Genomic DNA, 71,332 nt, shown 5'->3' with positions numbered 1-71,332 from the left:
CCACGGCACCGGCAGGCTGAAGTCTGAGCAAGGACACAGGAGTTTTCTTAAAGCCTCAAGGCATACATTCTCTGGTTCTAGAGGAGGCTGCCTGTCCGTAAAGGACACACACACACACACACACACACACAGGTTCCAGGGACCTGCCACAGCACTCAAGTAAAACACTCAAATGTTTGCACACCAAGCAGCCTGGGAAGTGAAGAGGTTTCCAGGGCTGGGACGGGAGAGGCTGGACCAGAGCAGAAGTGGGTTCTTCAGAATACCAGGAAAATCCCCACATTAAAGCCACCTGGACCAGGGGAGTGGGGTTTAGGACCAACTACCCTGTGAGAACAGAGTAGGCCTCCCTAAGGACCAGCCAGGGCCCCCTCAGACTGAGGCTCCAGAGGACTGGCTGGGTCCCCCTCAGACTGAGGTTCCAGAGGACTGGCTGGGTCCCCCTCAGACTGAGGCTCCAGAGGACTGGCTGGGTCCCCCTCAGACTGAGGTTCGGGAGGGCAGGCCGCGTCTTTACTTCAAGCTGGAGACTGAGTAATAGAAATCTGTTTTTCTTATCAGACTGGAAACCAGAGGATAAATAGAAAAGTTAAAGGGCACTCCTAAGCTGTGCCTAGAAAGAACTCACTTTTTCTGTCACTTAAATCAATGGTCTGCTTGGCAAACGGAGCCCACACCTATTCTGGACATCACTCAATACTGAGGCTCACAGACTGTGAGAAAATGTATAACTACGCCTCATCTGCCAGGGAAAGAAAGGAAACAATTGAAATTTTGTCTCACCTGTTTTTAAAACTAGATACTGTATCTGCACAGTTCAATCTCAAGGTTAATAAACCCTGAGAATTTTCCCTTCCCAGTCCCTCCCTGTCCTCCTGCTCTTGCCACCGGGACGTGTCACTTTGATTTCTCTGTGTCTTTGCAATATTTGCTTATGCAAATACCTACGCATTCTTAGTTTCCCTTCTCAGACAGAGCTTCACAGAGTTGGAACACATTCCGTTGAAAGCCCAGGTTTGTAGCTGTTGGGATAACCCTTCTGTACTCACACCGCGACAATCATGGCTGCCTGATGTTAGAGAGAAGTGGCAACCAACCTAAGAAGTGTTTAGGAGACAGAGCTTTACTTTGTGCAATATTTTGCTTTGTTTATTTGTTTCTCTCACGTAACCAAAGCTGGCCTCCAACACATTATGTAACAAGGATTCCCTTGAACTTCTGATCCTCCTGCCCCTACCTCCCAAATACTAGGGTTATGGATGTGTGCCACCATGCCCAGCTTATGAAGTGCTTGAGAGCGAACCATGACTTTGAGCATACTAGACTGAGCATTCTTCCAACTGAGCTTATCTCCCAACTTGATGGGAGGGTTTTGTTTGTTTGTTTGTTTGTATAATGATCTGAATGGATTCTGTTTCCTATGCCCTCATGTTTGGATGAATTGTGCCCATCGGGAAGTAAATGTGGAGGTGGGAGCCCTAGAGGTAAAGAATGTGGGCCATGAGGAGGAGCCTTGGAGAAGCGGATTGGGGCACCGCACACACAGAGGCCAAGTGGTGCTTCTGAGTTCTGAGAATCTCCCGGCAAGGCGAGGCATCTTGGTTCTGGGAACAGAAGTCGTGCCCATGTGTCCCTGGCAGCTTGGGTGCTGCAGCTTCGGAGGCCGGGTTGAAAGCCCTATCTAAGGTACACAGCACTATCTCCCTTTCCTCCCCACTGGGGAGCCGAGGCCTCCCAGAGGGCCTGGCTCCCACTGCCTTGTTAATATTTACCACAGCTTCAAAACACTGGTGCACATAGGCTCTGGCCACCCTCCCACACATAAGTGCATACACAGCACATTGCCTCCCTGGGCTCCTGAAGTCCCTTCCAGAGCCAAGCAGCTACCAGAGGCACAGGCCAGAAGCATCAAGACCCTGTCCTTACCAGCAGGTCCAGCTCTATAAGCGTGGGACAGAGATAGTAACCCAGATAAACAGCCAGGCCCTCTTACCGTGGCCAGTCCAGACGCAGATGCATTCTAATGTAACCTGCACAGCTCAGTGGGAGGACGCCTACGAAAATTAACAAAAGTGATCTCCATAAATCTTCATAGATCAAATACTCGCCATCTGTTGGAATGATGACATTTTATATCTATTAAGTTAAATAAACATATAACACATTAAAACTGAGTTTACTTGGTGCTGGAGAGATGGCTCAGTGGTTAAAAGGGCTTGCTGCGCAACCATGAGGACCTGAGTTCATATCCCAGCACCTACAGAAAAAGCTTGGCATGGTCTCATGTTTGTCTACCACCCTAACACTGTGGGGAGTGGAGACAGGAGAATGACTGGGGCAAGCTGACTGCAGGCCAGAACGTAGAGTTCTAGATTCAGGGAGAGACTCTAACTCAAAGGAATAGGAGGGAGAGACAGAAGAGGACACCCAGTAGGGCACAGCGGTATACACCCAGTAGGGCACGGTGGTATACACCCAGTAGGGCACGGTGGTATACACCCAGTAGGGTACGGTGGTATACACCCAGTGGGGCACGGTGGTATACACCCAGTGGGGCACGGTGGTATATACCCAGTAATGCATGGTGGTATACACCCAGTAGGACATGGTGGTACACACCCAGTAGGGCATGGTGGTATACACCCAGTAGGACATGGTGGTATATACCTCCAATCCAATCTTTAAGTTGTCTTCCAGGACAAGAGTTACCTGGTAAGAACCTATTTCAAACAAACAAGAAAAAGAAGGTCAGGAGGAAGAGGAGGAGACTCAATGACTTCCTGGGCCTCCACACACTTATTCAAGCTTGCACTTACATGAAGACACTGATACACATACCCTCAACACACACAACACACACACATACATGAGTTATATCAGTTCCATTAATAAAATCCTGCTCAGTTGCTCCTTTTATGTGTTTTGGGGGGTGTTGGCTTAGTTTTGCTTTTGTGGGACTGGGACTACACCTAGGACCTGTGCAAGCTCAGTAGTGCACACACTAACACAGCTACAAGTTTAGCTTTACATTTGACCTTTATAACAAGTTCCTAGCAACATTTAACACATATGTGGCTCATGCTGGATCTGTTGAACATGTGGCTCACCCTGTGGATCTGTTGGACACGTTGCTCACCTTGTAGATCTGTTAGAGACATGGCTCATGCTGTGGATCTGTTGGACACGTGGCTCACCCTGTGGATCTGTTGGACACGTGGCTCACCCTGTGGATCTGTTGGACACGTGGCTCACGCTGTGGATATATTGGACACGTGGCTCACGCTGTGGATCTGTTGGACACATGGCTCACGCTGTGGATCTGTTGGACACGTGGCTCACGCTGTGGATCTGTTGGACACGTGGCTCACCCTGTGGATCTGTTGGACACGTTGCTCACCCTGTGGATCTGTTGGACACATGGCTCACGCTGTGGATCTGCCGGACCCACTTCCAATGCTACAGGAAATCTGTCTTGAAAGCAGCACCTTTAACACTTCCTGCCACCAAACTGAGAACCCCAGGAGGCAGAGTTTCTTGAAAAGGGGGACGGGTGGTGATAGAGAGCTGACAGCCCATGCTCTCTGCCAGGTAGTGATAAGTTAGCTCAAGGAACCCAAACCCCAAGGATGTGGCTCACTCTATAAGAAGTGGCTTATTTTATTCAAGTGGTCATCTGAGGCAGCAAGATGAGGAATAACTGATGGAGGAATATCCTGGAATACTAACAAAGAACAGAACAACACGAAGAATCCACACATGTGAGAAGTGTGGGAGGTCTGCTGCCTCCCTGCTCCATTCAGTCGGCCTCATTCCACCTCTTAAAAGTTTCTGCTGCTTGGGCTTTGTGGGTTGTGTAGATCAGGCTTGTCCTTGAACTCAGAGATCTGCCTGCCTCTGCCTCCCGAGTGCTAGGACTAAAAGTGTGTGCCACTGAGCCAGTCTCTTAAATTCCCCCCACCCCTTTTTTGTTTGTTTTTGTTTTTCGAGATAGGGTTTCTCTGTGCACCCTGACTATCCTAGAACTTGCTCTGTAGACCAGGCTGGCTTCAAACTCACAGAGATCTGCCTGCCTCTGCCTCCTGAGTGCTAGGACTGAAAGTGTGCACCACCACCTGGCTTAAAATTTTATTTTTAAAAAGTATTGTGTGTGTCTGTGTGTGTGTTTACACACACAGCTCATGGAGACCTGGGAAAGGCATTGGGTATCTCCTCCATCTCTCCCCATCTTATTCCTTTGGGTTAGGGTCCCCCCCCAAACCTAAAACTATCATTTTTTTGGCTAGGTGTGTGTGCAGATGTCAGAGGTCAGCTTGAGGGAGGTGATTCTCTCCTTTTCCCAGGTGGTTTCCAAGAACTGAATCCAGGTCATCGGGGCATATGCCATCTTGCTTACACATTGTGGAAGTCAGAAGACAACCTCAGATGTAGCTCCTCACCTTCCAACTTGAGACAGGTCTCTTGTTATTTACCACAGTGTACACCAGACTAGCTAGCTAGCCTCAGGCTGCCAGAGGGATGGGGTTCTCCTTCCTCTGCCTGGCATCCCGCACTGGAGGTCTGGGATCACACTGCTGAGGACTTCTCTTAGGGCCTCGCGCACCTTAAGGGTTCTGTCACTGTGTTACTCTTGTCTCGACATTTTTAGCCACACAAACAGCTCTGGTCCTTCATGCCTAGGAGATACGGTCTTAAAAGTAAGCATGCCTGGGCCCATTCATCCCAGAATTCATTCTCCTTTCTTGCCTCCCTGAATCTACTAGGTCTTCCCCTTCCCCTGGCTGAGCCTCATTCTCCTTGTACCCTCCCTCATGCTAGATATGATATGTCTATTAACCCTACCTGTCATTGCCGTTGTAACATCAGATAGTTACATCACTGCCAATGCAAGGTATGGTCAGTGAGTCTCCAAATCTTCCACCCTAAGTACCTCTATCCCTCCCACTGGTAACATGGGCACTGGAGTCCCACACAGGTCTGTAGAATGCCATCTTGTATCACTGGGGACATTATAGCCCCTGTGATGGTTCTTCTGGGTTCTGCTTGTCTTGCTGGAGGTTTGTGATCCTCGCTAATAGGATCAGCATGATCACCAGAACTATAAGCCAGTAGCGGGCCCAGTTCTCAATCCCACCTTCCCAGTAAAACGGTGCTCAGGGCACTGGGGATGAACAACCCCATGAGCATGGATATATTCCTGGATCCTACAGTCCAGGCTAGCTTGGATTATGTAACTAGGCCCTGACATTCTCTCCCCCCACGGGTAGGTATGTAACGTGATATAATAACACACTTGGGAGGCAGATCTAAAAGGAGTTGGGGGTCAAACTGAGCCTAGCCTACATAGCAAGACGCTGTTTCAAACAAACAAACAAACAAACAAGCTAGCAAATCCATGAAGAAGCACAAGCCCCTTTGGAGTGAGGAGGCGGATGGGGGACTTCCTAGTGTGCCTTTGTGTTTTGTGGGTTCTGCTCTGTGGACAGCCCTTGATTGTTTCTCAATACTGTTGTTCCTGAATTGGTCGGACACTACTCGGGGTGACTCTGTGCTGTCCCCCAGCACCTCTTTCCTTTCTGTATGCTATCCAGCCACTCCTATCCGACGCCATCAGGCTCCTAGCCCAGGACTACACATTCCAGCCTCCTTGTTTTAAATCCTGAATCCCATCTTCTCCTCTTCAAGCGCTCCCGTGCTCCCAGGCTCCTCAGGGGGGATCAAGTGGACTGGGAGGACGTGCTCATACATCTCATGTCTGTCTCCTAGTCAGGGTTACTGTGCTGCGATGACACCATGACCAAAGCAAGATGGGGAAGACTGGGTTTATTCGGCTCACACTTCCACATCGCTGTTCATCTTTAAATGAAGTCAGGACAGGAACTCAAACAGGACTGGAACCTGGAGACAGGAGCTGATGCAGAAGCCACGGAGGAGTGCTGCTTACTGGCTTGCTCATTATGACTTGCTCAGCCTGCTTTCTTACACAATCCAGGACCACCAGGCAGGAATGGCACCACCTACAATGGACTGCATTCTCCCCCATCAATCACTAAGAAAATGCCTTATAGACTTGCCTACAGCCAGATCTTATGGAGACATTTTCTTATTTGAGGTTCCTCCCAAACGGCTAGATTGTGTCAAATTGACATAAAACTATCCAGGACTGACTCTCTCTCTCTCTCTCTCTCTCTCTCTCTCTCTCTTCCTCCTCTTCCTCCTTCTTCTTCACACAGTCTTGCTCAGAACTCTCTGCCACCCATGAATTTCTTGGCCACCCCCTCTCTTTCTTCATCACTAGGACACAAAATATCCTGTGTGTGATTACATAGCCTTATGTGCATTCTTTTGCGTGCCTCAGCCCTCTTGAGACATCTGTCCCTCCCAGAGATCCGTGCCTTGGAATCCTGCCTATCTTGGTATGGAAACATCGGCAGCCTGACTTTGCAAAGTCTTTCTCCAGACCTTCAGCAGCTCTCGTGAAGAGACCAAAGGGACCGCTTGGCTTGACTCCCTCTTGCGCCTGCACCCCTCACAGCTCACCCCTCCAGTATGAAGCCATCTGTCTTTAATGCACAGTGAACTCCGCCCCTCTGTGGCTGGAACATTCAGAACAATAAGAGTAAAATGCAGTAGTTGGGTGAGTGTATGGTGTTCACTTGTAATCCCAGTGCTCAGTAGAAGCAGGAGTTCAAGGCCAGCCTAAGCAGCACATCGAGTTTGAAGTTAACCAGGACTGTATGAGAGCCTGTCTCAAAACCAACCAGACAAACAGAGCCAGCTTCTCTCAGACTCCTCACCTATGCCTCTCAACCACCCCACATGCCTCGGTCTCCTCTCTGCTCTCCCACTTTAACCAAGCATCTACCATGCGTCTTGTTTCCAGGCACACTGTGTGAACGCACAGCTCTCTGCTTTAGATTCTGCTGTCCAGCAAACGGTCTTGGTAAGAGTGGCCAGGACCTTGCTTGGGAGTGGTGATTGTTTCCAAGAAAGTTTCCCTGAGCCCCACCCCAGTCAGGCGGACTCAATTCTTCTAGTTTTTCTTTGAGCCCTAGGCTTATCTTTGCTCTTAGCACATACAGGGCAGACATCACTTGCTCTGCTCGGCAGCCATTCCCCTTGTCCCTTTCCCCATGCCGCCAGAACCACCACCTGTCCAGATGACGATGCATCCAGGTTCGGGGAAAACCTTCTAAACACTCACGCGCATGCCTCTTGTCCCCACCTGCCTCTTCCCAGCCTCCCTTTCTTTAACTTCCTCTCTGCTGTGGCAAATGAGAAAGCTGAAGGTTTTTTTTTTTTTTTTCCCAAACAGGCCTCTGAGAAATATGCTTTTCTTTTCTGATTAGGTAATACAGTTCACTTTCTCCCTGGCCTTCCCTATTTCTGCCTTGAGCAATTGTAGAAGGGACCATGGCAGCCTCTTGAGTCCTCTAGGCCACAAGTCTTCTGACTGAGTTAACATGGTCTGGCAGAAAGGGAGGAGAAAAAAAGCTTAAGGTTTTTTTTTTTTTAAGTTTTTAAAGATACACATGTATGCAGGTGCCCATGGAATCCAAGAGAAGGTGTTGGAGCCCTGAAACGAGTTACAGGCAGTGGTGAACCACTCAGTCCTGGGGCTGAGACTTGAACTCAGAGCTCTTGTTCATGCTCTTAGCTGCCAAGTCCAGTCCAAACCAGCCCAAGTTCTGACAACACCGTCATGCCATCCTTTCCCCATATCTTGACTCACATACCTCCAGACTTCCTGCTGTGTGAACTTGTGTGACCGTGTTGTTTGAGATCAAATATGTTCCCGACTGTCATGGGAAGTCACGTGCAAACCATCTCAGAACCGAGCATGGCAGCCCATGCTGCAAACCCAGCACATCAAAGTCTGAGGCAGGAGAGTTGGTGCGAGTTTGAGGCCCACCTAGGGCTACAAAGTAAGTTCCAGGCCAGCCTGAGCTGTAATGTGAGACTCTCCCCTAAAAAGAAAAAAAATTCAAAATACAATTTTAGAGTCTCTTTCCACGGCTAGAGACACAGACCGACACACATCCCATAAACAATGGCTTCCCTCCCCTGATTATTATGAGTGAGTCAAGGGGACAGGTTCGATTGTGTCCCAGCTTTCCTGACACTGCAGCCTGGCCAACTGACCTGTCTTTCCCCCACCTACTTGCCCATCCTCTCACAGAAGAGTTCTCACTCCTCGCCCCACTATGTTGAGCAGATATCCGCTACCTGTGACCGGAAAGAGGGACACACCTTGGAAGCTCCAGCCCCAAGGCTCCGCCCTCTTGGCACGTGGATTTAGTTTTCTATTTCGCCGGGAATCTCACCTTCACTATCTTTAAGAAAAGAAGTTCCGGATGGAGAGATGGTCCAGCGGTTAGGAGCAGTGCCCGAGGACTCAAGTTCCATTCCCAGCACCACAGGGCAGCTCATAACTGCAACTCCAGTTCCAGGGATCCAGTGCCCTTTTCTGGCCTTTGTGGGCACCAGGCACATGCGTGGTGCACAGTCATATGTGTGGGCAAAACACCCACGCACATAAATTTAATTTAAAAAATAATAGAAGCTCCAGCCAGGCGTGGTGGTGCATACCTGTAATCTCAACACTCAGGAGGTAAAGGAAACAGGATTAGTAGTTCAAGGTCATCCTCAGGACCGTAGTAAGTTCAAGACCAACCTGGGCTACATGAGACCCTGTCTCAAAAACACAGCAGCATTAGCAGCAGCAGCAGCAACAACAACAACAACAACACACACACACCAAAAAAACAAATGAACAAGCAGAAGTCGTTCAAAGGCAAAACCCTGGCTTTCACACCCATCCCCTAGGCTTAGTCAAATGCAGACCCCCAGAGAGCAGAGAAGCCGGCTACTAAGCTCCTCCCACCAGCCCCACCTGTTCTCTTCCCAAGGCTCGCCTCAATAGTCAGGTCTAGAATGAACTGAACTGAGCCTTACTCATTAAATAATAGATCTAGCTCCTTAAGGAACAAAATGTGCTTTGTAGATCTGATCGATGCTGTGTACTCACACCACTGATAGTATATTGTATTGATTACCAAACCCTGAAGAACTCCAAAGTATCGCTCAGGGACAGTTATTCACATTGCCTACTTTGCTGTTTGATAGGTGACTTTGCCTAGGTGCCCTCACGACAACCTTAACCCCGCCCCCTGAAGTCTATGGACAGAGGCCCACCTCTGTGTGAGCCTGAGCCAGGGCTCTCCAATGTCCCTTGCCCACTTCTGCTCCAAGTGTGTCCCAAAGCCTTTGCTTCTGTCCCCTTTATAGTTGCTACTGTGGAATTTAACAACAATGAAAATGAAGTAGGACTAGGTAAAGAACGAGTTCTCCTTTTTCTAAAATAAAATAAAATAAAAATTCAACTTGCATTCCATGAAAGATTTAGCGGTGGCAGACCTCAGACAGGATTGAGTTAGACCTGGACTTGATGGACTGGGGTGGAGGAGGCGGGCTGGCAGGCGAGTGGGATGCCTCTCTGACTGCTTCTCCACAGCCAAAGCTGGAAGCCAGAAAGTCTCAGGTTGGTTCATGCAAAACAAAACATAGCAAAACAAAAACCATTCAGGACTTAGAAGGGCTTCACGCACCGGTGTGCCCAATGGCGGGCAATGAAAATAAAAAGTCCACATTGTGTTGTTTTTGATGAGCCACACCCTTCCCTTTGCCATAGTACAGAGCCAGTCCAGGACCTCACACAAGCTAGGCACAGCAAACTCATGGGTGTACCCCTGAGGTGCACCCATGCCATGATGAACCCCTTTCTGTTTTCCTGTTCCTTTCCCTAGGGGGTTCTATTTGTGCAGAATTACACAAAACCTTGGAACACATGGAAAGACCTTTAATGTATTTCATTTGGGGGGACGCATGTGTGTGGAGTCAGAAAACAACCCCATAGAGTCAGTTCTCTCTGTCCACATGTGGGACCCTAGAGTCAAACTCAGGTCTTCAGGCTTGGTGGAGGACACTTTTGTACCCACGGAGCCATCTCACTGCCCTGATTATGAGATGATGATGATTATCTTGTTGGTTTGTTGGTTAGTTTCTCGAGGCAGGGTTTCTCGATATAGCCCTGGCTGTCCTTTGAACTCTCTATCCACCTGACTGGCTCACAGAGATCCGCCTGCCTTCGCCTCCTGAGTGCTGGGATTAAAGTGTAGGCCAACACCGCCCGGCATGATTCTGTAAATGTAAATGTTATGCTCTGATTATGTTGACACCTCCTCATTATCCTTCCCCCTCATCGCCCCACCCTTGCTGCCTCCCTTCATCTCCCCAAGTCAGCCACTTCTAGTTTTCCATATTCTTTTGAAATATAGATCCTGCATATGAAAGAAAACCAATCACATCTGGTGTTCTGGATCTGACTTGTTTCACTTAGCGCAATGACTTCCAATTCCATCTCTTTTCCCGAGATTGACAAGACCCCAGTCCTCACTTCAGCTGTATTATGTGTGTAAACTCCATGGTGTATTCATTCTGTGTACCGTGCCCTCTTTATCCTCAGTCAACCGATAGGCAGCTGAGCTGATGCCTCTTACTTGGCTGGGGGGGAACAGTGCTACAGTGAGCACGTGTGTGCTCGTCTCTCTTGGGTATGCTGACCTAGAGTCCTTGGTTTTATGAGCCCCTTTCTGACCAGCTAATGGCAAGCCTTGATGGCATGGGATAGTGTGTATATGTGTGTGTGTGTGTATGTGTGTGTGTGTATGTGTGTGTGTGTATGTGTGTGTGTGTGTCAATCAAGTCCCACTTGGAGCCTCCATTTCCTTGTGGACTGTCTTCTGACCTATTCAAGAGGCCTGTGAATCTACGTAGGATCTGCCATTGGCCAGCTAAGTGCCCAGCACCAGCATAAACTCTTGTTCCAGACCTGCACTATGGTGACCTAATGCTCCCTGGTGTCAGCCCACAGTCATCTAAGCCAGCCAGAAATCTCAGCGCCATCCTCCACATCTGCCTCTTGTAACTTCTGCCCGGCCGTCATTGAGGCCTGGAGAGCTCCATCCTCACAGGACGCTCCCTGAGACCCTCGTCACACCTGAGCCGCTGTCTGTATTCTCACCTTTGCCCTGAATCCAGTCTCCTCCAGCAGCAATGGACATGTCTGAAAGACATGTCACTCCTTTGATTAAAACTCATAATTACCTTACACACACAGAATACTCCGACTTCAGTAGCTACCGGTCAGGATCCACTCTGTCCCTTCCTGCCTCAGGACCTTTGTACCACTGACCCTGCTACTCAGAACAGTCCTCACCCCTTCTGACCGATAAATTCCTACTCCTCCTTCAGACTGTTCTCCTGGGAATTCTTTCTCTTTCACTTAAATTTAAAAAAAAATAAAATAAAATCCAGCCCCTTCTACATACCAAGCATTGTTCCCAAAACTGAGAACACAACAACAAACAAAGAATGATCCCTGCCCTCATAAAGATTACATCCTATGCCTGTGGGTGTGGCTCAGAGGCAGAATGCTTGCTCAGCCTGCACAAAGCTCTGCTCTCCAACATCAGCAACACACTCACACACTCACACACACACACACACAAAGAGAGAGAGACAGACAGACAGAAAGAGAGAAAGAAAGGGATTATATCCTAGTCAGGGAGAAAGATAATTATTAAATAAATACAATTTTCAGATGGTAGCAACAAAGGCATTTATCAATGAAAGCGTTTATCAAAATGACTGTTATTATAATAAATAAATTATTAGAAGAAATAACTTTTTTTTCCAAGACCAGGATGGCCTTGAACTCTCAGAGATCCATCTGCTTCTGCCTCCCAACTACTGGGATTGAAGGTGTGCACCATTGGTATGGTTGTACTTATTTGTAATCCCAGCCTCAAAAGGCCAAGACAAGAGGATCTCTGTAAGTCCCAGGACAGCCTGAGCTACTTGGTCTCAAGAAAAACAAAACAAAACAAAAAGAGGTGTAGGGGTATAGCTCAGTTGGTAGAGTGATTGCCTATCACACACGAGCTCCTGGGTTCAGTCCCTGACACCACATAAAAAGATAAAAACAAGAAATAGCAGCAGCCAAACAGATACCGTGGCTCACTGTGGAATCCCATCACTTGAGAGGTAGAGGCAGAGAGAAAAGCGTGTGCTTATCTACGTGGTTGTTAAAACTTAATTCGAGAATATTTCATCTGTCGCATAGTTTTGGTAATGTGACTCTAGCCAGTTCTCTTAAATTAAAGAATAAGAGAGAACACAACGAGACGGTCACAGACGTACCTCGAAACTGACAGGAAGAGGTTCACACACCTATACATTCATAGATACACCAAACTCCTCTCTCTCATATTGTCTCTCATAGTCTGCCTGCCTCTCTCTCTCTCTCTCTCACACACACACACACTCACACTCACTCACTCACACACTCACACTCACTCACACACACCCACTCACACACCCACACTCACTCACACTCACACCCACTCACACACACCCACTCACATTCACACTCACACACTCATACACACTTACACACTCACACACTCACAGTCACACAACGCACTCACACACTCACACTCACTCACACACTCACACTCACTCACACACTCACACACTCACTCACACACACTCACAGTCACTCACACACACTCACACACACACCTCCTCTAGCCCCTGTAGCCTGCCTTACCCTCTGGAGATACAGTTGCTGAGGATGGCCAGCCTTCCTTTTCCCTAGACGTCATCACTCAGATGATAATCAGCAGCAGGGACGGCAACAGAGATCCCAAATTCTGTCCCCTCCCCCAGTTACCCAGCAACGTGAGCCTTGGCAGAGGCTGAGGTTAAATTAAAATAGAGATGAAGGGACATTGTAATTTTGTGGTCACTCTCTACACTGACCTCTCCTCGCTCCTCAAGCCCCAGGCTCAGCATCACACTCAAAACCCATGCCCTCACAGCCCCAGGCAAGCCACTCACCCACGTTCCCATGAGGGCCTACACTGTCCCCAGCCTTGGGCAGCACCCCACACCCTTGCTCATAGACAGTCCCCCCAGGTTTAACTCAGACATACTCATGAGAAAGTATCACACACACACACACACACACACACACACATCTACTCTTCCCACACAGTACACAATCCTCTTACACCCCAAACCACAGGCTTCTACACAAGCTTATCCCCTAGTGCATACCGACACAGGGCAGATACCAACTTATGGGAAGATGGTAGCATCTGGGATGTGAGACATGGGTTCCACACAAGCCTGGGTCTGCGTCCCGTCTTCTCTCCCCACCACTAAGTGATTCACTCTACCTACACCCAGTCAGTCCTGCAAGGAGATGTCCCCCACCCCTGGCCCAGGCTGGCCTCCAAGCCTCCTGATGGTCCATGGCCACCTGTCACCACCTGCTACACTGACAGAACCTCCAAGGCAAGTCCAAAGTCTTCAAGGACAATGTCCTTCCTGAGCAGGCCGGGCCAAGTCATGGGACTTAAAAGGTGACGTCAGGGAACTCGGGACATCAGGAACCCAAGGAACACTGAGCCTGGACAGAGGGCATAGTTGATTGCCTGGGTCTGTGTAGATGGGGTGCCCCTGAGGCACAGTTGGAGGGCAGTGAGGCAGCCCACAGAAGAGTCTCCCATTGCCATGGGACATGAGAGAGTAAGATGTCCTCTGCCCTGGATCTAGAGCTTGAATTCTGCTGCCTTCCCAGTGACAAGGCCAAGGAACCGGTGGGGAAGAGTGTCAGAGGGGCTGGGGACACAGCTCAGCAGGTAGAGTTCTTGTCCAGCGCACACCAGGCACTAGGTTGGATCCCACTTTTGGGAGGTGGAGGTAGGTAATAAGAGGATCATTCTCCAAAACCAAAACAAAACCAATCAAAGTCGGCACCCTCCACCTCGGAGGCCCTTGGTAGCGTCGTCTCTTCTCTCAGAACCCCAGGAACTAAGGGAGCAAGGCAGCTGATCACTATCAGAGAAGACACCAAGGCTGAACAGGAGCAAAACAGCCCTGAGGGCATCAACCTCAAGCTCTGGGGTGAGCTGGGGGCATGGAGGAGAAAGAAAAGGAGAGTTCCGTCCCCACCTCCTGACCTGTCGTCTCCACCCAGGTCCATCCCCTGAGAGGTGACTATTCACAGGGACAAGGTGCGGTCAGACCTGAGGTTACAGACCTGCCGCCACAGCCCGCCCAGCCCCCAGGCCAGCCTTGTCAGAAGATCCTCTGTGGAGAGCTGACAGCAGCACTTTGCCTGCCTGGAGACCCGTTTGCCATGCAGGAGGGGAGAGTGGGGGAGACAGACCCAGCTGTGCGGGAACAAGGACTAACGTGGCTGGGACGGTGACGCGGCAGGAGAGATGCCCTGGGTGGAGTAAGGAGACTGGCCCACCCCACAAAAGACTATCTAATTCAAGCAACAAGTTCCATTCGAGGGCTGGCCCTGCATCTGTGCTGTGCTGGGTGCCAGGGTGACAGAGACACAAGCAGTGTGTTCTCTGTCTCCAAAGAGCTGACACTATAATGAAATTATAACAATAGCAGCCCGCACCAACATAGTGTTTATGACGTGCTGAGCCCTGTTCTCAGAATTTTACGAGTCATTTGATCTTGAAATCAACATTCTAAGCTATATATTACTATCATTCCTATTTTAAAGATGGCAGACCTGGAAACACAGAGAGAGTGAGTAGCCTCCCCAAGACCACATGGCCAGGGAGTAAGGCTCCCATCTAAGGGTGATGGGTCACTGAATGCCCATCCCTCACAGCTACGGAAGCCCCTAGATCACTAATCTTCAAACTGAGGTTGAATTCACTGTTCGCCAAATACACTGAGTGTCTTGCTGGGCCTGGGAATCCAAACATCAGTGAGGTTGGGGCCTTGGCCCAAGAAGCTCTCCGCCTGATGAGTGACCTCATCCGGGTACAAAGACATCGCACACAAGAAGACCATGTAGACATGAGATGCTTTGAATTTCCAGGGGAAGGAACTACACTGACATCAACAGAAGGCTGGAGAGATGGTTCCGCCATTAAAAGCACTGCTGCTCTTGCAGAGGACCCAGTTTCAATTCCCAGCTCCTACCTGGAGGCTCACAGTTGTCTGTAGCTCCAGTTCCAGGAGATCTGACACCCTTCTCTGGCCTCTGTGTCACCGGGCATACACATACATACAGGCAGATGAACAATCATGCACATAAAATAAAAGTAAATCTGTCCATAAAATGAGCCATTCATGGAAGCAACTGGCATTAGTAACCATCAATGGAACAGAAAGGCAACCCAGAGAATGGGGAACACAGGCAAGCGGGGTGTGATGGTGCACACCTGTGACCCCAGCAAGCAGGGCATGATGGCGCACACCCATGACCCAAGCACTTGGGAATTGGAGGCAGAAAGATCAGGAGTTCAAGGTCACGTTGAACATTTTGAGTTTGAGACAAGCCCAGGCTACATGAGACCTGAAAGAGAAGTGGGGTGTTGGCTTACAATCCTGACGAAGGATCGATTTTGAAGATAGAATTGTGACAGGGAGCACATGGCATGGCGTGGATGTGAAGTCAGAGGGCGGCTTTGCAAGGTTGATGTTCTTCTCTCACTTGTACGTAGGTTCAAGGGATCGAACTTGGATCCTCAGGCCTGCATGACCAGCAAACGTTTTTACTCACTTCAATGGCGTCATAGAGAAAACTCTTAAATCTCAACAACAACAAAAAACTCCAATCGGAAGACAAGCAAAAGACTTGAGAGACAATTCTCCAAAGATGGTGTAAAGGTCCTGGCTATTCCTATCATTAGAAATATGCATATTCAAAGCCTCTGTAAGGTGAGAGAGGGGCGGCTACCCCAAACCAAAGTTAACAAGTGTGGGTGTGAGTGTGGAAAGGGAAAGAGTGCCACCCTTTGCACGAGTGGCAAGTAAGATGGTTCCTTAAATCATTAAAAACAGAACTACCCTGTAATTTAGGACATCTATTTCCTGGCATACATATCTCTCAAAGAATTAGAACCAAAAAGTCTCAAAGAGATATTTATATGCTCACTTGTGTTCACAAAAGTAGATAAAACCCTAGTGCCTATAGAAGAATTCAGAGATAAGCAAACTGTGGTACGTTTCATACAGGGAGATGTCTCTGGCCTTAAAAAGCAAGGCCCTCAACTCTGGCCACAACTCAGGGCAGCCTTGAGGGCAGTGTGCTAACCTATGCGAGCTGCTCATAAACAGACCATTCTGAACGCCTCCATGACCGGAACTAGCTGAGATCAGAGGCAGACGGAAGGGTAGAGGGCTTCAGGGGCAGCAGGATAAGAGTTGGTGCTGAATGGGTAAAGTTTCACTTTAATAAGATGGAAAGTTCTGGAAATGGAGAACAAGGAGGGTTAACAAAGTATGAACACGCTTATTACCGCTGGCACCATGCTTTTGAAAATGGTTATGCTGGCAAATTTTGTTATGTATACTTAACCACAATAAAAAGACTGTTCTTAAGTGAAGGGCAAACTGTAACTCCAAAACCAGACAGGCTCAAAGGAGACAACTCCCTGGGGCAGGGACAAGACAGAGGAGGCAAGGGACGAGCCAGCACCAGGGAAAGCCTGAGAAAGTGCTGGCTTCAGTAATTACGCCTGGATGTGTATGTCCCATCCCCACTTGGGGAACCCATTCCTCACCTCCCTGGTAGGATCAATAAAACCTGCCCTTCCAAGCCCATCAAAACTGTGTGTCCAGAGCTGGAAGGACAAGAGGGGCTAGGGTCTGCAGAGATGGCTCAGGAAACACCTGCCATACAAGCATGTGGGCCTGAGTTCAAATCCCAACAACCCAAACAAAAGGCCTGGGGAGGGGGCAGACACACAGGCAGGTCCTTGAAGATCATTGGTCAGACAGCCTCGTCTTCAGGTTCATTGAGAGATGCCAAAGAGAAAATAAAATTGAAGCCAGGCAACCTGGTGGGGCATGCTTTGGTCAAGCTGGTCTACAAAGAGAGTTCCAGGCCAATCAGGACTACACAGTGAGACCCTGTATCTAAATAAAAAGAACATAAAGATGGAGGGCTAGTGAGATGGCTCAGCTGATATGGGGCACTTGCCACTAAGTCTGACAACCTCAGTTCAATCCTGGGAACATAAATGCACAATCTATTAATAACTAATCAATGTTTTAAAAAGAAAAATAAAGTGATTGAAATATAACATTAACCTCTAGTCTACACACACACACACAAACACCACACACATTGGCGGGTGGGGCAAGAATGATCAAGGCTACACCTAGCAACACCCTCTGCCCCACCCCCATATGCATACGTATGCACAAGCTCAAGCACCCACAGGCACACACATGCATCAGAAGTTGGGGAGATAGCACAGTGTGCCATGCAAGTCTGAGGACCTGAATCTATCCTCAGTGCTCTTGGTGTGGTGGCTTGTGCTAGGGAGGGAGAGGCCACTCGTAAAATTGAAGAAGAAACCTTTGGTTTATTTATTTATTTATTTATTTATTTATTTATTTTCTTTATCTTGCTAAGCTTTTTCAAGACAGGATCTTACTATATCAAGCAGGCTGGCCTCAAACTCACTGACAATACCCCTGCCTCAGCCTTGGTGCTGGGAATCACAAGTGTACACCAGAGAGCACACCTAACTCCAGAAAAAACATTTGTTTTTTGAGACAAGGTCTCACTGTATGGCCCCTGTTGTCCTGGACTCACCATGTAGACCAGGCTGGCCTCGACCTCACAAAGATGCCTGACTCTGCCTCCTGAATGCTGGGATTACCAAGGCATGCGATGCCATACCCAACTTCTAGCAATATTTTCATTTGAACACTGAAACAGATTTTGTGAAGAGCTCTCCAGTTCAAAAGAAAGAAAAGGGCCTGAGACAGAGGCCCAGTCTTCCCCAGGAGGTACCTCATCCTTCTCATAGGCCACTTTCTTGTTTGCGTCATTTTCTCCATCCCTTTATCGCCTCCAGGCCTGACAGAGCCCTTAGTCTGACTCCAAAGAGGCTATGGACGTAGCAATCCAGGCAGAGGCTAATGGTCCAGCCTGGATGAGCTCAGAGCCGCCAGGTACTTACTGGGAGGAAGAGAAGGGGATGTGGGCTGGATGTGGTAAGCCTCACAGGCTCACTGGAAGGTTAACCGAGGCAGTCCAGTTGGGGACACGGGAGGGACAGGACCTATGACAATGGCCAAAATGTTGAAAGGAATACCTTTGTCACAAGGCCACTCGTGGGCTACAGAATACACCCAACACCCGTGATGGCCTCTCTTGATGCCACTAGTCCTTGTCACCCTGCTTTCCAAAGCCGGGGGACCAGATATGGAGGAAAGACAGACTGCTGTGAGGGGAAACAGGGAGACGGAGTCCTTCTGAGCGTGGAGATGGTGAGCGGAGGCTGTACGTAGCAACAACTGTTTTCCTCAGGTCCCAAGATGCAACCCTACTTCCCATCTGCCTGGGAGTCACCCCCTCCTGGTATGATTTTTCTTCTGATTGATTTTCTGTCAGAGGTGGGGGCAGCACCCTAGACTTCACTCTCCCTCTGAGCTCACAGGTTCCCTGGGCTCTGGGCCATTAAAAACACAGAATCCTCTTCATGGCTCCAAGCCAGACAGCAGAGCTCTGGGGTAGAGACAGCTCCTGAGAGGATGGATTCCAAGGAAGCCTCCAGCATCTTCCAGGGCCGGACGACTGCCCATCACTACCTCATCACCTCATAGCTATCCACCCACTTGCTCATCTTCACACATACCACCATCTGGGTCTGTTGGTGATCCAAGGTAATCATTAACCCTCCGACAGGCACTGGCCCTTTAAGGCTGCCATGGGAAGAGATGACAAAATCACCCCACTGGACTTTGTGCCTCGAGGCTGGTGGGTCAGCAGGGCCTGGGAGCCCTTCTGGGAAGGCTGGAGGCCTTGCTCCAAGGGCAAGGGCAGTTGTATAGACCCTGCATTCTACTGTCTCTACACTGTGGCCCTGTGAAAGAGTGTGGTTGTAACCCAGCAATCCAGAGCTCCAGAGCCATGCTCTCTCCCTGGACACCCTGTCTAGAGCTCACTGACCGGGCCACACTTATACCCTACCACCCTCCAAAAAGGCTCTCAGCCTGGGCATGTTTCCAGTATCCACCTGTCATTGTGAAAAAGGGAACCTTGTCAAGAAGGGACATCCTAGCTGTGCTAAGTACCCATCCCAGAAGCCCAGGAGCTGGGTCAGCCAAAGGGGCTCTGGGCTAGTCAAGGCGACAGGTGTGCAGTTTATGAGAGAGTAAAGGCAGGCTTCGTTCCCAGGGGCACGACAGAGCCACAGCTTTGAGCCCTGCACATCTGTGCAATGGAAAGTGCCTCTCGTGGTCAGTCAGTATTGGTGGTTCTGACAACTGCAGGAAGCAGGGATGGAGAAGGGGCATGAGAGGGTCACCAGGCAGATCTTGACGAACTGAGATGGACTCAAACTCTCCAAGAAGAAGGCCAAATAAGGATTTGTCAAGAGATTCAGGTGCCACCACCTCTCTGGGAGGCCTTTGGAGTCCTGACCTCAGGCTCCAGTCCCTGGGTGCCACCCTGGCGAATTCGACGTCTCTGACATCGCCTCCACCTTAGAACCAGATCAGGCGCAGAGTCTGACATGTTGGGGGTCCATAGCAAATGGCTTTGGAGAGAATAAGCAAATGAACATCAACTTGGATAGCCAGGTCTGTACAGAAGGAAATCCCAGACCCGAGGCACGGCATGTGCGATTTACCAAGTGGGAAGAAGCGCTTAGCCCTTCACCAAAAACGTGAATCAATCATCTTGTAACAAAAGCCTGCCCCCTCCCCGGGCTCCTTTGTCCGGATCCCACAGGCTGGAAAGCATCCAGTTGTGTGCAGTAATGGGGCAAGGGTCTAGGGCCACATGAGGAGTTGGAAGTCTTGGTCTCTGTCTTGCCTGTGATTGAACACAGCTATCTGAGATCATCTGAGAGGATCAGTAAAGAAACCAATATCAGTCTGACGGTGGTGGCGCACACCTTAAATCCCAGCACTCGGGAGGCAGAGGGAGGGGGATCTCTGTGTGTTCGAGGCCAGCTTATCTACAGAGTGAGTTCCAGGACAGGCTCCTAAGATGCACAGAGAAACCCTGTCTCAAAAATAAATAAATAAATAAATAAATAAATAAGCCAGATATAGACAGACAAATATCATATTTACTCACTTGTAAGTGGCTTTTAGACATAAAGCAAAGAAAAACCAGCCTATGATTCACAATCCCAGAGAACCTAGACAACAATGAGGGTCCTAAGAGAGACATACAAGGATCTAGGAAGTAGAGAAAGACAAGATCTCCTGAGTAAATTGGGTGCATGGGAACCATGGGAGAGGGTAAAAGGAGAGGGGAGAGGAAGGGAGGGAAGTGGAGAAAAATACATATAGCTCAATTAAAAACAATAATAAAAGAGTTTCTAAAATACAAAAATAAATAAAACACACACACACACACAAAGAAAGAAATCAAGATAGTATTGGCACACCAAAGATGAGATATATCGACAATAGTGTATTCTCAAGGAGGTTCTCAGAGGATGTGAGTTCTCAACTATAGAGTCAGGTCATTGATCCCATCCATCCACCCAAATATCTACCTAACCCTCCATCCATCATCCACAACCCATCAAGCTACCTTCCAGTCTACCAATATACCCAACCATTTATCCTCCCAACCTTCCACTTGCTATCCATCTTCCCACCCACCAATCCATGAACCCACCCAAGCATCAATCCAACCATCCACCTACATCTACCCGTCCACCTGTCCAATTATCCCTCCATCCTTATCATCCACCTGCCCAACAATTCAAATGCACATCTGTCTGCCAATTCACCCATCTACCCACTTTCTCAACTCTCATTTGTTTTTCCTTCCAAACACCCACTCATATCCATTCCTCTAGTGGCCTGCCCAGCTATCCGTCCATCTTTCCGCCCACCCATCCAATCCACCACCCAGCAGCTCATAGTCACTCATCCGTCTACCAACCCATCCAGTTACCCACATATCCACTCTTCTACCCACTCACACACTCGTTTACCTTTCCTTCCAACCAACCACCCATGCCTTCCATACATCTACCTATCTACTCACCCATCAATCCAAACACCCAGTTACCCACATCTACCTACTCATATAGCCACCCATCCCACTAATCCACTGAACCATGTGTGTATTCATCCACAAACACACATCCATCCATCCACCCACAAACCCATCCATGCATCCACCCACCCGCCCATCTATCCAGTGAAACTTCTGACATTATTAAAAGTCTGACCTGATAACATTTTGGCAAATGAGCACAGTCTTTCTCTCAGCTTTCTTTTGGCCTTACTGGGTGGTCAGCATCTAAACTCTGGTGGCCGCGTGGTCAGATAATACCAGATAGCTATGTAGTTCATAAGTCAGAAACTGTAGTAAGGAATGTCTCAAGATGGTCAGTCTTACAGGATTTTTCCATCCCAGGCACACCCCCAAAATCTGCCAGGACCTCTTCTCCAGGAACAAGAAGAGAGAGGGAGGGAGGAGCTTGGGTGAAGCAGAAGACACCTGGCAGGCAGACAAGGCTATTGGTGACCTGTTGTTTTTCTAGGCTCTTAGGGACCTCACCTTTGACCAACAATTTCCTGGCACTGGCTCAGTCTGCCAAAGGGGTGGGGGGCGGCAAAGGGACTTCAAGAGGAAGGTAAACAGCAGGTGAGGCCAAAGGTGGCCCTAGAAGGCAAGGGGCACATTCCAAAAAGTCTCCCGAGCCTGAGGCCCGCAGTAAAGCCAAAGTCCAGCAGGGAACACACACCTGCATTGCGGTTGTAGACAATGCTATAAACACTCCATTGTTCAGGGATTACCCACAAACAGGATGCCTTCCACTGCCTTCCTCTCCTCCCCATGCTCACCCCGAGAGCTCCAAGTGCCCCTGGTGCAGCAGGCCTGGAAGCGCAGAGGAGTCCCACCTGGGCACTGCCTTTCGTCTCGGTGTCTATCCCGCTCTCCAGGTCAGCACCATCTGCAGGCAGGAGTCACTGCTCTCTGAACCCCAGACTCATGCTGTGGAGGAGTGGAGGAAGGGCTGTCTGCCTTGCTGGACTGTCACCCTGCTGGATGCTTCAAAGAGAAGCCCGGAATTCCTCAGCCAGCAGTCTGGCTCCACTCTCTCTGCCACTCAAAGGCATCATGGTCCAGGAGTCACCGTGAAATGGAGAAGCAGCTGGGCAGGGCTGCTGAGAGAAGGTGACATTCATGAAATAAAGGCAGCCTCTTCTTCTCAGTGCTAGATGTCTCTGCATGTCATGCAACTCCCCATTCTACTGCTCCACAAAGGACAGGAAAACGGAGAACTGGGGTCTCCCTGCTCGTCGTTTTCTTCCTCTAATTACTCGTACTCATCTCGTTAGGTCAGCCTTCTACAGATGAACTCCTGGGGGGGCACAGATCCCTCAGGGACCCCATGAAAGCTAAGGGCACCCTTCCCCAAAGAACATTCATTCACATACCGCCAAGACTGCAGACTGTCTCGGGGGGCAGACAGCTGGAGCAGAGAGCCTGTCACAACCTTTAGATTATGCTTCTCAGGGTCACAGCCACCAGGGTGTAGCCTGAACTTCCAGAACCAAACGGTACCCAGAATCTTACAGAGTCCCGGAGGCCCCAGAAGAAGACTCCTGTGACCTGACCCTTCCTGGAAAAGCCCTTTTGGCTAGCTTGTCCCTTCCCTCACCATCCTGCGTCACCCATTTCCACAGCTGTGTCCTGAGCTGGTGAATTCCGCTCTGGTCTTTGAAAGTCAAGCAGAATCTTAGAGACCATCTGTACAAACCTCGTTATCTTTTCCGATGAGAACTGTAAAGGGCCCAAGGTAGGCTGACTCACTTTAAGTCACTGAGATAACCAGAATAGCAGTCAGGTGGCCTGCCCGGACTCCATCCCCGTCTCAGGTGAGTGTGCAGTGGACCTACTGTGTGTTCCCACAGTGCCTCACTAGGAAGAGGAGGATCTAGGTGGCCTGACTGGACTCCATCCCCATCTCAGGTGAGTGTGCAATGAACCTACTGTGCGCTCCCACAAGGCCTCGCTAGGGAGAGGAGGGGCCACTGCAAATAAATGAGCTTCAGTTACATTGGCCAAGTATGTCGAAAATCCTTGGAATGAAAAGAGCAAACAGGGTCACCAGGCTCCTGATTACATAAGACATTGCAAAACCTGCAGAGCTCAGCAAAGGCAGAGCCGGAGCATTCATTCATTCATTCATTCATTCATTCAACACATAATTATAAAGCTCCAAGCACCACCCATGGGGACAAACAGTCAAGACAATCACCCAGACAAACTTCCTGCTTCCAGAAAACCCCAAAAGGAAGAAAGCTGATCTTTAAACCAATCAAGTCTTGCTAAAGATAAATACTGTAGGGAGAGGGAGGGTGACCTAAGAAGAACTTGGTGATGTCGTTTATTCTCCGCCCTCCCACTGTACGCGCGCGCGCGCGTGTGTATGTGTGTGTGTGTGTGTGTGTATGCGTGTGTGTGTATGCGTGTGTGTGTGTGTGTTTGTGTATGGGTGAGATACTTGTGCAAGTACCCACAGAAACTGGAAGAGGCATTGGATGCACTGGAGCTGGAGTTACAGGTAGTTTCTGGGCTTCCTGATGGGGCTGCTGGACTTTTGGAAAGCAGCCAGGGCTCTAAGTGTGAGCCATCACTCCAGCCCCTGGTGATGGTATATTATGGGGAAGGAGATGCTCAAGGAGGGCCTCTTTTAACTCGTTCTAAAAAGTACAGTGAAGGTATCCGTGCAAAAGCATGGAGGCGGAATGTTCCGAGAGGAAAGAATAGCAAGTTCAAAGTCCCCAAGGCAGATGTGAAGCAGATTGGTTCCAGGAAGCTCCAGCTGGGCAAGGGAGGGAGTGAGTGAGTGAGCCCTCAAGAAGGCTGAGGCGAGGATGAGGGTGGCACTGGCCTGGCCACATAGCAGGTGCGACTGGCTCTGTGGTGAGAGAGGAACAAATTCTCTGGAAATTCTGTAAAGGCAGGGTTGGGGTACTCATTTACCCGTCCATGTGCTCAACAAGTAATTACTGACTCCCAGTTAATCGCCCAACTAGTGTGTGATTTGGGAATCATAAATTCAAAGCTAACCTGCCAGGACTATGTAAAAAGAACACCTCAGACAACAACCCAAAGCCCCAAAGACAGGCACCTGAAGTTCAGGTCCTCTTGATGTTCTGTGGGGAAAGGCAGTCTGTCCTAAAGTAAAAAGCCCAGTCTGTCAGAGTCTGCCCCACCTGCTAAGAGGAGCAAGGACCAGCCAAGCCAGAGGGGAGCAAAAAAGCCACACAGCTCAGGCCAGATGGCCAGATGGTAGCAAGAGTGACAAACCATGAACTCATCTGTCTATCTATCTATCTATCTATCTATCTATCTATCTACTATCTATCTATCTATCTATCTATCTATCTATCTATCTATCTGAGGGGGTGGTTGTTTGAGACCGTGCCTCATGTAGCCAAGACTGGCCTCAAACTTGCTCAGTAGCTAAGGATGACTTTGAACTTCTGATCTTCCTGCCTCCACCTCCCGAAAACTGGGGTGGTAGGAATACACCATTACCACAACCAGCTTTGGAATTCTTTTTGAAGCAGAATAGCCGGGGACTGCTGGTAGCTTTGTTTATAGAGGAGAGAACAAAAGGAGCATTCCCCAGGAAAGGAACGCTCCAGTGAAAACTGCGCCCTGCACTACCTTGCAGGTGATGAAGACACCGATGGAAGAGCCACAGGTATTCGAGACTCGCAGAACCTGACAAGTTGCCCCAAGGGAAAAGTTCTGAGTGCCCTTTGCTTACAAAACCTGCCCTGGGGCTAGAGAGATGACTCTCAGTAAAGTACCTGCCTCGAAAGCAGGAGGCCTTGAGTTAAGAGCCCCAGCACCCACATCAAAGTTGGGTGTGGTCACAAGTGACTACATAACTGCACAACTTGGGGGACAGGGGATAGAGACAAGTGCATCCCTGGAGCCCAGTCATGAGCCCGGCCAATCAGTGATGCTGGCCTCAGTGTGAGATGAAGTACATGGCCGGATGTGGTGGCGCACACCTTTAATCCCAGCACTGTGGCGGCAGAGACAGGCAGAGCTCTGAGTTTGGGGTCAGCCTGGTCTACATAGTGAGGTTCAGGCTATCCAGGGCTATGGAGTGAGACACACTCTTTAGAAAGGAGGGGTGGGGATGGCTCAGTGGTTAAGAGCATTGGCTGCTCTTCCAGAGGAAGCAGGTTCAACTCCCTGCACCCACATGGCAGCTCACACCTGTCTGTAGCTCCAGTTCCAGGGCTTCTGACACCTCACAGACATACATGCAGGCAAGATACTGACAATCATAAAATAAAAATAATTCTTAAAAAAGATAACATGGATTCTAACAGTCTTGACCTCTGCCTGCTACAACAACATATATGCGCATGCGCACCTGGACGAGTACGCGCATTCGCACCTGCACACCACTGAAAGAATCAAAGGCTGCTGCCATGAGGGGGAGGCTGGAGCAGATGTGGTGGGGCAGTCCCAGGTAAAATGTCTTCCCATTGGGTTTTGCAGCCTGTGTGGAGCTGGTCAGGCCTCGCCTCTCCTGAGCACAAAAGTCATGCAATCATAGTGAAGACCACAGACTGCACCTGCTCCCGTCCTCCCTCAGACTCCCACCTTTGTGTCTTCTGAACAGCAGATGGTCCGTATTTGGATTTTGATGTTGTTCATTTTTTTTAACTCAAGAAAGAATTCTTCTTTTCTTGGAAGAAAGTTGCAACTGGGACGATGCACAAAACTGTTTCCCAGCATTGCATTCTGTGTAGTCGTGGGCATTGGACCCCTCAGGCGCGCTTCCGCTAGGCACCTCCAACTCATGATAACACCAACTGTGCCTGTCAGCAGCCACGGAGGGATTGTACTGGACAATGCTGGCTTCCTCCTCTAGCCCCATCTCCTGTGAGTGACCTACCTGTGTATTAGCTTTTTGTCAACTTGACATAACCTAGAGTCACCTGAGAAGAAGGAAGCTCCTGGAAAAATTACCTAGGAAGCCTGACCTGTGGGTGTGTCTATAGGGCATCATCTTGATTAGTAATTGATGGAGGAGGACCCCACCTACTGTGGGGAGTATCATCCCTTGGCAGGGCAGGTGGTTCAGAGCTATATAAGAAAACATGAGCCAGTGGGGTGCTGGCCTTTAATCCCAGCACTCAAGAGGCAAAGGCAGGTGGATCTCTGTGAGTTCGAGGCCAACCTGGTCTACAGAGTGAGTTCCAGGACAGCTAAGGCTACCCAGAGAAACCCTGTCTCCAAAAACCAAAATGAACCAGCAAACAAACAAACAAACAAAAAACCTTTCTGTAGTTGATTGTTTTTACTTTTTACTCTTTTGTTCTTTGGGGGGCTCCTCATTCAGCTCCCAAATAAATCACACAAGGTTTGTTTTTTCTTATAATTGCCCAACCTTAGCTTGGCTTTTTTCTAGCCAGCTTTTCTTAAATTATCCCACCTACCTTTTGCCTCTGGGAGTTTCCCTTTCTCTGTTCTGTATCTCTTTTCTTCCCGTCTCTCGGTGGCTTGCTGTGTAGCTGGGTGGCTGATGCCCTCCTCCTTTCATACCTTGATCTTCTCTCTTTTTCTCCTTCTATTTATTCTCTCTGCCTGGCAGGCCCACCTATCCTTTCTCCTGCCTTGCTATTGGCTGTTCAGATCTTCATTAGACCAATCAGGTGTTTTAGACAGGCAAAGTAACACAGTTACACAGAGTTAAACAAAAAAATGCAGCACATCTTTGCAACATTAAACAAATGTTCCACAGCATAAACAAATGTAACCATCTTAAAATAATATTCCACAACATCTTTGCTTCCCTAAGTTGCTTTTCATCATAGTTTGTCACAACAGAGAGCAAACGAGGACATTCCATAGGAACCTCCAACCTAGGTCTGGGCCTCCACTAGCCTTGGCCTCAGAGCTGCTTTTCTCTCTTCCCCCCACTCCCTTCCCCAACCTCAAATATATCCGACCTCTGACCCTTGCAGGCAGGCCCTCCATCTTGTCTTCTACCACACATGACTCCAGTGCTGGGCATAGAACTAGAGCTTTTTGCACACGCCCAGTGAGAGCTGACCACTCACTTACCATAGCCCACATTTTACTTTTTATTTGGAAACAGAGTGTCACTAAATTGCCAAAGCTGGCATTGAACTCAGTCTATAAACCAGGCAGACCTTGAATTTACAATCCTGCTTTATCCTCCTGAGTCACTGGGATTGCAGGCCTGACCTCACTAGGTCTAGAAGACAGACCATCAGGAACAAAGGACATTTGCTCACAGGACAAAATGAGTGCCTCCTAAGGAGCTTAGATGCATCGGAGCAAAGCAGAAATGCATGCATGCTACGGCTTACATGCACACGTGCGTGTGTACAGACACACACACTCACATGTGCATGTACACAGAATGTTCCTAGGGTAGGCATCACTGTAGGGTGATGTGTGACAAGAACTGGAAGATGAGGAAATAGGTCCTGCAGATGTCTCCACATAGAACATCGCGGGCCAAAGGGGCAGGAGCAGGTCAACTGTGTGTGTAAAATACACTGGCTGCTCTTGGAAGGGATCATGTAGGGGCCTTGAGGTCACCATTATCAGGGTTTGACTTTTACTCTCAGGAAAAAGCCAAGAGATATTGCCAGGGTCTGAGACATAAGATGACCCAATGTGACCCACCCATTCCTCATGACAGAAAGTGACAGGACAAGGAGGTGGCTGCTCAGACTGGGCAGGGAGCAGAGGGACGAGCCATGCCCTTTTTTTCTCAGTCTGCCAGCCAGGGCAGAGTCTTCTGAGGTGACCATATCTCCTGCAGCTCCCCCGTCATGCCCTGGACCTCTCTCCTTCGCCGTATTCCTGCGGGTCAGACTTGGCTTTGGCCTTCGGCTCAGCCCACAGAGTGGGGCAGTCCTGCTTTCCGAGCAGTCCCAGAAAACAGTGAGCGGGCCAGAAGAAAGTCACAGTGGGCCTGGCAGGGGAGAACAGCAGATTACAGTGTCTGGACCTAGTGGCTCACCCTGTAATCATCACAGGCGCAGGTGGACAGGGCCCTGGACCACACCCCTGCAGGGCCAGCACTTGCTAGCCTCCCCAACACCGTCCTGATGTCTCACCTCAAGCGGAGAGGAGGCAGGCGACATGTGGAGGCTCTGAACCCAGCCTTCAAGCCTGTCTGAAAGAAGCCTAATGGATACCCTGAGGTGTTGAGGTCTCCAACAAGAAATGACGGTATCCAGAGCATGCAGAAGACTCGAACCCAGAACGTTGACTAACTACAGATGCTGCTTCTTCCGGGTCAGGCCTTGGACTCAATCAGTAGGGCAAGGCTTCACTGCCGTGTGACAAAGCAATACGCATGTAGTTTACTGTCGAATGCTGGCTTCCAGAGGGAAAACTCTTTCCCATGATGGTGACCTGAACGTCTCAGACAGGGAGGTTTAGTCAGGACAATGTTTTCCCACCCAGCTAGGCCATGCATCACAGTGCCAGCAGACAAGCAAGCCCCTTGCCCTCTGTCACCCCACGCCAGCCTGGAAACAATTCCTCCTGTTCTCTAGGAACAAAAGCTCCATGTCAGCTTCCTGGGCCACCTGTCTGTCCGGGAACAGAGCTGGCTGCCTTCAGCTATCACGTGCCATGCGTGGCTGTGGCCTCCAGCACCTGAGTCATCTGTGACTCATTGCCCTCTACCCTTGGCTCAAGAGGGATGGGCCAAGTGGACTCAGCTCTGAACGGAATAAGACCAGTCTGATGTCCCCGGCACAAGCCTGCCCTTCCCTTCCCCCAGGGTCGGACACAGGGATAACCTCTCAAAGGAGGACACTCACGTGAACACAACCTCCCACAGAGGACCTGGCACAGGTGCACTCACCCCCATCCCACCACAGTATGCCCTGTGGCACCTGCCACCCCCATCTGTGCTAGAAGACCCCACAACCTCAAGTCTTCTATTAACTATGGGATATCACACACGCACGCACACACAGAGTCCCTCTCTCAGTCCCAATCTCCTCCTTTGATCTGGGACTCACTTGAGAGAGTGAGGGCTAAGGTCCCTTCTAGCTATTAATCTAAGTTTACCTTTATTTATTTACTCTCTGTGCGCGCACGCGTGGGTTGCATGTATGTGTGCAGTTTTCTACCTCCCCTGTGTGGGTTTCTCTCCACTGTGGGTTGCAGAAATCAGACTCACGTCACAGGCTTAGTGGCGAAGAGTGCATTTACCCACTAAGCCATCTCTTTGCCCCTAAGCAAGTATTTTAATAAGGTATTTACACACCTGTAATCTGTCAGGGACAAGAAAGTCAGGAGAATGAAGGCAGCATGGAAGCGGAAAAAGAAAGATGGGAACATGGTCCTTCCAGACATCACCACACCTCTAACTACAGTCAGACTGGGAGCATGGACCCCAGCCCTGACATCACCACACCTCTAACTACAGTCAGACTGGGAGCATGGACCCCAGCCCTGACATCACCACACCTCTAACTACAGTCAGACTGGGAGCATGGACCCCAGCCCTGACATCACCACACCTCTAACTACAGTCAGACTGGGAGCAAGTTCCCAAGAGAGCAAGCTCCTCCAGGGAAGGACTAAGAAGATGAATTTCCATGGGTATCATCCAACTGGGCTTCTTTAAGGGCAGTTTGACATGGACTATCTCAAGATAGGGCTGTGTCTCCCTCAGACCAGGATGCCATAGGCCAGGCGGTGTGTCTACTTCAGACTCTCACAGTTAACAGCCCCACAGCGAGGGCGACAAAACTCTCTGAGAAACTGTCTTTACTAGCTCTTTACCATTTTGGGTCTCTTTCCTCTTCAGATCCTCTGGGGTGATGTAGGTCACACCTGATATGACTTCCCAGAAGAAAGACAGGCACAGAGCCTTAATAATCAGAGGTTTAGAAGGAGCCTTATAGTTGTGAGTCCTCAGCCCCTCACGGTCTCTTGGTCCAGACCCCATAACTCTTGTTAAATACCACAGCCTCCATTTCTCAGGAAAGGGTTACGGTTCCTGGCCTTCTAGGGTGGAGGGATGGTTGAGAAAGCTAGGAAGGGAGCATGTTTCTCCACTTGGCCTTAGTGATGGTTTCCCAATCCAGTGTGATTACTGGTCAAGTCAGGCTGGCACTGCCAGGCAGGCTCCTGGAGCCTAGACCTTCTCCCGCTGCAGGAGCCTGGAAAACCAGACTGGCCCCTGGAGGCCCTCACCCATGAGGGTCCAGCCCAACAAGAGTGAGGTCACAGACCCCACAGAGGCAGAGCAGAAAGACAGGTCTCATCTCCAAAGAGCAGAGAATGGCGACAGAGAGGACGGTACCCAGGGCTCTGCATCTTGAACGTGGAGACCTCTCAGAATTCCACCTCAGGGTTTACTGTTGTCCCTGACACCATACAGTCTGCCCAGATTTTTGTTTATCTGACTAAAACCCGCGTGTGCCCCTCCTGAGCTCGTGTGCACATGCCCCCACAGCTGTTTCCTCGCTCTTCTGAGGGTCATAGAAAATCTTCTGCCCAGCTTTCTTTTACCTTTAAGAAAAAGTGTACCAAGCCGGGCAGTGATGGCATATGCCTTTAACCCCAGCACTTGGCAGGCAGAGGCAGGCGGATCTCTGTGAGTTCGAGGCTAGCCTGGTTTACAGAGTGAATCCCAGAACAGCTAGCCATAAAGAAAAGTGCCTGCCTATAATCTTCTCATTCAGAAAGCTGAGACGGGGGATCTAGAGTTTGAGGCCAACCTGGGCTACAATAGCGAGCTACTGTCTCCGAAAAGGGAAGAGGTTGGAAGAGGGCAATGATGGTTACAAACTTCTAATATCCTGACCCGCCCACAGATCCCCATTTGCAATCTGAAAATCGTTACCCCCAAGATCGGGAAGCTAGATGTATAGGCATTATTCAGCAGGGACACAGTGGCCAAGACAGCAGCTAAGGGTTCTTTGAGATCACAGGGCTACTGCCAGAGCTCAGGCGGCATGGTTCCCGGGGAAGGAGTTCACTCTGTTTCCAGAGCCTAAAGGCGTCTCAGGATGGCTGCCTACCGAAATAATAATGACTGAGGAGCCAAGAGCTGGTCCATGGTCTTTCCTGAAGTCCCCCTCCCCCCAGGGCGATCAGCGGGGCGAGCTACTAGTTCGAGGGGTAATAGACTCGGTGCTTAGGAGTCTCCCAGTGCGAGGAAAGAGGCCCTGCCACTGCCCTCAGAGCTCCCAGTTGGTCTCAGATCTCTGGTACAGGCAGAAATTGAAGCCATATCCAGAACAAGGGCTACCTACAATATTGACACTGGTAACTTCACCACACAGCAGGGGGAAGGGCATCAAAGTACCTGAGAAATTCACCTCAGAGGAAGGCCCAGGCACTCCCCCCGGGAACCAGGAGCATTGCTAGACAAAGTACAGGATGCAGGGTTAAGCTTGAATTTCAGATACACAATGAACATTTACTGGGTAGACTGTGTTTTTATTTGCTATATCTGGCAAGTGCCTCCAGGATCCTCCCTCTTTAGGCCCAGAAGGGCCAGCTGCTGAGGGATCGCTGAGCCCCAGGCAGAACCAAAGACAACGGAAGGAACTCAAGTCACGGATGAGGAAGAACTTTCTAGATAATATTGATCCAGGGTGTGGTGGGGTAGAATTAAGGTCTCTGGGACTAACCCTCACAGCCCAGGCTCCACGGAAGAATCATAAGCTCTTAGATGTCCCGTTCACTTAGCTGCCCCTCTACTCTAACACGGGAGGAAGCAAGGCCTACAATGGGGTAGCCGCAGGAGACTTTTGAATAGTTATGAAATGGAGTCTAAGAGTGCAAATGGCCACCTTTGTCCTTTCCCAGAAGCCCTAGCAGGCCATTCAAGATAGGCCAGTCTTCCTGGGATTTTCCCATAGGGCCACTGCCAAGGGCCAACATACCCCTAGCATCTGGAGCCCACGGTGGGATCGAGTTTCTCCACAGTTGTGGATCTGGAGATGTGGCTGTGTGAAGCTGACCTTTCCTCTCTCCATGACTTCCCTTGTTTGTGTTTTTGTTTGTGTGGTGCCTGTATCCGATGATGCTCAGGGTATGACCAGGGTGGTCACGGCCAAGGGGGAAGACTCCAAGGATACATAGGCAGTAAACCTTCCCCAGCACAGGAAGGCTCAGAGTAGCCAGGAGCCTGCTGGGAACCACATTCTGGAGAAGACTCAATTGCAGAGCAGGGTCCTCTGTCCCAGGACCTGATGGCTCCCCATTACTGAGAGGAAAAAGAAAAATGACTTCCATTTTTCCTTGTGTTGTTTCTGCCCTAGCATTTATCACACCCAGGGAACGAAGCATCTAGATCAGTGAGCCTTTCTTTTCTGGAGGAAGACAAAGCTCCCCGCCCCCACCTCGGGAGCCAGAGTGTGGCTAACAGTACAATCAGCCCTGCTCTGTATAGACTTGGACAGAGGGAGCCAGCCAAGGTCCCTCGAGCGCTCACTTACCCATCTATCTCCCCATCGATCTCGTCAACAGATGCTGTCCTCACTGAGCCCCCTCCTTCTTGCAGGGCCAAGGATATGTCCAGGACTTCACTAATTAGGCAAGCACTCTACCACTGAGCTGCACAGCCAACACTGTTAAACCCTCCTCCATTTTGTTTCCTTTCTATTTGGGGTTTTGATTTGGCTTGGGTTTCTTTGGCAGGTGGGGGATTGTTTCTGAGAAAGGGCCATGCTATATAGTCCAGACTAGCCTCAAATGCTTTGTGTAACCCAGACTGTCCCGAAACTCTCCAAATCCTCCTGTCTCGGCCTCCTGAGTGCCGAGATTGCAGACAAGTCCCGGCACTCTTGGCTCTGAACCTCTCTATGTTCATTTTGTAATTTAATCCGCACATGGGAGGTAGTTAGTATCATGTCAGTTATTCAGAGCGACACAGTGAGGCCCAGACAGAGCCAGCGTGCCCAAGTCACACAGTCAGAAAACGCTGTGTGTAGTTCAAACCTGCACAACCTCAGATTCTCTCTACCTCACTCTGTATTCATGCACACACTCTGCATGTCAGCCACTCACCTGGGCCTAGCCACATTTGTCTATACATCAGTATTCACCTCTAGAATGGGAACACTTCTGTCTACATCTGGTGTTGAGAAGAAGTGACCCTGGGTACACAAAACACCAGGAAACAAATCCCATGGCATCTGTTTTACATATAAGGACAGATTCAGAGAGGCAGTTTTGCCATAAGACAAAATTGGGGCTGTGCTTGGGACCTCGAGACCCAGACACAACAGCTAGGATTTGAACTTGGGCAGTCAGGTGAGCAGAGCCAGAGTGCCCCCCCTGCTATCTGCTCAGTCCCTTCCAGATAGAGGGTTATTTATAGCCACGAGGTGTTTATTACTCAGCAGTCAGCAACTCCCAGAGCACAGCACGGGGTCATGGGACTTCGGCCAGGTCAGCCCCTACCCCACCCCCAGCTCCATGGGGGCTCGTCCAAGAAGCTGGCTTCCAGCTGGGCCCCAGCCTGCCCCTGGGAGCCCTTACCCAACCAGGCAACTGCCCCGTGACTGGGAACAGTGACCCCTGTCACATTTGTGTGCTTGCAAGCTCGTGCGGATGTGCTCATGTGGAAGGTCCATGACCAGAAGTCTTGAGGTGGGAGGGAGGACACCTCTGAGGAGGTCTGCCAGACACAGACCTTCTCCACAGGCCCAGCCTCAGGGGGTTCGCAGGCCTGGCATGCAGGTGACCAAGAGACCAGGCAGGCATGGGAAGGAAGCCTGGGAGAGAGAGGAGAAGAGCACACACTCCCTCAGAGGAATATTCCTGCTCCCTCCCAGGAGATAACCCCTCCTAAAGTTCCATGGGAAGCCTTCTCCCCAGCACTGATCTCAAGGCCTTCCCTATATCTGTGCCATAAGCCAGTCCCAAGCTCTAGCACCTGAAAGAGTTGCTTTGGAACACTCACCCCTGCAGGCCTCCACTGTCCACGCCTGGGAGGTCTGCTAAGCCAGGCCACAGAGGAGTCTTCCTGGGGCTGGCTGCATGTGTAAGGGTAGACACGAGGTGTCTCCTGTCGGGGTGGACGTTTCTGAAGTGTCTGTCAGGTTAGGGGAAGGCAGCATGTGTCCTGGGCCTGTTCAGTTTCTTCATTAATTCCATTAGCACTCACGCCAGCCCGGCTCATACCCAGCATCCCTATGAGGAAGACCTGTTCCATCCTTTCTTTCCTCTCCATGCAACCCTCCCTCTTCTGCCTTTCTCGGCCCCAGAGTCCAACCCACCCTGGCTTGGCTCCCTTCCCAGCAAGAAGAAGGCTGTGTACTTGCAAAGATGGCGGTCAAGCCCAGTGAGAGCATTTCAACTAGGGAAGAAAGTGAGAAAAACAAACAACACAGATGTAATAAAGTGGTACTCAGAGGAGAAGCATTGTTGGGAACTAAGACAGTGTAATGATAGTGTCCGCGGTCCCGTGCCCACCACTTCATCCCCTCAGGCTCACGGGGCAAATGTTATTGTGTCCACTATCTAGATTTATTCCCTGAACCAAGGCTCAGGGAAATAAATTACCCAGTGGTACCCAGTGGTAGACTCAAGATTCCAACTTGAATCTGAAGTCTCAGTAGGGCGTAGAGTGACCTGACTTGGACTCTTGGTAACGCTAAGTGAGGCATCTGAGGAAAAGTCCCTGTGGGCTGGGCTTCTCAGGCCATCACTTTGGGGGACATCCAGGGCCAGGATAGCTAGACCAGCTACATGTGAGGTAGGGAGGAGGGGTCTTCCTGCAGGAAGTCTGAGATGATAAATGTCAGGTGAGGCCCCAGGAAATGGGCACGTGCTGGCATCTGCCCTGCTTGGAAGCCAGACGGAGAACCTTCAGGGGAGGTGTGGAGAAATAGCAAAGCCATACATGGCTCATGACAGATGCAGAGCGAGCCCCGGGGGACTGGGAGTGTGCGAGGGAAGGAAGGACAGGATTGTAGACGCTGAAAGGCACTTCTGGAGTCAACATGTAGCAACCCACAAGGCCATCTTCAGAAGATACCTGAAGGCCAGGGAGTAACTTTCTCTAAACTAGTTTATGCCTTTTCTTTCTTCATCTCTCTTCTATCTATCTATCTATCTATCTATCTATCATCTATCTATAATCTATCTTTTTTTTTCTTGAGACAGGATCTCTTTAAGAAACCCTGGCTTGCCTTGGACTCATTAAGTAGACTAGGCTGGCCTTGAACTCACAGAGATCAACCTGGGCCTGCCTCCCACACATAATTTGTATCTTTTTGTTTATTCCTTTTTGTAGTCCTAAGCTCAAATCCAGGGTGCTGCCCAGGCTATCCAGGGTGCTGCACAGGCTATCCAGGGTGCTGCATGGGCTATCCGGGGTGTGCTGCACAGGCTATCCAGGGTTCTGCACGGGCTGGGCTATCCAGGGTGCTACATGGGCTATCCAGGGTGCTGCATGGGCTATCCAGGGTGCTGCATGGGCTATCCAGGGTGCTGCATGGGCTATCCAGGGTGCTGCACGGGCTGGGCTATCCAGGGTGCTGCACAGGCTATGTAAACGCTCCACCACTGAGCCACATGCTCAAACCTTTGGTTTTTCTTAACAGTTAAAGAAATGTCTGATGGGGCTGGAGAGATGGCTCAGTGGTTAAGAGCATTGCCTGCTCTTCCAAAGGTCCTGAGTTCAATTCCCAGCGTCCACATGGTGGCTCACAACCATCTGTAATGATGTATGGTGCCTTCTTCTGGCCTGTAGGCAAACATGCAGAAAGAATATTGTATACATAATAAATATATATATATATATATATGAAATGTCTGATGGCAGCTGTTGCTCCTCTCTCCGCCTAATAGTTCTGTGAGACCAGGGAGCATCCTGAAGGCAAGGAGCTTGTCCCACTTCCGTCAGGAGCCTCCCCTCACAAACAGACCGGAGTCTTCATGTCCACCCCTTCCATACTAGGGAGACCCAAGCCAGTCTTGCTCCCAAAGGAGCTCTTGCCTGATGAAGGCCCTCAGTCCTAACTCTGTCCCTTCGGAGTCACATCTTTTCTTCCTACCACTGCTGACTCTCCCCCGAGCTCTCTTTGTCTCGCATTTCCCATGTCCAGGAGGATTATAAATGTTTATTGTTTCCTCTCCTGGCCACCCCAGGCCCCATCTGACAGATAATGTCCTTGGATGCAGCTGAACGATCTCCTGGTGACTGAAGCCAGCCTGGGGTGCCTTCCAAGGGTTACCTCACCCAACCTAGGCAAATGCTGCAGTAGCACTCGAGTGACTGTCCCTTACCAGGGCACAGTACACATGGCTGGTATTTGGTAGACGTTGGAACACGGGTAGGAAAGACTCCACAGCCTTTGCCTGCAGCCTGCTTGTTCTTTTCTCTCCGGCCATTCTCCTCCTCAGTCTGTAGGTGAAACCCACATTCCTCCAGAAAGATGTCAGCAGAATTACATGCCTCATTCTAGAAACGTGGGCAATACTTTGTGCTACCTGCAGCTCACACTCTTAGTTCACCATTGTATGTCTGGGCAGAGGGGGGTCTTAGGAGAGTGGTTCCCAGGGACTTTCTTTCCCCAGCGACCTCATTTGTGTATCTGGGGCCTCGGCTTGGGATGGTAAGGGCAGCTGGAGGTAGCGATTTCTTTTCTCCTTACTTCTCCCTCTCATAGCATGGCAGTTGCCTTCCAAGAGAGTAAAATCAGAAGGTTCGATGTCTGCAGAAACCTACTCCCGGAAGTGCCAAAATGTTTCTCCTGATGCTAACGTTCTTCATCAAAGCAAGGCCTAAAAATGGAAAAGGCAGGGCTGACTGACTGGTGTTGGGAGACACAGCATGAGGAAAGGAAGAATTCTTGACACATCACCATGATAGTCCTAACAGGTGACATGGGCCCAGGAACATCTGGTTCTGTGGGAATCAACCACCCGTCTTGCAGAAGAAGCTGTGGTTGGGAAGGGAGTGGCCCCAGGGGCCCTGGACAAAGGAGGACTCTATAGAATTTTGTGGCCCATGACTGGATAGCACTCCTTTGGACAAAAAGAAAGTATAGAAATGGAATTCAGGGTGGAGCAGGTCTTCAGGGGCCCCGGGACAATCGGGGACAGCTTCTACAGCACCTTCATTGTCTCCGTTTGCTCCATGGTCTATTTCAAGACTGTTCTTCTTGTCCAAGGCCGCATGTTGCAACCTCTTGCGTGCTTAGGTTTCCGATCTTCAACTGACGCGCCCCAGCCCCTGGAGACGTTGCTCGCTGAGCCCAGCCTTACCATGCATAGGGAAGTTGGATTTCGGCCCTGGGTTTGGCCACCGCTACATCCTCCCCGTGTCCCACTTTTCCTCTGCCTGTTTGTATTCAGTCTAGACGATTCGCTTTTATTTGTTGGTGTCCTGCCTTAGCCCGGGGCGGCTGTGGTGGGGTGAGAAGAGCACTAGAATTGGAGTCGAGAAAGCTGGCTTAAATTCTCACTAGACTGTTTACTAGCCGTGTAAAAATTCAGGCAAATTATTTAACTTCTCTGGGCCTCCAGAATCTACTCTCCTAAGCAATAGTGAGTAACAAGCTCCTTCGCTAGGGTGATTTAAAGGAGACAATGGCTGGCATCAGGGATAGGTCCTCTGTGCCCAACCATCACTGCCCCGTCAGACCCCCACCTGTCCAGCACATCCTCACCAACCTCTCCTGGCATCTCTGCAGACATCCCACTGCCACAGTGGATGAAGAATGAGGTTGTCATCTGTCTTCAGGTCCCAGTTTCAAAGCCGTGTGTGTGTGTGTGTGTGTGTATGGCGTGTGTGTGTGCTCGCACGCGCGTGTGTGAAGTGATGAGCAAAGAGAAGAGTTAATTTTAGAGTTACACAGTCCAAAGTGGTAGCCCCAAGCCAGGCATGTATGCATATCAGGTGTGGCCATATGTGATAAGTATAAAATACATACCAGAGCAGACAGGTACCATACTACACGTCTTTAGTTCCAGTACTTGGGAGGCAGAGACAGGAGGATCTCTGTGAGTTCAAGGCCAGCCTGGTCTACATAGTGGTATCCAGGACAGCCAGGGTTATATAGTAAGACCCTGTCCCAAAAGTCAAAACTAAAAACAAACAAACAAAAAAATACATACCAAGGCCAAGTGTGGTGGCACGTGCCTTTAATCCCACCACTCAGGAGGCAGAGGGAGACAGTCCAGTGTGAGTTCAAATACAGCCTGGTTTACATAGCCTGAGTTCCTGTAGCTAGCTGTAGTTACACAGTGAGATCTTGTCTCATAAATAAATAAATAAACAAACAAATAAATAAATAAATAGTAATAAACTGATACCCCTAAAATAAAGACAACTCTCTAATAATTTTCTTTCTTTTTTCTTTTTTTCTTTTTCTTTTTTTTTGGTTTTTCGAGACAGGGTTTCTCTGTAGCTTTGAAGCCTGTCCTGGAACTAGCTCTTGTAGACCAGGCTGGCCTCAAACTCCCAGAGATCCGCCTGCTTCTGCCTCCCGAGTGCTGGGATTAAAGGTGTGCGCCACCACCGCCCGGCTCTCTCTAATAATTTTCATTTTGACTAAATGTTTAGAGATATTTCACGTGTATACTATTAAATAAAGCACAATGTAAGTATGAATTTTACCTGTTTCTTTTTAAAACTTGACTTCTACAAAAAATTAAAGTGCATGGACTAGAAATATGATATATGCTTAGTACTCATGCAACTCAAACCAATAAATAAATTCCCTGTGACCCACGTGCTAGTTGTACTGACCGGCATTGTTGTTGATTCAGCAAGAAAGTAGCAGGAAAAAGGGTCCTAGAAAGGGGGTGGGGGCAGGCTTGGGGGCACACACCTTTAATCCCAGCATTCAGGAAGCAGAGGCAGGTGGATCTCTGTGAGTTCAAGGCCAGCCTGGTCTGCACAGTGAGTTCCACAGGACAGCCAGGACCACACAGAGAAACTCTGACTCAAAAGGAGGAACAGGAAGAAGAGGAAGAGGGGAAGTGAGGTGGCTCAATAAATAAAATGCTTGCCACACAGTTCAAGGACCTAAGCTTGGGCATCAGCACAGAGGCCTGCACCTGTGGTGCCAGCGCGGGGGGGGGGGGGGGGGCAGACACAGGTGATCGCACCCCTGGGGCTCACTGGCCAGTCTAGCAAAATCAGTGAGCTCCAGGTTGTGATTGATGCTATCCCAAAAATAAGGTAGCGAGCAATTAAGGAAGACAGCCTGCATTGGCCTCTGGCCTCCCCATACAGGTGCACACATGTGCGTGCATGTACTCTCCACACAACAGAAAAAAATGGAAGAGTCCGGAGGCATAGTGGGCTTGGTTGTAAGTGCTGAGGTCAAGAAGCCTCACAGAAAAGTGAACAAGACTTGAAGGTTTGAAACCACACATGTCCTATGTGGGATGGCGTGTCCCAAATACAGAGGACAACCTCTGCAAAGACCCCAAGAACCTGAGAAACAGAGGGGTGGAAGCCACATGCCCGAGATGAATGAGAACCCCAGCGAGCCACCAAAAGACAGGGGCAGCTGGGTGGTGCAGGGACCTCTTACTCTGGGTAAAATGGAGTCTCTACAGGTTTTGAGCCAAAAAGTGGTATGATCTGGCTCCTCCTTTACCAGGCTCACTCTGGCTGCTCCGGGAGAACCAGCCAAATGGAGGCCAGAGAAGAACCTAGGAGGCCAACTTCCAGGTGGATACAAGAGCACCTACCTCACTGGGTCTTCCCCAAACATCAACCCATGTGTGGTAAGCAATTGGGAAAGACAGGCACCAAGCCAAAGCTTCCGGAAAGCAGGCCCTTGCCTCCAGTCCTCCCTGCCTACGTGCCTGCCGTCTGTACCACACTGTTGCTTTCCAAGACACCTCATCGCACTCAGGCATCCTCCCCCACTGTTGCCAGACACCCTGGTAAAACATCTGGAACCGAGATGCCCACCTGCATCCCTTACTGCGCTTATGGATACAGGCACTTCCCGTCTCATCCCAACCCCTGCTCTCTGCTGGAGTACCCCCTCCAGGCCTTTGCTCAGGCCTTCTGCCTAAGGTTCAATACCCACTCAAACCCATCTCCAACATGCCCTTCATCCACCCTGAAGAGATGTCTGCAGGCTATGTCATGAGAAATCACCTGCACCATGAACTCTCCCAGCACCAAGCTGGAAGCTCCTGGCAGTGTTAATGCATTTTCTCATTTGTGGGAGTAAATTTCTCTATCTCCCACTAATCACCCTTCACTGCTTTTTGTTGAGTGCCCTAGGATATAGCCAGGCCAGTGTTTGCGCCAGCTCTGTTTGCACACCGAAGGATAAGACGCTAGAAACAGATTGAGACACAATACTCATTTTGTCAGATCAAAACAGAATCCCACCTGGGACTAGGACAGGACAGAAAGGCTTGCACAAGGGAAGCAGTGAGTCTACCGGACTCTTCCACTTATTACACAGAAGTGAACTGCACACTGGGGTCACAGTCACCACCCCAGCTGTACCCAGTTCCCTCTCCTGGCCAGCTGCGGCCAACAGCTCTCTCCAATCTCCTGGTGGCATTGGGGACATGGCCTGGTCCTACTCCTGCCTAGGTGAGTTCTGCATAGCGTGAGGACTGCTTGCTAAGGGGTCATCTACCTTCCACCCATCCTCAGAGCACACACTCTTTGTACTGAGCCAGGAGTGGATGGGTTACCCATACACTACACCCCAGGGAACATTTTCCCATACCTAAGACAAACACCATGTTCCCCAAAGGAGGAGGGAGAGTGGGACAGAAGGACCCAGAGAAGGAGAGACCAAGGAGAGCTTTGAGATCAGAATTCAATTCTTTAATACAAAATGTTTTTTTAAGATATATCTGTATTTCTTTGTTGCTGTTTAAAAATAAATATGTACTACGGAATATCTCGGAAAACTGCACTAGAGACAAAGACGTGATGTTAATATCTTTTCCCCCACAATTATTACGGATAAACAGTAGCACCAATAAATAAATGATAACAAATATTAAAATTAAAAAAGGAGAGAGATTTAGTATGTAGAATTCTCTATTTTTTCTTGTTTTGTTTTTACATATAAAAAACAGAATAGCAATGTCTATTTTATCAGAATCACATATATACATAAACATATATATATATATATATTTATATACAAACACAAGTTACCAAATATATATATAGTATGTAAATGTATATTGAAACCTTATTTCAAAGGAATGTGTGGAGGGGACAAGGGAAGGGCAGAGCTGAGTGTTAGCAAAATTAAATATCTTCTCAGGACAAGCTAGTGACTGTCACCGATCCGGGAGAGAGAGATTGGAAACACAGATTTTACACACACACACACACACACACACACACACATGCACGCACACACACACACATATACACACACACCAAAAAAAAACAAAAAAAAACAAAAAACAAAAATAAAATCGGAACAGTACAAATAAGAGAAAGAGATACATCTCATAAATAGTTGAAATTAAATATTAACCAAGAATACTGAAAAAAAACCCTACTCTTTAATTAAATTAACTGTTTTAATTTCTAATTAAAAAGGGCTATTAAATAAGTACCATATATAAAACACTTTCTCTTTTCTCTGCCTCCGTGAGGGGCTTGCGGGTCCTGCCCCACTGCTCTGTGCCTCGGGAAGGGGTGGGATGAGGGAGGGTTAGCCACTCACACTCGGCCAAGTCTCCTGGGGACAGAACTAGTGGTTTCAATGGTCTGAGCACACAAGGTTCCCCTGGGCCGTACCCAGGAAGTGGGGTAAGGAGAGGTGGGTTCCCAGGAGGAGGAGCCGTCCCCAGGGCCTCTTTTTCCACCGACTAGACACCTGTGGGAGGCCTCCTGGGCACCTCGGAAGTGGACAAGAGAGCTGAAGGCTGGCCAGGCTCCTGATTCTTCCAGGCAGTGCCCAGAGGGGCAGGATGCTCTTGCAGCATTTAGTGGCGATCCACAAAGCAGGCCATGTCCTGAAGCTCCCCGAACTCCTGTTGGAACCAGCGTCTTTGTCTCTTTATCTGCCATCTTTCTGTCCTCTTGACTCGGGGCCAGGGATGGGTTTGTCGTGTTTCTGGAAGTGAGCCTGTGTGCCCCCGTGCCCTGGCAGGCAGAAGGACTTCGGCCTCTCTGAGAAAGACCACACCGGAGTCTTTCATCCTACTGTCTCCCTATCAGGATCCGAGGAGGCACCTTCTCCTCCCAACGCAAGTCCACAGCAGTCAAACACATCCAGTGAAGACACCAATAACATTAGCAAAGTTAATTTAAAAAAAGAATATATATATTTTATATATATAAAACATATATATTTATTTATATATATAATATATATATATATATGTGTGTGTGTATGTGGGTGGGTGTGTCTACAGGAATCCCAGAAATAAAACTCCCTAATCTTCCGGGCTTGGTGATTTAGCAGCAAGTAAAAGAGAATGTCGAATCCAGTTCCACGAGGGACCATGCTTGGTCACCTGCCCGGGAATGCTTCTGCCGGAGTCTCGCCCTCCGGACCCAAAGTGCTCCTCGAAGAGTCTCCTCTTCCTTCATGTCAGGCTTTCTGGATTAAGGACTGTTCTGTCGATGGTGACGATGACGGTGTGGTGGTGACATGGTAAGAGGGCTGGTTCCCGAAACCCTGAGGGAGGCTCCTTCCTGCAGCCTGGCTCACCGCCTTGGCTTGTCACATCTGCAGGGAGCGGCAAAAAGAGGCGGGGGTTAGGGTCACGGGAGCCTGGCAATGAGGCAAGCACCCTCCTGGGTCCCTGTAGGCTGGCACTACAGGAGCAGAGTTCCCCAAGGTGCAGGTGAGACAGAGTCCCGGTGGGGAGAGAGAGACCCAGCCCTGCCTTCTAAAGATGGCGACCGACAGAGGACAAGACAGACATGGAAATACTCGCAAAGCAACACATGAGCGATAAAGGGACAGCCCAGCCCCATGTGACATTCCGCAGCAGACAGGGGACAGGGTCCTGCAGAAAGACTGTCCGTCTGGCTCTAGGGCGGGTTTAGAAGAGGAGAGAGTAGACAGGAAAAAGACCTTGAGCTAGACCAATGACAGAGCAGCACTCGAGGGAAGACAAGTCCTGGAGCTCAGGAAGATATGCTCCCCACACCTCTCTCGGCCTTAGCTTCCATCTTGAGCTGCCTGGTAGCCGCACGCCCAGGCACGGGGTCACCTGTCCTTTACCATGTGTCTAACTTACGCTGGGGTCAGACAACTCAGTGGCTTTGCTTCTCCTATTGAAGCAGAGGGGGTTTCTCTTCATGCTCCTGCCCCTGGTTGGGTGCTCTGAGGACAGCCTGAGAACATGGGTTCTGTCCCAGACACAGGCAGTAGTGGACTGGGTTGGGTCTCTGGAAGTCAGGTAACTTCAATTAGCTACCAGCTCATTCCAAAAACCCTACAACACCAAGGTCTTTAGCCTCCTTAAAACCCTCCGGGGAACCAAGCCCCGTCACCCAGCCCTAGGTTTGGAAGAGTCCCTATCACAGTCCTAACACAGTGTTCCCACAGCATGCCGCAGGAACAGCTCCACGACAGCCAAGGCCAATTCCCGGCTGTCTTTTGAGCACCCACAAGACACAAGGATGCAGGCAGGGAAGGGGGCACACACCAAAGAACCCTTGGGCTACTTGGGAGCCTGGCCCTATCTGGGCCATCTCTTTAAAAGTCCTGCTTCCCCAGATGACAGCCATCCCCAGAGCAGATCCCCAGGACAGGCCACGCTGATATAAACGCCTGTCTGGACATCAAGACTAGAGGCTGCCAGTTACAGCCCTGGGCTCTGGACCTCCCCGCACTGAATGTGGTCAGATACAATATTCACTCATAAGCCTGACATTTCCTTGGTCCACAGGGCAAAGGACAGAAGAACAGACATCTAGGTACCCCAAAGGGTTAGGAAGCAGGCCCAGGCTTAAGGTGCTCCCAGTCACGCCAGGGGAGGGGGCCTGGTGCTCTTTCCTGCAACCACCCTGGAAGCATTTGGAAACGTGTGGGCTGCTCAAGTTTGTCACTCTTGGCCATAACTGGTGCAGGACTAAGTTATCTAGTGTCCTCAGATGCATGTAGGGAGAATTTCCCAGCCTACGCCAACAGCAGACGCCTGCTCTCAGGAAAGCCCAGTCTGAGGCGGACACGGCCTGCCCTCAAGCCTCCTACTCTGAGGGGGACAGCCTGTCTTCAAGAAGCCACAGTCTGAAGGGGACACAGACAGCAGGAGATAAGACTCCAAGCCCAAGGAAAAAAACCCAAGTGGTGAGAGACCCAGATGTACAGGCTCTCGGGGCAGAGGCGCAGTCGGGGAACAACACTGTTTAGACATTCCGTACCTGGAAGGACTTTCTTTCAGATTTCAGCATTAGCACCAAAGGTAGAATTAACAACAGCAGCACCGACAGCCTCCACAAGCAGCAGGACCGAAGGACACAACACACAGCTTGGGTCCACACCATGACATTAAAGCCACAGCAGCCTACCCACTCAGGCAATCAGGGCCATCTCAGAGCAGGCCTGCCAGGCCAGACAGGAGCCCGAGGCCCCACACAGCCTCAGGAGCAGAGAAGGCAGCAATCACCACACAGGCAGCTAGAAGCTGAGCAGCAAGCAGCTGGCCCCTCACAAGCGTGCTCTCTCTGTCTCTCTTTCTCTCTCTCTCTCCCATATCTGTGATGCCCCTCTCTGACTCTCTTGCTCGCCCTCTGGAAACCAACCTGCAAGTACGTTCGTTTAACTCAAGCTGCCTCGCCTTGCAACGCGAGTCTGTGTTTTTGCAGGAACATTTACACGTCTGCGGATCTTGGACAAACAAATGCTTTCTCCGCTCTGAGCAAGGCTCACAGTGACTGCAAAAAGGCAAAAGGAAAGACATCTAAGCTAGAGCATCAGCAGGGAGAGAGAACCCATGCAACGCCCCCTAGCACGTCCGCAACACTTCCCCACCCAGCTCGTCGGCTCCTAGGCCCTTTCCGCATCCCGGAAAGATCCAAGCACTCCAGCAGAAGACAGAGAGAGTAGCAGAGAGACGCGGCACTGGCAGGACACCTGCCTACAGGAAGAGGAGGGCACAGGCGGGCAGAGTGCAGGGAGAAGGCTGCCATAAGGGGCAATGATGCACCCCACCAAGACATGGCCTCTCTCAGGCCACGGGGCCCTGACTGCTGCAGTTCCCAGAACACATCTTGACTCTTTATCTGCTGGGGACAGTCATGGGAGACTCATGAGAGCACCAGAGGCACCTTCTCCCTGGAAAAGGACCTCTGCCCAAGACCCCCTCCAAGGGGGAGGGCCAGCAGAAGGCAAGCTAAGTCCAGAGGCACTGTCCACCAGCGAGGCCTCCAGAAGCAGCACAACTTGCAAACCAGAGGAAATGGCCACCCTTGAAGACCTCTGTAGGCCTCTGTGGGTGATCTCGATTGGACTGGAATAACGGGCTGTCCCCTCCTGGAGCCTCAAGTCCAGGAGTCAGACCACTTCCGACCGATGACAAGGGGCTGCCACACAGTACCTGGCCCACTCAGGTTCATCTTGAGGCCACCATCAACCACTTCCCAACTACCATACCCTTTAACTCACGCCACATCCGCCCTCCACACCACCCTTATCCTCCAGACATGTGCAGGAGCCTAGAGCAGTGGAAACCAGTTGGGTGAGGGCCCCAGTGCCCAGCACCCATGGCAACAATGGCCCCACCACCAATGCCTAGTGGGTAAGAGAAAGTCGGTGCCCAGCCAAGCCAGAGTCCCCTCCGTAAGTGCACCAGACCCACCCACCCCATCCCAACCCTGGTTCAGCAATGCCACCACCAAGTCTACCCGTTGGTGCCATTAGTGGAGTGAGTGAGAGAGAGAGAGACTGAGGCCAGCAGGAGGGTAGGGCAAGAGCCAGAGGGAAGCTGGGGAGGGGAGGCAGGGTTAGGGGAACTGCAGGCGATTGTCTGGAGGCCAGGAAGGCTCCATGGAATCAGGCAGCAGCGGCACCAACGTACACGCTCCAGGATTTAAACCGGGATTTCTTGCGCTTTCGTTTTTGACCCTTTCCCTTTCCTCGAACTGATTTTCTGGAAAATATAAAAATAGAAACAGACAGGAAGAGAACGAGAGGGAAGAGAAGAACAGAGGCGCAATGAAGAAGACAGAGGCAAGAGCAGGGGTCCCAAAGCTGCCCTAGTCACTTACTGGAGCAGACTCCAGGAAGGACCACAGGCATGGGGGTGGAGGCTGGGACAAGATACATCCTTCTCCTCACTCTGCCCACCGTAGAGTGGCAACCCCAGCCCCAGGCAGGGCTTTAGTGGGCAGTGGAGACTGTGCAAGGCCTAGACTCTAGGTTCATGTGGTCCCTGGTCCCAGGCAGGGTGCAAAGACACAGGGGCAAGATCTTTGTCCAGCAAGCCAAGAAATACAGTTAGACCCTGAAGGTCAGGACGTTCTACTTTAAGGAGACAGTGTGGTTCAAAACCTTACAGATGACTGGGAGTGGGCTGCACCTCAAGAAACTTCTGCCTTCATCTCTAAGTGTGATAGCAGGGGTCCCTCTGGGGGCCCTGCCTCAGTGCCCTTGGGAGATGGCACAAAAGCCAGGGTAGGACATGGGGGCACATGGGATGGAGATGGGGCTGGGCGTCTTCAGAGTCCAGCACTGACGGAGGGGCCAGGAGTGAAGGGGAGTGCAGCATGGGTGTGTGACCAGGAGACCAGGACCCTTGGCAGAGACCCTTCTCCCCAGCTTGTCAAAGCCCGCCACTAGACCCCCTTCTGAACCCTATCGCTCTCCCTGTGGGCAAAGCAGACATCTAGCGAACAGCTGAGAGGGACAGGCTACAGCCTGCCACTCTCCAGGGAAGTAGCACTCTCTAGACCTGCCAGGCCCCAAAGAAGACATGGCAGTCTGTCTATCACAGGCAGAGAGAGACAGAAAGGGATCTGGGGAGAGGGCAAGCCTGTCCTGCTTGGGAGAAAGCACTGGAAGGAGAGAAGGAGAAAGCTCTCTGCACAGGGATACTCGCCTGGAGCATGCCCCCCCCCTCACTGACACAGTAGTCCTGGAATCTGGGGACTTAGGCAGAGTCCCCCAAGTGTAGGGCAGACAAAAAGGGGTGTGGGGGAGGGGAAAGGGCATGGGTGCTCTCTCTCAGTCGCTCCTTCCCTGCAAGTTCATCTCCCCAGCGATGTCAGCACCCACCCCGTCCTGACCTGACCTTACACAACAAGCAACTGGAAGGCTGAGAAAATGGCCACCATGCCACTTTTTCTACCCCACTAAGGGGGCTGAGTCTGCTACCTGCCCCTCTCTGACAGATAGCATACTCACACCAAGAAATCTCCCGGGACCCTAAGAAACCTGGACAGTCACAGTCACCACCGAACAAGGCCACATCCTCGGACACAGAGAAACTGCCCTCTGGCACCATCTCCCCTCCTTCACTCTGCTGTGGGAGCCAGCGTCCACAGTACCCCTCCACACTCACACTGAAACAGCAAGTGCCAGCCAGAAGGGACCTGAGCCCTCGGGGTGGGGCGTGGGGGCAGCATCTTCTTCAGAAGAAACAACAGACTCCAGCTTGGATTTCTTCACCATCCTGGAGCCGCAGCCTGAAGCTGGCTCCATCCCTCTGTCACCGGAGCTCCACCCATTTGATGCCCCAACCCAGAGGCCATCAGAACACCCGAGAGAGGAAATCGAAAGCCCCAAACCAAGACAACTGGAAAAAGGTGTCAGCATGTGGCCACTTACTTTTCTGGCTTTGTTCTGTCTTTCTTTGGTCTGTAATGGGTAGAGAAAGGGAAAAAAACAAAATACAGAGGAATTAAGATGACGATAACAACAGGGGTGATAATGACAGCAGCTTGGTAATAACACGATGTTGATGATTTAGCAACACCATCTTAATCTTTATGCAGAATAACAAAGTTGTGGCGAGGTACACTGAATCGTCGTGCCTGTTTTCTAGATGCGGGGAACACACGTGAGGTGGGCACACTGAGGTCAAATGCCCAAGGTCACACAGTGGTTAGAAGGCAGCCGTGAGCTAAGGAGTGTAGCACGCTCTGCTGTCCTCACCTGCATTCACATCTGCTGTGCTGGAGGAAGCTCATCTCTCCTATGTGCTGGCTTTGGTGAGGTTTGATCCGCATGATCTGCAGAGGGAGGGAGCAGATCACAGAGGTTAATGACCCAGCCAGCCATACCCGTATGGGACACCCCGGGGCTCCTGCCATTCAGCACCCAGGGGTTCTATTGAGCAGGGATAGATGGTGGAGGTAGGGGGACCAGGGCTCTAACAGAAAAGAGCCTTGGGCCACCCCAACTCCCCCAATCCTGCTGGCCTTAAGAAGCACCTGCTCTTGAGGGCAGACATAGCTGCAAGGGTTGGCCAGGCTGGGAATTCAGGTCCTGGATTCTCACCATCCCCATCCCTTCCCCTTCTTCATCCCCTCCCGAGCTTCACCTTAACCCCTAAAAGCTACCTAAGAGCTACCCACCCCATGTCACTTAACTCCCTCCCACTCTCCACCCCGTCTGGGCCCAGATCCACCATTACTACGCAGCACCCCAAGACTGGCTTTTAACTCTGCAGTTCCATCCAGTTCCCAAATGGAGCCCTCCAGCAGGGAAAGCTTGGGGGCTGCTCCCCCAGAGAAGGAGAAGGGCACTTGCTGTCATCAGCCCCGGTGGAGCCGAGGGAGCAAAGGTCATCAGAGCAGAGATGGTCAAACCGTTGAGAACGAGTGCAGGGAAGTGCAGAAATACAGGAGTCTTCTTCCCCATAGTAGAAATGAACCCCAACCTCATCTCCTCACCCTGAACCCCAATTTAGTTCCTCCTATCAGAGTTTCCCAGGTAGAGGCCCAGACAACCTTCTAATGCCCATCCTTGTACCACCCTACCCCTCTACGCTCCCTGCCCCCTATGTCACAAGTGCCTACCTGCATGGTAATGTTGCTCTCCGAGGTGGGCACACATTCCAGGGCCTCATCATTGCAGCAGCCCCCACACCTCATGAGGGGCACACAGGACGGCTTGAAGATATACTCTATCTCATCGGGGTACTCCTGGAAGATGTCCACCAGGGTCTCGATTGGACGGCAATAGCTGCGCTGGTAGACATCCATGAACTTCACCACTGCGTGGGAGGGTTGACACACGAGTCAGCGGGCAGCTAACACGAAGGCGGGCAGCCTCTATCCCACCCAGCTTCCACATCAGCGCAGCTCTTCTAAAAGTTTGACCGAAGCGTCTCCCTCATTTCCAGGTTCAGGTCCAGGGGAGGTGGCTATATCTGACTCTCTTCCTCATTGTCATAGTAGGGCTAGTTCCTGGGCCAACTATGACAGCAAACACACCCTGGACCCCACAGTAAACCATGCATACACAGCACACTCTAAGTACTACCAGGACCCTAGTTTATAAATGGGGACCTAGAGGCCCAGAGAAATGCCACAATCTGTCCCAAAGGCCACACTGCTGGTAAGAAGTGGTTAGAACAGGCTATGATTGCAGAGCCTTACAATATGTGCAAACCCAAATGCTTGAAGAGCCACCTTACACCTGCTGGTCCCACCTCCCCAGACTTCAACAGGTGGCAACGAGCAGGCACAGCATGCAGGTCCTGCCAGCACTAAGTGCCCCGCCCAAGAGGGCAACCTGTTTGCATCATGGAAAGAACAGGAGCTGCCTCTGTACAAGGCAATTCTAGAAGCTGAGCTGGAGGAAGACAAGCGAGAGACAATTTCCCAGGCAGCCTGAGGTACTGGTGAGCAGGAAGGGAATTTAGGGCCAAGGCAGCGGGCACTAGAGAAGGACACCAAATGGTGGCTCAGCTGGTCACTTCTGGTCACACCCCTAACACTACCCCACAGAAGCTTGCCCCTGAAGTGAGAGAAGAACAAGCCCACAGGGGGCCCAGGCTCTGACCAGCGCAAGTGTGACCTTGGGTCTGTCCCTCCAGTCTCTGGGCCTCCAGCGGGCTATCTGCAGAAGCAGGTTGGCCTGACCTCTAAAGACACTTCAGTGAGTGTGAAGGTGGGGTTCTGTCTCTCTTTGCTAGCCCCGAAAACAACTCTTCACTTCTCATTTCAGGTGACAAAGTTTGGAATGTCACTAAGGCATTTTAAGTACATGCTCCAGAGACTACACCCCCCACCCTCAACCTGGGGCCACAGCCAAACCTCCCTTCGCTCTTATACAGTTTTTGTTGTCGTTGTGGTGGGTTTTTTTTTTCCAGAAAGGTAAAGACGAAGTCTAAGAGGAAAAGGAATGGAGGTCAACTAACTGCCACCCCTCTGCCTTGCTCAAGGGTTCTATTTTCTCTCTGGACAAATAAGCACAGAATTCTTGTCTACCCCCAAAGAGTTAACGCAAAACATAGCCACCCCCCCCCCAAAAGTTCATGAGATCAGATCTGAAAAATTCTTTTCAAGGCGAGTCTATATGGAAGATGACTAACCCAGAATTTGTTTAACTGATCCTTCATCTTGGCTGGGACAGAGTTGGCCCAGGCTAGGAGGGGTCCACACAGGAGCAGGCAGCATAAAGGTGTGAGCTGAACAATGAATGGGGATGGGGCTGGAGGCAAAAAGAATTCTTTCTAAAGATCCCCAGGAGGGGGTGGAGGTGCCTTGGCCAGCACCCATGGGATCCTGGCCCCTGCCCCCAAGGGAAGCTGTCCTGCTACTCAGGACGTGTGCACACATATACTGCAGCATCAGGCTTTCGTGGTTTTCCTTATTTATAGCAGACAACCTTTTCTCCATCAAACAAAGACCATTTGTCTTGCCTCTCCCAGACCTCAGAGCCCACTAGGAAGCAGAAAGGGGTGGGTAGCACTTTGGAAGTAGGGGCCTGTCAGTGGCTGGGGCCAGGGCAGAAAGCCAGGCCCTGAGCCGGAGAAAGAGCTCCTGGGGGAGGAGGCAAAACCGGCTGGACATCACCAGCGTTCCTTGGCTGGCTCCAGCAGCCACACTGGATTTGGGTCAGGGATATTAGCCTAGAGGAAGACCCCAGGGCCTTCCCTACACATAGGAAGGACACTGGGGGAGTGGCATCCGGCTGGAGCAGAGGCCACACTCAGTGCTGGGAGAGCCAGGGCGTCCCCAGAGAAATGGGAGGATCCCGGTACTCTAAACCACACTGGAACAAAAGGCAGGCGGACTCGGGGTTGGGCAGGGGGGCGGGGCGCCTGAGCGCTACAGCCGGCCCTCTGCTGGTCCTGCAGGGAAGTTCACAGCACCCAAAGGCAGTCTATGGAAGCTGCCATCATCAGAGAAAGGCAAGCCCAGAGCTTGGGCGTCCGATTAGGGTATGCCCCTATCCTGCCTCCAGCTCACACAGGAAGAGTCACAGCCCCCACGGTGGGTTATGGCTGACTAGGAAGTGGCACTAAGCATTCATCCTCCCCTGGGAGTAAGGGACAGAAGGGATAGCTCCCTGAACATCTGGAGTAAGGGACACAAGGAATAGCTCCCTGAACATCTGGAAACCCTGACCACCACCTTCCTCTGCTGTGCTCATGGCAACCTCTCCAGATCAGATTTTACTGGAAAGGGTGTCTAGAAAAAGCAACAAGTCCTGTTTCTAGCAGAAAGCCAAAGAGAAGGCACCTTAAGAAACACAACAGCTAAACTCACAGTCCTCAGAGACTTGTGCCCCACCCCACCCCCAGGACTGAAAAGGAGGACCAGGGCTTATCCACACACACTCGAGACAAGGGGAGGGGTCCCATCCAAGAGCATGGGGGCTCACCTTCATGGGCTTTCTGCTCTCCTTCTGTCGTGGGTGCAGCCTGGGACCACTGAGGACAAAACAAAGAGTAAAAAGCATTAGCAGAGGCAGGGACAGAGCCAGCCACAGGAGTGCAAACCCTTGATCCCCCCTCGCCTCTCTCCCAACCCCCAGCCTCCAGCTTCTCCACAGCTTCTGAGTCAAACAGGGAACAGTGAGGGGTCCCCGCAGGTCCAGAGCGAGCATACCCCGCTACCCCTGGACTGCTTCAAGTCTGAACCCATGAAAGTTAAAGGCTAACCAGGTGCTGGGGCGCTCACAATGCACGAGGAAAATACCAGAAGCTTGCACTGTCCAGGCCCCTAGCACCTCTCCATTCTTGCCCCCTCTTTTTTCTCACTGCCCCTGATTTGCTGGTCCAAAGCCATGGGTGAGTATTAAGGTCAAATAGGAGGACAAATTTGGACTAGGGCAGGAAGGAAGGACTAGGGGCGAGAAAAACAACATGGTGACCTTCTCCTGCTGACATGACAAATACCAGGGAGAGCTGGTGTTGAGGAGGGAGGGGGTATAGAGGAGCGAAGGGCACCAACCACCCTCCCCCATCCAAACCCTCCCCAGGCCTCGGGAATATTCGGCATACCCACAGGTTGCTCAAGGGGTGGAAAGCAAAGAGGAGCCTAAGCAAGGGAGTCCCATCTTCCTCCCAGCCCAGTGTACCTGGAGCCTGCATACAGTTCCAAAGCCTGGCTAGCCTCCTTCCGGCCACATGCCCAGCCTCCCACCTAAGCAGAGCACTTTTCTCAGATGGAGCCATGGGAGCTTTCTCCTCAGAATTGCCCAGCTCCCAAAGGGTCTCTTGCCCCACACTAGGCCTGGGCCCCACATCCTTCCTCATCCCCTCCCTGGAAGCTGTAAAGGTCAACAAAAAGGCCCTGTGAACCTGACAGGAGCAAGAGAGTGAAGGCTCTTAGGCCGTCCTGGGAGCTCCTGCTTCCACCAACTCCCCAGCCACAAGTGCCACATCAACCTGGACCTCCAACTGCCCTGAGAAGGATTCCCACCCTTGTCTGCCTCTCTTTCTCCACCAACAGTGCCCAAATAGCAGTCCTTCCAGGGTCCTCAGCCTTGCCACCAGGGCCAAGGTCAGAGGTGGCCTTTCTCAAGAGCCAGTCTCCCACTGCAACTACCTCAGGCAAGCCCTGGGTTCTGCTCCTCAGGCCCTCAGCTACCTGCTCAACACCCTTGCGACAATCTCCCTTAGTCCTCTATCTCAGTCCCAACAGGGAAAGGAACAGAAACTTTGAACCCCCTCCCAGATGGGGAGGTTCTGGGCAGGGACTGGCCAGGTGCCCTTCTCTGGGGGCCTCTGAAGGTCATACTGTGGCCAGGCACTCCTGCCCCTCCTCCCCACATGGAGGCCCAGAGCCAAGGCCTTTGTGCCAGGGTCTAAGGAACTCTGGATGGTGGCAGGGACCCCTGCCTGTCTCCTTCCTTCTGCCCCCTTTCCAAGTGGTCTCTCTAACTTGAGTATTAGCGGGAAAGAGCATAAAAGGACCCCTTAGTAAGCAAACTGGGTGGGCGAGTTCAGAGTTAAACCACCTGCTCTCTGAGCATCGGGTTTGCCAGGGCAAAGTGTGTGTGAGATACTGACGGGAGATCCTGCCAAAGTTGTGGGAAAGGTTAGTTCCAGGCTGCCCCTGTCATAGCAAATATCATGCCATTTTTCCAAAAGGGGGAAAGTGGGGTGATGTCAGTTACCCTTCATTGACCCCCATAAAGGCTGGAACACAGCTCGATAGAGCTGCTGGGGAGGGAAGCACACCTTCACCAACTCAAAACTTAGGTTAGCGTTTCCACAAAGAACCCGAGGGTGGGCCTCAGCACCCCCACGTCTGACAGGCACCGTCCTTTCCCTGGACCCGGAGGCCAGGAAGGGTTCTATGAGTCTTCTCAAAGAAAAGGAAAATATGAAAGGGTGGGAAGGGCTTCTCTACGCTCCAGGCAGGAAATGGGGGAAATGGGGAAGGGGCGTCAGGAAATTCTTCCTAACGCAAGGCACGGGTAGAAGTTAGGGACGGAGGAAAGGGTATGGGAGTTTCTCCGGGTCACGGAGCTGGGGATACCTCTAGAGGTCACCTTCCTTGCGGAGGACCGGTGAGGGGGAGGGGCGCCGCTGGTCGCCCGGGTCTCCCGGCTCCCGCAGCCGCGGCTCCGGGAACACGAGGCCGGCCAGGCCCGGGCTGATGTAATCGGCTCTGCGCCGCGCGCGCCCGGCCGGGCGGGGGAGGGCGGGCACCGCGCGGGACGCGAGCGGGGACGGGAGGGGGTGGCGCAGCGCAGGTGGCCCAACAAGCTGGAGGAGTGGGATAGGGTCCCCGCAGCAATCCATCCTAAAACTTTTCCCAAACTCACTGCAAGGGCCGAAGAGACCCGAGCGGCAGTGACAGCAAAGCCCCCTCGGTCGCTCGCGCCCTGCCCCCTCTACGATCTCTGCCCTCCCCCGGTCCAAGGTCCGAGCACCCCCAGGCATGCCCGCTGGGCTCCGGACTCCCGCCCCCGTTGCCCGGACTTCCAGTTCTCCGGGGACCCGCGACCCGGAGCAAACTTCTGCCGCCAGCCACAGCGCAAGCCCAGCCCCCTCGGCCTCCTCCTCTGGCTCCCGCCCTCGGTTGCTCGGCCCAGATCGTACGTGCGGTGACTCTGGTGGGTGGGCAGGGCCCGCGTGGGCGGCGAGACTATCCTGGCGCCCTCCCACCTAGAGCGCACCCCCTCCCCCTCCACGTACGACGACAGAGGGGGACGCCTCGCGCCCGGTGTCCAAGGACCCGCGTGGGGCACGAAGCCCCCACGCGCGCGCTCGCACGCACGCACGTCCCCAAGCGGGAGAGGCACTCGCTACGGCCCGGCGACAGCAGGCGGGCACGATCGCTTACCTTGGCATGGTGGAGGTACAGCAGTAAAGCCAGGGTCCAGTGCACCCAAGAGAGCAGAAAGTTCATGGTTTCGGAGGCCCGTCCGGGGCCGGCGCGGCTCGCGCTCCCTCTCCGGCTCGGACTGCGAGGCAGCCCGCTCTCTTGCGCGCCTTGGCGGGCTCCTGTCCCTTCTGGAACCGAGGCCCGGGCCGGGGCCTGGGGCGCGCGCGCGGCTGGAGCACTGTCTGCGCACAAGGTCGCCTCACCCGTCCATGAGCCCGGCTCCCGCGAGCCGAGCGCCCACTGCGGCCCCCTCTCTTCCTTATCTTCCTCCTCTCTCTTCTCGGGCCCCGGCTTCTCCAGGCCCGAACTAGCACTTCTCCCAGCTCCGATTGGTTTGCCTCCTCCGGCGCAGACCACGGCTACTCCGGAGCGAGAAGAACCCAGAAGTTGGACGAAAAGTTTCAGTGCAATCCCGCGAGCCCCGACCCCCTCCACCCCGCCTCCGGGCGCGGGCTTCGGCTCTTGCTCGCAGCTCGCCGCCGCGTCCACCGTAGGCAGCCCGCCGGCGAGGAGGTGGGCGCTGGGGCTGGGGGCGGTGTCTGTCTGTCTGTCCGTCAGCGCGACTGGTCCGATGCAAGATCCCAAGGGGGAGGGCTCACGCCGCGCTCTGACGGTCACCCCCAAAAGCAGGTCAGTCACTTTGCCCCTGTCCTTCTCTGCTCGCTCGTCAGCGCGCTCTCTCTGACCGGTCTCTCGCTTCCTCGACTTCTCCCTGGAGCTCTTGGCTACCTCTTTCCTCTGCTGATTTCCAAAATCCGAAGTGATTTGAGGGAGTGAAGGAGCAACCTCCCCAAACCGTTGGCACGATTTAAGACGGGAATAGAAAGCAAAAATAAATTAAAGCGTAAAACAATGCAGTTTTTAAAATGTTTAAGAAAAAAAGAGGTTTGAATATCAAATCCCAGCGCAGAGAGACTCCCTGGCTGGTGAGTCCGCTGAATAGTCTGTCTTGTCGCTGCGTCTCGCGACAGAGCTCCGCTGCCGCCGCTCAGCTCACCCCCAGCGCCAAAGCCTCGCTGCAGCTCGGCTGCCCCAAGCCTCTGCGCCTCTCACCGCTAACAGCCGTAGAAAAAAAAGGGGGTCTGGCCCCGCCCCCAAATGCCCGCCCCAGACCCGCCCCGGGGGCGAGGCCAGGCCGAGCCAGGCACCGCCCCCCAGGATCCCCTTGGCCACCAAGCAGAAGTGGAAAGCTAAAACCCCCACCAGGGTTCACAGCCTGGAAATTATCCATGCACCCCTTCAAACTGGGCCCAGCGACACACTGGACACATTGGGTGTTGGGAATCAGAGGCGACAGGAGAATGAGGTTATGTGCGGACAGGGTCTGAGAGCAATACCCTTTCCTGAGAAAATTGAAGAAGGTGGGGGAGGGCGGAGATCTGGCAGGGACGTGTGAGGAGAGGGACACAGATTTGTTGGAATCCCGGAGTGACCCCTGGCCTTCTCCCCCACCTCACATACACCACACACACACACACACACACACACACATGCACGCACACACATTGACACACGCGTCCTCCCTCACGCAGACTGGCTCGCCCAAGTTCACGATCTCCCTGTGGTGGCCGAGCGCCCCCTAGTGACTACATTATGCACACCCCAACTCTGGCTCAAACCTCGCAGGTTTTGGGAAGAGGTGAGAGTTGACTCCTGAGTCCAGCATTCTTTTCACTTGTTTTGTATTGTTGTTGCTATTGTTTTCGATACAAGGTTTCTCCGTATAACCCGGGCTGTCCTGAAACTCGCTTTGTAGATCAGGCTGGCCTCAAAGTCACAGACATCCTCCTGCCTCTGCCTCCTGAGTGCTGGGATTAAAGGAGTGTGCCACCACCACCTGGCGGGCCTGGCATTCTTTGACTTCCCAAACAGTTGCATGTTTCTGACCCCCTTAAACAGTTGCCTGTTTGACCTCCGAGGCAGAAATCTCAGGTTTATTTACAGGGGGAGAAGGGGTATACTTATCTGAGCCCCCATCTGGTCTGCAGACATCAGGAGCTAGGGCCCTGTGGTCAATGGGGATCTTCTGGGAAGCTTCGCTGGAGAGAATTTGGCACTGAATTTGTAACACTGAGAATGGGAAGCTGAGAGGTTCTGGGGTTAGTCAGTGGCTGGGAGGAAGAGGACTTGTGGAAGCCCACGTACGCACTGCAGAGTCTGGCAAAGCCCAGAGGGAGAGGCAGCTGGGCAGACAGAGGCCCTTGTTCCTCCTGGTCACCATCCCTCAGATGTTGCCCGGGAACTGAGGCCAGGGGGTTGATGGGGGCGGAAGCAGGCCAGACCTGCGTGGTGATTCAAACCTGCCCCAGCATTCAGGAGCATAGGTAGGCCAGCTGCCCAGAACTACCACCAGCCCGGGGAGGGACGTGGGCGGGAGTAAAACTCTACCGTCCTAGCCCAGGCTCACAGTTCAATTTAGGAATAGAGTTCCGGGGTGTACTCAGTGTCTCCCATCCTTCCTAGGACCCTTGGCTTCTTCTCTGTTTACAGATTCACCCTTGTCTTGGCTTTGTCCCCTCCCTTTCACAAAGTCCCCTTCTCCAACTCCTTGTGTCTTCCTTAAGAGCTCCCCTGAAGCCCCCACCCCCACCCCACCCTTGGATATAGGAACCAGCCTGGAAAAATTCCTGGTTGGGCTTTGGCCCAGCTGTTCCCAGGATCCCCTGGGAACAAGAGGGGGCTCTGATACCTGTGGGAAAAGAGGGACCAACCAGTCCCAACCCTCACCCAGACCTGCTGGGCCTGGGAGAAAGGGAGCCCAGCAATCTCCCTGTTGGTTCCAAAAGGATGCATCACCATCTTGATCCCTCTGCTCGCACTACTGAGGTTTGATGGGATCCTAAGTTACTTCTTGAGTCTCCCCAATTCCAATGGAGCAATGTTATGGGGCTCCTTTGGAGAGAGAAGCCAGCTCCTGCTAACCCCTATCCAATTCTGTCCATCGTTTCTGTCCTGGGAGCACCTCCTGGCTGGCCCTCTCACAGCGGGGACATTCCATTAGGGATGTTTGCTGACCCAGAGCCTCCCAGGGGGGTCCTCAGCCGATCCACATCCCACACTGCTGAGAGGCAGAGGAAAGGAAGGCCACCAAATATCTCTACCACCCCAAGAATACCTTGTCGGGGAGTCCCTGTCTGGATCCCGAGGGCTCCTAATGGCTCCTCCCTCCCGCTCATGGCCACCTTCTACAGCAGCGGTTCTCAACCTGTGGGCCGTGACTCCTTTGGGTCACATATCAGTTATCCTTCATATCAGATTATGATTCATAACAGTAGCAAAATTACAGTTATGAAGTAGCAAAGGAATAATTTTACAGTTGGAGTCAGCATCATATGAGGAACTGTATTAAAGGGTCGCCACCTCAGGAAGGTTGAGAACCACACTTCTACAGTCTTGGGAAAGGCCATGGGCCTACAGAAGAGGGACTCGGCACGGAATCCTGAGGTCTGGAGGAAGATGAAGAGGCTGTGAGGAAAGTTGGCCACCTATCTCTTCCCAGCTCTAGCCTCCTTCTAGCCTGAGCCAACCGTGTCAGGTTGTATAGAACAAGGCGTGGCAGCACCACACACAGCTCCCCGAGGGTCCTGTGCCCAGGGAGCCAGGATGATGGTGCAGATTTCCCTCCCAAAGCACTAAGCCATGCTAAGATTGCAACTTGACCTGAAGGGTTTTGAGTAACCCAGTAACCCGTATCAGGGTAGGGATGGGCCGCTCGCCTCCACCCTGCATTTTAGAGACACAACCTGAAGCTGAGTCAGATGGGTCGCCTCTGGATTCCGAACGAGCTACACATTATCAGCAGCTTTCACAACGATGCACTCTGTACACTGCTGAGGACCTAGAAAAGGTCGTGTCCGTACTGTCGCCAGGCAAAAGCTGGATGTCTGGAAAGCGGGGCAGGGAGAGCAAGCCATGTGCTGGGTCACCACTCCTGCTCGTCCTGGGGGCTCACTTCCCAGAATACACTTCACTCTGTCCATCTCCCCCCACCCCAGGTCACTGCAGGACAGGGGACGCCAGAGTGTAGTGGACCTGACAAAAATAAAAACATTCTAAAGGGATACTTGTGTTTCTCAACCTATCAGACTATTTAAACAATGGACACCCCCCCCATGGAAATTTTTCCCTCCACTCTCAAGCTGGCCAATGCAAATCAAACCAACCAGAATGAAACTTTTCCTGGCATCCAAGGACTATAGGGAACAATCCACTAGGTGTCTAGTCAGTGGCACCTTCAGAGAATATCATTCGGAGACAGGGAGAAAACTGTCGGAACTGGAATTAAGTCAGGCTAGCCATGGGAGTGCTTGTGTGTATCCAACACTTGGGAGGGTCAGAAATTAAGGACAACTGAAGCTTCATGATGAGACCCTGTCTCAAAACAATGGATGGGGTTACTCATGCCAGCCCTTCCCAAACTAGCTGAAGGCCAAGAGGTCATGAAAATGGGTCTTACGCATGGCTGCTTGGCACCAACTATATTAGTCCCTACTTAACATTCGTTTATTATATTTATTTCCTGAGGTAAATATATTACACCTCAAGGTTGAAGTCTTAAACAGAAGGTGTGGGTTTTAAATAGTCTGGCAGAAGATCAGTCTGGCCATCAGACCCCTGGAACAATGGCCCTCAGTGAACTGGTAATTTCCCCCCATCTCACGCTAGGAGAAGCACGGGGCTGCAGTGAGAGGGGGCTTGTCTCCAGGATTGAGAGCTCACGTGTTTCTAACAATTTGTCAGGCTAACCCAAAGATTGACCACCTGTGGGCGGGGCCACACTTGGCCAGGACTGCTTGGCTGTGCACATCTTTGGTCCTCTACACTTTAATCTCGCTTCAGAACCCCAAGAGAGACTGGTGGGGGACTCGCTGGGCCTTTGTCCCTCTTCCCAGTGTGGCCATATTGACTGAGTCCTTATCTGCCTTCTGCTTTTAATTTGACTCTTAATTGGCTTATTGAGATTGGGCAGCCAGATCTGGCTTGGGACACAGGTTGTGACCCACACACCCCCAAATCCGATAAGAAGAGCAGAGTCCTCAGAGGACCATCCCCATTTGCTCCACGAGAACACAAAGGTCCCCAGGGTGACCCCACAAACTGGGGGAAAAGTAGAGCTCAGAAAAAATTACAGGAGGTCCCAGCTGGTGGTGGTGGGGAATGACATGGTGGCAGCCCTACCTGAAGGCCTGGTCTCCTAGGGTGGTCACAGCCTGCAGGTCTGGGACCATAAGGCCCCAAGGAGAGAGCCAGGGTGGGGTAGAGAAGAGCGGGAGTGACAGCCAGCAGCCTGCAGTGGCCTCAGACGAAGGAAGTGGTGGTGGGGCCATGGCACCCAGTACTCTGTCCTGACCTGTCACCTTCAATATCTAGGGACGTTCTGGGTTGTGCAGGTGTGGGCAGGTGATCTGGAAGTCTGTGGGGAAGCGAATGGCACCACTCCTGGAGAAGGGAGCTGGCAGGCTGTGCCGTTGTCTGCGTATTTTCTAGAAGAATCTTCAGTGCAATAGAGGGAGGTCTTCTCTGACCCTCGAGTGCCAGCAGGACACAGGTCTACAGGAGCAGAGTGCTTAACTGTAGAGAGAAGTGAAGAGGTTCACTTAAATCCACGTCTATATCGCTTGACTTGGGGTCAGCCTCTCCTCTCCTCTCCTTCCCCCTCCCCTCCCCTGGGGTACGGTGGTGGGGCACGACAATATGTCCCCAGAGACTTTAAAGGACAGGCAGACAGTAGAGGTAGACAGAGAGTCCAGTCATATACTGAGTGCTGGGGTTATTGTTTGCCCCAGGGCCACCAATCTGGGACAAGCCCAGGGCCACTTGGCTAGACAGGGCAGGGTGACACTTTCTCTTTTTCACCCCCTGTGTCCAAGAGAACGGAGAAACTGCATGCTCTATGACCTTGGTCCTACTTGCTGGTCCTCAGCTTCTAGGCAAGATTCCCTAGCTCTGAGTCATAGGGAGACTGTGACAGCTGAGCCTGTTCTTTGACACCAAATGTCACATCTTCTAGTGGCCTGTGTCCTTATTGCTCTTGAAGAGAGTGATGTTTAGCTCAAAGAAATCTAACACGAGTGTAATGGTGACATCTGGGGCCCAGCACTGAGCAATGGAGGCGAGACAACCCCCACTCCGGCCCCAGAAGGCGGGAAACCCCTTCTCCTGTCACCTGCTTGGTCTCTTTGGTTTGTTTCTGTTTTAGCTCTATCTTTTGGTCTCACTATGTAGCCCAGGCTGGCTTGGAACTCATAATCATCCTGCCTCAGTTTTTCAAGTACTGGGATGACAGGAATTAACCATACACACAGCCAACTGGTCCTAGTCTTTTTTGAAGACCCTGATTGATGACCCCCTCACTGTGAGAAGCATTGGCTTCCACTACTCACCCCCACCCTCACCTACCCCACAGCAAGTGATGGCAGGCTGAGAGCAAATCTTGTTTCCCTACTTCCCAGCTGGGAGCCTCGGTTTTCTTATCTGTGAAATGGAAGCGGTGGTGCCCACTTGTCAGGGTTATAGAGCGCTGTGGGCCTTGGTGAATGTGTGCTGAGCTACACACTTCTTCCTTCCCTTCCCTTGCTCCTGTGTTGACCCGTCTCCTTGCACAACCCACTGTGATCTGCCCAGAGTCAGACAGGGCTAGGGGAATAGATTTGCTCCACAGCTGGAGAGGGGAAGGAAGGGGAGGGGCACATGCTTATAATCCCAGAATTTGGAAGGTAGATGACAAAGGAGCTAGAGTTCAAGGTCATCCTACCTACACATAGCTTTCAAGGCCAGTCTGAGTTACATTAAGTGAGACCCTGTCCCAAAAAACGGAAGAAAGAAAGGGAAGGAGGGAGGGGCAGAGGGATGAGGGAGGGAGAGAAGGAAGGGAGAAGGGAGAAAATCAACCAATCACATATTGTTCACTGGAAATGATAGGATCGGGGGATGTGTTAACTTAGTTTCTGCTTTAGCCTTTCCATGAAGCAAGTACGTCACTGATGGTCACTGAGTTGGCAGCAATGTGGGCTCCTTCAGGGAAGTTGGGAAAGAGTCAGGGTCCAATGCCCTCTTCTAGCAAGGGCCCCCTGGAGCCACCTGGATGTAGGTGAGATCCTGGCCCCGCAAGACACTTCACAAAGATAAAGTCAATTAATGACTGCTCCCCAGAGGGGGGTTACCCCACTATCCTGCCAGCTTTTCCACATCCAGAAGTGCAGGGAGGGTAGGGTGTGGGGAAACAGGGAGACCTCCCGTAGCTTCCAGAATCTTCCTGGCCTCGTCCCTAGTAGATAACGGGTAAAGCAATTAATCATAGGGTATCTGAGCCAGGAAAACATCAGACTTGCTCCGAGAGCCTTGGGGTCCCCGGAGGCAGTGGCAGGGGTGAATGTGGGCAGACACAGTGCCCCCAGTTTTATCTCTTTTCCTCTACTGATGTTTCATTTGGAATGTCACATGAAGAAATGGCTCATTATTAAAGAAGTTTGAAAACCCCGATTCGGGCCAAGTGAGGCCCAGAGCTGGCTGAAGTCAAACAGAAGGTAAACCTAAGTTCCTGTCTTTCTTTCTACCTCTCCAAAAGCCACTAGGTCCCTTTACCGGGCCCAGCACTGAGCTGGATGCCTTTGGGGCTGCTGAGGCTCCTGGCAAGGGAGTTAGTGTGCATAAGAGCTATTGAGCAGCTGGCTCCTCCCTCCCTCCCCTCTGGGCTCCTCACCCTAAGCCGTTCTCTGCTGGGACCACAGCTGCCATGACCTACACCCAAGTCAGTCAGCCTGGCTACATCTCCTTCCACACCGATCCGTTCACTGGGACCCAGCTGGATGCATTAGGAGAGGCAAGGCAGGGCACACTGAGTCCGGGCGGGGGTGGGCACCTTCCCTGCCTTCTGAGAAAAAGGACTAAAACATTTAGCTCCTGCTATGGCCTGAGCACATCACACAGACAGCTAAGGCATCTGCTGGGCAAAGTATAACCCTTTGGTTTCTGGATTTCAGGAGAGTCCTAGGGGACCTAGGAAAGAAACAGGGTAGCCAGAAGGCATGGGGATAGGGGGAGGGACTCAAAGACAGCTTTTTGCCAATCAGGTAGCTGTGCTGGGACTTTATGAGCTGAATGCCCGCTCTGCCTTGAACCACTCTCTTCTCAGAGGTAGAATACACAGTGCTCTGTCCATGGCCTGTCGGAAGCCCCTCTAGGCTCAGGTGGGCATGCTTCCATGTCTCCTCTGCTCTTGGAAGTACCAGGCTAGTGTTCCCACTTAATTTCCAGATGTGAGTGTGACCAACATGCAAAACAGCAGGGACCAATCAAACCCTGTGCCTCCCCAGGGGTGTGTGCACACACAACCACTTTGCATAGGCCCCTGGGGCAAGACGTCCATCTTTGCTCTCCAGCACCCTCTAGAGGCCTGGGGAGGTGAGCTGACATGTCCAGGTCAGGTTGAAAGCATGGCCAACTGGGTCAGGATTGACATTTCAGCCCACGTGACAGGCCTGTGGACAGTTATGACAACCAGGACATTTTTCTTTCTCTTCCTCCTCTTTTTCCTTGAATGTCTCCGTCTTTTTGGCCTTGTTGTTTGTCCCATGAACCCTCCTGGGACAATCCTATTGGCTAACTGCCCTTCCGAGATTGTCACAAGCCTAGGTTCTAAGAGGCTCCTGAGAGGTGACATCTCCCCGCTTCAAATTTCTTATTGGGGTACACACTGGGAAGTGGGGGACAAGCCAGAAGAGATGTTCTTCAAACTCCTCATCCCCATGATCCCTCGGGACCTAAGGGGACTTGTAGAAAGCTTCTGAGGGTACAGGCCACACGCCTGCTTAGAGGTCATTGTAGCTCTAGAGAATGAGGTGTCCAGCCCCTCCCACAAGGCCCTGGGGTGACCTGACGCTCTAAAGGGGACAGAGGTAGGCACACTGCCTTCCACCCACTGCTGACGAAGGCCAGGGAGCCACTCCTCCCTGACTCACCCCATCCGCCAATCTTCTGGCTGACCACGTTGAAGGCTACAGAACTAATAAACCACACACAATACTACACACAAACAAACCCCACCACCACCGCCACCACCCATGACATGGCCCCACAGAAAAGACAGGAGTGTTCCCAGAAACCTCGCCGGTCCAGGCAAAATGACCTGGGTCACTGCGTCCTGCAGTGAGGCTGCTGAGACTGGAGGTGGTACCACCTCTCGGTACTACCCTGGGCAGAACCCTAAGAACCCTGTGGACTAGGGGGGCTTCTAAGCCCTATCCTTCCACTGCTGTGCCCAGGAAGCCAAAGTCTGGGAGTTAAGCTCAAGTCACCTGTATTCAAAACCAAGACCCGGGTCTGGACATACAGCTCAGTTGGTAAGTGCTTGCCTAGCATGCACGAAGCCCTGGGTCCCGTGTCCACCACTGGGTCCCGTGTCCACCACTGCATAAACCACATACGGTGGTGCATGTCTGCAGCCCCAGACCTTGAGGGGTAGATGGAATTCCAGTTCTTGAGGCGTAGAAGCATGAAGGCCAGGAATTCAACATCATCTTTGGTTATATAGCAGGTGAGTTTGAGGCCCATCTGGGCTCAAAAACAAAGTCTGGTCCCGTTCCTACCCTGTGGTGGGATGTCTCTAGACAAGGCACTAGATGGCTGCCAGCCTTGCTAGGGTTCCAGTACGTGGCCGTAGGGAACACCAAGGAAGCAAAACTGCAACACCACCCTTTAGAGTGAATGCTCACTCAGAGCTCGGTGGGTAGGGAGACGGATCAGTCCCTTCCACCGACTATCTGAACAACAGCCTGAGTTTGTCTGCTGCCACCCGTTCACAGCAGGAAATGCAGCAAGGACTGAAGTTAGACAGGCAGAGTCCTCCCAGACTCATTTTGTCTGCTGGATTTGTGGGACGATACCAGAGGATGTTTATCTAGACACTTCTAGGCCCATTCAAGAGCCAAGATGAAATGCAAGGGCCTAACCAAAGGGGATCCAAAGGAGGAAGCAGCGTAAGCAAGCCATCAGCTCCCCACCTTTGGGGAAAATGTTAGGCAGGGGCTCTGCACCCCCACAAACACCCCAAAGCTGAAATAGGAGCAGGAATGCTTCAGGGTAGGTGAGCAGAGAGCTGGCAGCAATCTGGGGGGAGGGTGGGGCTGGATGAGAAGGTTGTTAAGAGGTGTAGTGAGGCTTTGTGGGAAATGCAGAGGACCTTTCCTGATGGGGAAGGTGAGAAGGACCCCACCCTGGGCATCCCCAGTCCCACGGTCAGGACTACAAGGCTGCCTTGGAGCACAGCCTGGGGCTTCAGCTGGAAACAGCAGTGTGAGCCACAAGCTCAGAGACACTGTTAAAGACAGATGACCCCAGCCAGTCTGAGCACAGTGTTGGGCTGGAAAGGCTGAGCGGGGTGTCAGCAGTGGGGGGAAAGGAACAGGAAAGACTACGACGTGAGGCTACTCTGGCCCACCTCACCCCGACACCTGTGCGGCTCTCACCTTGCGCCTAAGCCCACAGGATGGCCTTCTCAGGTGCTTCAGATGTGGCAATCACCTAACCATGGAGCCTTTGGGGGCAGTCTCTGCAAACCCCAGCGTGCAAGCTTCACCTGCTGATACCCCGAGCCTCTAGAGGGTGCTGGAGAGCAGTGCTGAGCTGCTTGCCCCCTGGGCATGTACTGATGGCTCTGTGCACAGGCCCCCAGGCCCTGGGAAGGCACACCACGCAGGAAGCTGTCTATCCAGACTGGCCCTCTCGGGACAAAAAAGTATGAAGGGTCAGGGTTAAGACAGGAGATTCCTGGGGTGGGGAGGGTCTGTGGACCAGAGAGCTAGTCTGGACTGTAGGGGGCCCCAAAGAGGGATGGACTTTTGCTAGGAAAAGTGAGTTAAAGCTTTCCCTATGGAAGGCTGACTTTGATGATCCTCCTGCATCAACCTCCCAAGTGCTAGAATTCTAGGAATGTTCCTCCACAATGTGCTAGGGAGCTTTTTTATTCTGTTTGTTTTTTTGCAGGGAGGAGACCAAGGCCCTCATCTACGGCAAGCGCTCTACCTCCAAGCCACCCTCCAGCTCTGTATCTATGAGTGGTCACAACAGTCATGGCGGATGCTACCTTTAATTGCGTCCCTACTGGGCAGAAGCAGTCTCTCGTGAGTCGGTATGTGGTGTGTGATGAGATTCCTAGGGAGACAGGAACAAATATCTACTCACCCCAGGTAGGAAGCCAACAACAGACCAAAGTCCAGACACCACCAAAGTATAACTAGGGGAACCTATGAGATTTATTGGGGTTACTCACAGGAGTATGGGTGAGGGGTTACAGGAGCAGAAATGGTTCAAAGACAGCTGTATTGCCAGAGTCCATGCCAGCATATGAGGCTCAGGAAGCTGGAACCTGTGCTCACTGCGCAGTCCCCAGGTAGCTCAGCAGGTCTGGGCAGTGTCTCTTCCAAGGAGCTCCCTTGGTCTAGCCTGTTTCCAGGCAACTCAGCCAGCTGGTCTGTCACTCAGGTAGCTGGTCTGGTCAGAGAATACTCTAGGCAGATCTGCTGGGCTAAGTATGTTTCTTAGCAACCCTTACTGCTTATATAAGCTTGGGGAGGGAGGAGCCTAATGTAGCTGGTACGTTTCAGGGACTTCTGGAGACTATTGAGTTGTTTGCTTTCTGAACCTTAACAAGCTGCCCTGCCAGAGAGAAAGTTTTGCCTCTTTTTAGAACATCCTGAGGCTTAGCTAGGGAACTGTCAAATTAGAGGAAGTAACTACATAACATCCTGATAACCCTGGAAAGTAGGAGACGGTCGGAAGCCAAAGGCTAAGGCAGAGAAAGTAGCTTGTCTAAGGTCAAAGAAGCACCAGTACACACGGCTCTTCCTGACTCCAAAGGTGACATACTTAGCCACCGTGGCTCTGATAAAAAACAAATTATTGGGCTGCAGCTCGGCACTTGCCCAGCAGGTGTGAACTCCTAGGTTGGTCCTCAGTACTTCAAGCCACCGACAAACCAGACATTCTTTCCTGTGCAAGCAGACACCAGAACTCTGGTCGGATGTTTTCAGGGTTCCCAGTTGAAATGCACAGGGCCTCAAACCCCATCACACACTATTAGTCACCCCAGAACCAGAAAATGTCACTCGAGTGGTCTTCCCTTACCGGAAGTCACAACATCTTCTAACAAATGGTTGGAAATATTCCAAATGGGGGGGGGGGGTTATTCCAGCAGCTAGAAAGATAGGAAAATAGATCTTCCAGAAGATCCTGGTTCAGTTCCTATCACCTACTTGGTGGCTCACAACTGTCTGTACCTACAGTTCTGGAAGAACAAACACCCCTTCGTGCTTCCTTGGGCATCAGGCATACATGTGACGCACAGATACACATGCAGACAAAATGCCCATACACATACAAGTAAATCTTTTTAAAAACATTCCCTCCTGCCAGCAGTGGTGGCGCACGCCTTTAATCCCAGTCCTAGGGAGGCAGAGGCAGGCAGATCTCTGTGAGTTCGAAGCCAGCCTGGTCTATAAAAGCTAGTTCCAGAACAGGCTCCAAAGCAACAGAGAAACCCTGTCTCGAAAAATAAAACAACAACAAAAAACAAAAAAAATCCTTCCTATTGATACTATCTATAGTGTAACTGTCCCTTTGTTTGTTGACAAGTTAACAACTTTTAGGTCACTAAATAGACATTGGTCAGCTAGCAATATTTAAGCAGTAACTCTTGCCCCCAAGGTTACATTCTGAGACTCCAGTGGATGTCTGAAATCCAGCAGATGCACGGTACTTCCTACTTGTAAAAGCCTATAATGAAACTTAGTTTAGAAATTAGACTGAGTGTGTTGGGGAGATAGCTCAGTCGGCAATGCAGTTGCTAAGCTAAAGTTAGAACCTCAAAACTCATATAAAAAATTGACTGTCAGGGGCTGGGGAGATGGCTAAGCAGTTAAGAGCACTGGCTGCTTTTCCAGAGGACCCACATGGCTACTCACATCTGTCTGTAACTCCAGTTCTAGACCATCCGACATCCTCACATGGAAATACATGCAGTCAAAACTTCAATGAGCATGAAAAACCAAAAATGTGTGCCTGTAATCCCAATGACAGCAAGGATGAAGACAGGAGGACCCCTGAGGCTGAATGACCAATGGGAAAACCTGTCTCAAAAAACAAGCTTGGAACCAAGGGGATGTTTTAGAGCTCAGATCTTCCCAGAACACATGTAAAACCCCCAGCACGATGGCAGATGGGGGAGAGGTGCACACAAAGAGACCCCTGAAGTTCATTGGCCAGAGTGAGAGACCCTGTCTCAAAGTATAAAACAGGAGAGCAGTCAAGGTAGACAACCAGCCTACTTCTGACCTCCACATCACATTATATATACAACACACACATTCACACACCACACATAATACACACACACACAAATTAAATGTTTAAAATTGGTGCTTTCAAAACACACACACACAAATGGACTTGGTGGTGCACGCCTTTAATTCAGCACTAGGGAGGCAGAGGCAGGTGGATCTCTGTGAGTTCAAGGCCAGTCTGGTTTACAAAGCAAGTTCCAGGACAGCCAGGGCTATTACACAGAGAAAGCCTGACTTGAAAATACACACACACACACACACACACACACACACGAAAAGAAAGTGATCAACTTCTGAAAGACAATACCCAAAGCTGACCTCTGGCCTCTACACATACATGCGCATACACATGCATGCAAAGCCACATACATAGATGCATGCACACACAAAGAAATTAGAGTATGAAATTACCAACCACTAACAATACAATAGAACTTGTACGTGCCAGTATGAAAGCTGTGCTCTGTCCTCGCCCTCCTGTGCAGAAGTCGTCCCTCTGGCTGTGGCCTTGCGAAGTGAGGACACGGACACAGTGCCAAGGTGATGAGATGGAGTACATCAGATGGCATGGATAATCTGACGTGGCACTAGGCCTCTGCTGGCTTTGTACCACAAGGAAGGTCTTTGAGCCACGATGATGGTTAACTGAAAGTGAGGTCTAGACTCTCAGATAATTGGGGACGGTAGCATATAGAGTAATGCTGAGGAATATTATTTTCAGGTGTGTGACTTTTATTTATGCTACATTTGTTTAACTCTGTGATTCTTTGCCTGTCTAAAACATCTGATGGTCTAATAAAGAGCTGAATGGCCAATAGCAAGGCAGGAGCAAGGACAGGCGGGGCTGGCAGGCAGAGAGGATAGAAGGAGAAACCAGGAAAAGAGAGCAACAAGAGAATAAGAGGAGAGAAGGACGTGAGGGAACACCTGGCCAGGCACCCAGCCAGCACGAAGTAAGAAGGAAAGTAAGACATACAAAAGTGAGAAAAGGAAAAGGCCCAGGGTCAAAGGTAGATGGGTTAACTTAAGTTTTAAAAAAAAAAAAAGTTGGCAAGAAACAAGCCAAGCTAAAGCCAGGCGATTATAAGAAAGAGTAAGAGTCCGTGTGTTTTATTTGGGAGCTGGGTGCTGCACCCCTCAAAAAGCCAGAGTAACCCCCAGCCCCTGCACTGGCTGATACTCATGGGTGCCCTGCTCCCCATCTCCTCCATTCACCTTTGCCCCTGTCTCGTCTCTGTGTTAGAATGCATGGGTCAAAACACTGTGCTTCTTCAGTGACTCAGTGGTACTAGTGGGGCTCATGTAGTTATGAGGCCACCAGTGTGGTGGCTCATGGCCGTAATAGCAGCACTTGGGAAGACTGAGGTAGGAGGCCCGGGAATTCAAGGCCAGCATAGGCGCCATAGAATACAGCCAGCTGCACAAAATCCTGATTCATAAAGACTGAGGGCTCCACTCGGCGTGGTCTGTACTCCATGAGGTGATGTGTTAAAAGCACGTGGCCGTGGTGACGTGAGCCCAATTCCTGAGGTCCACGTGGGCAAGAGGAGGGGACCAACCTCCGAAAGTCGTCTTCTGGACCTGGGATATCCGCACTGTGATGAGCATCCCCACACACAAAATAAATAAAAATGTAATGAAAAAATAATAAATAAATATAAAATAAAGTGCATGCTGGCATAGTGTGGGCATCGTAGGTGCTTGGGCTGTAGACAGTAACACGTCAGCTGGTCGTGGGCCTACACAGCATCTTTTTCCTCTCAACTCCTAGGACCCAGGTCTGGAACTCGCTGTTCTTCTCCCTCAGCTCTCCCACCCCCACCCCTGGGCTGGGACCACAGGTGTGTACCATAGCCAGCTTCAGCTTCATCATTCTGAGACTGAAGGCCCCCTCTATGACTTCACTCTCAAAACAAACACAGGCAAAATCAATCAATCTCATAGGCGAAGTTACCAACAGTGCCTAGGCCAAAGAAATCAACTTGGCTGAAAACATTTTTTTATCTTCTTATTGTGATTTGACCTCAGACTTAGTCTAAACCAAACAAGGAAATCCATCTCACAATTTGGTGCCACACCTTGTTTAAGACCCAAAAAAAAAAAAAAAAAAAGGTTCTATTATTACCTACCCCGTTTGCTCAGTCTCCCCAGTCACATGGCTTGGCACTAGATAACTTTTGGTTATTTCCACATCCTGTTGGGCTCCCAGGGCTGACAAAGCCTTGGTTGGTGTCATGGAGGAGTGGTAACTGGTTTTTGTTTCTGGTTCTTTAGGATGTTTTCGAGAAGAGTTTCATGTAGCCAAGGCTGGCCTAAAAATATGTGCAGGGTGTGTGCGTGTGCGTGCGTGCGTGCGTGTGTGTGTGTGTGTGTGCCCGTACCATTGCACACTTGTGGAGGTCAGAGTGACGGAAGTCAGGCCATCTTCAGCCTTGGCAGTCTGTATGTTTCCTACTGAGCTGTCTCAGCAGCCTAGGACTCTTAGAGTTTCGCTCATTTGTTTGAGACAGGATTTCATTACGTAGCCCTTGCTGGCTAGGAACTAGTTATATAGATTATGCTAGCCTCGAACTCACAGAGATCCTCTTGCCTCTGTGTCCCTCCTACTGGGATTAAAGGCGTGCGCCAGCACACCCAGCTAAGATTCTGAAGAATGCTCATTTGTTTGCTCATTGATTCCTAAACACAGTGAGCGTGTGCCTACCAGCACCTGTGCTGGAGATGGCGCTCTCCCCAATGGTGCAAGCCCAGGGCATAGCTGGTTTTAGTTCTCAGTACAATTATATTGAGCTGGTACTAGTCAAATTCTCTAATAATAGTGAAGACTTCCAGGAAAACACAGCAGTTTGAACACCTGCATCAGCTTCCGTTTCATCCTGAAACCGTGCTAATGCAAAGCTTTCTCAACCCTGCTTTCATTTGGTTTTGGTTTGTAGGTAGGAGGGGAGGAGCATGGCATTGGGGAATTCACAACCATGCAACCTACAGCCTAGACTCCTGCAGGCCAGAAGCTGGCAATCCCAGCCCCTTCCGGAAGTAAGAGTGGAGGGAATAAATAGTGCTGACATAGTTGTGTGGCTTTTTCTACTCATTCATTCATTCATTTTTTTTATGTGTATGTGTGGTGTGTGTATGTGAATGTGTGTGCATACATACAAACGCTCAAAAGATAAGATCTGACTATGTACCCCTGACTGGCCTGAA

General features: G+C 51.2%; 1 protein-coding gene across 3 annotated transcripts; it reads right to left on the bottom strand.

The window, feature by feature from the left end:
• Nucleotides 1-40,888: 40,888 nt before the first annotated feature.
• Vegfa (vascular endothelial growth factor A) lies at nucleotides 40,889-49,010 on the bottom strand. 3 transcript variants are annotated; one of them, XM_057794469.1, is made up of 5 exons: nucleotides 48,154-49,010; nucleotides 47,827-47,856; nucleotides 46,079-46,150; nucleotides 44,805-44,936; nucleotides 40,889-42,777 (listed from the first exon to the last, which is right to left on the bottom strand). In XM_057794469.1, the coding sequence occupies exons 1-5, from the start codon at nucleotides 48,309-48,311 to the stop codon at nucleotides 42,756-42,758; spliced, it is 414 nt and encodes a 137-aa protein (XP_057650452.1). In that variant the 5' UTR covers nucleotides 48,312-49,010; the 3' UTR covers nucleotides 40,889-42,755. The 3 variants fall into 3 exon arrangements, with proteins under 3 accessions (XP_057650452.1, XP_057650453.1, XP_057650454.1); XM_057794470.1 differs by lacking the exon at nucleotides 46,079-46,150; XM_057794471.1 differs by lacking the exons at nucleotides 44,805-44,936; nucleotides 46,079-46,150.
• Between the last annotated feature and the right edge of the window lie 22,322 nt (nucleotides 49,011-71,332).

The sequence above is a fragment of the Chionomys nivalis genome, chromosome 19 (assembly GCF_950005125.1).
Source record: "Chionomys nivalis chromosome 19, mChiNiv1.1, whole genome shotgun sequence".
In the NCBI taxonomy this organism is placed as follows: domain Eukaryota; kingdom Metazoa; phylum Chordata; class Mammalia; order Rodentia; family Cricetidae; genus Chionomys; species Chionomys nivalis.
Note: the sequence above shows the minus strand (reverse complement) of the source record. Positions and strands in the feature narration are given on the sequence as shown.

Excerpts from the sequence above, each read along its gene's own strand:
- Vegfa (XM_057794469.1), bottom strand. The coding sequence starts at position 48,311 with ATGGCAGGAGCCCCGGGGTGTCCCATACGGGTATGGCTGGCTGGGTCA. Across the intron at positions 47,857-48,153 it reads CACAGCAGATGTGAATGCAG|ACCAAAGAAAGACAGAACAA; the intron begins GTGAGGACAGCA and ends TACCCATTACAG. Across the intron at positions 42,778-44,804 it reads TTAAACGAACGTACTTGCAG|ATGTGACAAGCCAAGGCGGT; the intron begins GTTGGTTTCCAG and ends CGCTCCCTGCAG.